At 45.0% G+C, this 68,512-nt stretch overlaps 8 protein-coding genes across 8 annotated transcripts in view; 7 read left to right on the top strand and 1 right to left on the bottom strand.

Moving 5' to 3' along the window:
* si:ch73-248e21.5 overlaps window positions 1–2,622 on the bottom strand; it is a 3,423-nt gene extending 801 nt beyond the window's left edge. Inside the window, exons 1-2 of the mRNA XM_035398175.1 lie at window positions 2,500–2,622; window positions 1–1,410 (exon numbers count right to left, since the gene is read on the bottom strand). The exon at window positions 1–1,410 is cut by the window's left edge and continues 801 nt beyond it. Of these exons, the coding sequence (XP_035254066.1) occupies window positions 1–1,410; window positions 2,500–2,586 (1,497 nt within the window). The 5' untranslated portion in view covers window positions 2,587–2,622. The remainder of the gene's footprint in view (window positions 1,411–2,499) is intronic.
* A 1,360-nt stretch (window positions 2,623–3,982) lies between these two features.
* unc119.2 (unc-119 lipid binding chaperone B homolog 2) lies at window positions 3,983–8,888 on the top strand. Its single transcript, XM_035398207.1, has 5 exons — window positions 3,983–4,357; window positions 5,120–5,233; window positions 6,840–6,930; window positions 7,244–7,416; window positions 8,182–8,888. The coding sequence occupies exons 1-5, from the start codon at window positions 4,120–4,122 to the stop codon at window positions 8,289–8,291; spliced, it is 726 nt and encodes a 241-aa protein (XP_035254098.1). The 5' UTR covers window positions 3,983–4,119; the 3' UTR covers window positions 8,292–8,888.
* Window positions 8,889–12,074: 3,186 nt separating this feature from the next.
* Window positions 12,075–19,395, top strand: mmp25a (matrix metallopeptidase 25a). The gene is made up of 10 exons (XM_035398179.1): window positions 12,075–12,546; window positions 14,175–14,307; window positions 14,777–14,915; window positions 15,290–15,612; window positions 16,254–16,433; window positions 16,518–16,614; window positions 17,150–17,232; window positions 17,435–17,587; window positions 17,889–18,173; window positions 18,850–19,395. Exons 1-10 carry the CDS (start codon window positions 12,451–12,453, stop codon window positions 19,110–19,112), a joined length of 1,752 nt encoding a protein of 583 aa, XP_035254070.1. The 5' UTR covers window positions 12,075–12,450; the 3' UTR covers window positions 19,113–19,395.
* Window positions 19,396–20,340: 945 nt separating this feature from the next.
* srrm2 (serine/arginine repetitive matrix 2) lies at window positions 20,341–32,314 on the top strand. The gene is made up of 13 exons (XM_035398169.1): window positions 20,341–20,508; window positions 21,797–22,050; window positions 22,665–22,760; window positions 23,331–23,522; window positions 24,085–24,174; window positions 24,300–24,365; window positions 24,814–24,927; window positions 25,437–25,575; window positions 26,027–28,563; window positions 28,702–29,472; window positions 29,633–29,710; window positions 29,804–29,914; window positions 31,604–32,314. The coding sequence occupies exons 2-13, from the start codon at window positions 21,803–21,805 to the stop codon at window positions 31,653–31,655; spliced, it is 4,494 nt and encodes a 1,497-aa protein (XP_035254060.1). The 5' UTR covers window positions 20,341–20,508; window positions 21,797–21,802; the 3' UTR covers window positions 31,656–32,314.
* A 768-nt stretch (window positions 32,315–33,082) lies between these two features.
* Window positions 33,083–38,276, top strand: thoc6 (THO complex 6). The gene is made up of 13 exons (XM_035398195.1): window positions 33,083–33,266; window positions 33,547–33,638; window positions 33,866–33,930; window positions 34,500–34,603; window positions 34,815–34,852; window positions 34,948–34,996; window positions 35,726–35,797; window positions 36,100–36,202; window positions 36,298–36,347; window positions 36,694–36,756; window positions 36,967–37,077; window positions 37,683–37,811; window positions 38,053–38,276. Exons 1-13 carry the CDS (start codon window positions 33,252–33,254, stop codon window positions 38,131–38,133), a joined length of 972 nt encoding a protein of 323 aa, XP_035254086.1. The 5' UTR covers window positions 33,083–33,251; the 3' UTR covers window positions 38,134–38,276.
* A 362-nt stretch (window positions 38,277–38,638) lies between these two features.
* si:dkey-16l2.16 (ras-related protein Rab-35) lies at window positions 38,639–46,538 on the top strand. The gene is made up of 7 exons (XM_035398208.1): window positions 38,639–39,219; window positions 40,343–41,316; window positions 41,606–41,656; window positions 42,157–42,280; window positions 44,207–44,331; window positions 44,490–44,614; window positions 45,981–46,538. Exons 2-7 carry the CDS (start codon window positions 41,262–41,264, stop codon window positions 46,128–46,130), a joined length of 630 nt encoding a protein of 209 aa, XP_035254099.1. The 5' UTR covers window positions 38,639–39,219; window positions 40,343–41,261; the 3' UTR covers window positions 46,131–46,538.
* Window positions 46,539–47,949: 1,411 nt separating this feature from the next.
* rnf25 (ring finger protein 25) lies at window positions 47,950–61,402 on the top strand. The gene is made up of 10 exons (XM_035398881.1): window positions 47,950–48,300; window positions 52,242–52,313; window positions 52,695–52,791; window positions 57,167–57,234; window positions 57,838–57,907; window positions 58,135–58,206; window positions 58,354–58,500; window positions 58,807–58,896; window positions 59,122–59,259; window positions 59,413–61,402. The coding sequence occupies exons 1-10, from the start codon at window positions 48,278–48,280 to the stop codon at window positions 60,538–60,540; spliced, it is 1,905 nt and encodes a 634-aa protein (XP_035254772.1). The 5' UTR covers window positions 47,950–48,277; the 3' UTR covers window positions 60,541–61,402.
* A 1,959-nt stretch (window positions 61,403–63,361) lies between these two features.
* Window positions 63,362–68,005, top strand: kat8 (K(lysine) acetyltransferase 8). The gene is given in 10 exon segments (XM_035398880.1): window positions 63,362–63,380; window positions 63,998–64,125; window positions 64,127–64,174; window positions 64,922–64,975; window positions 66,274–66,438; window positions 66,888–66,953; window positions 66,956–66,976; window positions 67,071–67,129; window positions 67,131–67,209; window positions 67,970–68,005. Coding segments are annotated over 10 exon segments (675 nt in total).
* Window positions 68,006–68,512: the final 507 nt, after the last annotated feature.

Raw genomic sequence — 68,512 nt, 5'->3', positions numbered from 1 at the left:
TGCTACATTCCCCTCCTGGACAGCTGGGTATGAGTCTGTTACATTCCCCTCCTGCACAGTTGGATATGAATCTGTTACATTCCCCTCCTGGACAGTTGGGTATGAGTCTGTTACATTCCCCTCCTGCACAGTTGGATATGAGTCTGTTACATTCTCCTCCTGCACAGCTGGGTATGAGTCTGTTACATTCCCCTCCTGCACAGCTGGATATGAGTCTGTTACATTCCCCTCCTGCACAGTTGGATGTGAGTCTGTTACATTCCCCTCCTGCACAGCTGGGTATGAGTCTGTTACATTCCCCTCCTGCACAGTTGGATATGAGTCTGTTACATTCTCCTTGTCCACAATTGGATATGAGTCTGTTACATTCTCTTCATGCACAGTTGGATATGAGTCTGTTACATTCTCTTCATGCACAGTTGGATATGAGTCTGTTACATTCTCTTCATGCACTGTTGCATATGAGTCTGTTGCATTCTCCTTGTCCACAGTTGGATATGCGTCTGTTACATTCTCTTCATGCACTGTTGGATATGAGTCTGTTACATTCTCCTTGTCCACAGTTGGATATGAGTCTGTTACATTCCCCTCCTGCACAGTTGCATATGAGTCTGTTACATTCTCCACATCCACAGTTGGATATGAGTCTGTTACATTCTCTTCATGCACTGTTGGATATGAGTCTGTTACATTCTCTTCATGCACTGTTGGATATGAGTCTGTTACATTCTCCTTGTCCACAGTTGGATATGAGTCTGTTACATGCTCCTCGTGCACAGCTGGGTATGAGTCTCTGTACGTGCGTGTAACGGTGCTGTTGAAATCTGTCTCAGTGTGCGGAGGCATCGTTGAGGTATTCGCACCATCGGCCCATATGGCTGTATTATTTAAATCACCGTCTCTGACAGCACTGTTGTTGTGTAACTCTGTGTTGCTGGGAAAAGGATCAGTGGTCGAGGTGCTTTTGGTTGGCCACTCCATTTTGTATGTGTTGTGTGATACAGTCTTCCCAGTCATATCGTTTTGTGATTCTTCAGTCCTGAGATTTGGTGGAGTTGTGTACCAGGCGCCGTCTTCCCGGGTTGCCTGCCCACTTATTACATTCGCCGTAATGTAAGAGTTTCCTGATGTTGTGTTATGGCTGTTGAAATCTCTTTCAAAACCTTCATCTCTGTGCTCTATTGCATTGGTCGTTTCCCTGTCCAGCAAGGCTAGTGCTTGTGCGGCTGAATAGTCCTCTGTTTCCGTGATCGGAGCATTCAGCTGGTCTGTCACCCCACCAGCTGTGACACCCTGCACAGTCACGGTTGCGCTCCCAATGTGGGGCTCTGCCGTTGCATTGTGGGAAGCAGAAACAGGAATGGCGAGGAGAAGAGGAAATGGCAGGAGCAGATACAGTGCCCTCATCATCTGTGAGCGACAGAAGAAGCAGCCATTACTAAAATGCATCTTATTCATTGACTGGTTGTAATACAGCACTGTGTAATGAATCCCAGACTGAGTCCTCACTGACTGATGTAATACAGCAGAGTTTAATGAATCCCAGACTGAGTCCTCACTGACTGGTGTAATACAGCAGAGTGTAATGAATCCCAGACTGAGTCCTCACTGACTGGTGTAATAGTGCGCTGTGTAATGAATCCCAGACTGAGTCCTTACTGACTGGTGTAATACATCACTGTGTAATGAATCCCAGACTGAGTCCTTACTGACTGGTGTAATACATCACTGTGTAATGAATCCCAGACTGAGTCCTTACTGACTGGTGTAATACATCACTGTGTAATGAATCCCAGACTGAGTCCTTACTGACTGGTGTAATACATCACTGTGTAATGAATCCTAGACTGAGCCTGACCCTCCATCCACCTGAGGTGCTTTAGCTCCACAGACAGCGACCATTTCACCTGGATGGCAGACCCACAGAAAACTTAAACCCCCACCCAGCAGGCAGCACACCTGTCACCTATGCACCTGCAAAGGCCACCTGCACATGGATGATCATTAGAGGGGCTCAATGGTATCTGTACCTGATGCCTCCAGAAGCTGAAGACCAAGTGAGACTTACCTCCAGTATTCTGGTCTTGAATGCAAAAAACTGAACTGAACTGCATTTGTAATGCTTACTATCCCCAGTAGCGCCATCTAGTGGTTCAGTGTTTTTGTTCGCATTGAAATAAAAAACGCACGGATTCTCTACTATGTCCCAGTTTCAGTTCTGCTTTTCCTTCGTTGTTCTGCTCAATACAGCTTCTGTCTGTAGTAATGTAATGCTATGTGCTTTAATTTTTTGAACATTTGGCAGCCAGTCTCTCTGTAGAAGCAACATGTTTAATTCCTTCCTGTCTGTTCTGATTAAGCAATGCGGTCTGGTACGTCATGAGTTTACAGTAAACTGGGATTTGATATGAGCCGCATAACTACCAACAGACCCGTCATCAACCACCTGTCCCCAACATCAGTTCAAACACTTCTGATAGCGAAAAGAACAGCACGTACCAGTTTATTGTGCCCTTTCATTTTGACGTGTCTTGTATGTATTGTCCATAATTTCTTCACTTGCTTCTTGAGACAAACTTGTTGCATTCTGGGAAATACCGCACCGCTATACGTCCAACCAGGCTGACGTCAGGAGAGGAACTGATTGATACCATGGCAACTAAGGGCCGTTCTTGCACATTGCAAAGCATGACAGGATGTGGTGTATCCAGTGCTCTCAGTGCTCTATGATGTGAGAAAGACACAAAGGAAACTTTGAGTTGACTCATCTTGTTTCTCAGTTTTTAAGTGACATTTACACTTACATACAGGCTACAGAGTATCCAGATTACACTCATATACACACTACAGAGTATGAGATTACACTCACATACAGGCTACAGAGTATGAGATTACACTCACATACAGGCTACATAGTATCCAGATTACACTCACAAGCTTCAGAGTATCCAGATTACACTCACAAACTACAGAGTATCAAGATTACAGTCACATACAGACTACAGAGTATCAGATTACACTCATACAGACTACAGAGTATCATATTACACTTGCACTCAGACTACAGAGTATCAGATTACACTCACATACAGACTACAGAGTATCATATTACACTCGCGCTCAGACTACAGAGTATCAAATTACACTCACATACAGGCTACAGAGTATCCAGATTACACTCACAAACTTCAGAGTATCCAGATTACACTCACAAACTACAGAAGAGTATCCAGATTACACTCGCATACAGACTACAGAGTATCTAGATTACACTCGCATACAGACTACAGAGTATCTAGATTACACTCGCATACAGACTACAGAGTATCTAGATTATCAGACAGGTACACAGCAGTGGGGCAGCAGTGTAGTATAATGGGTAAGGAACCTTAAGGTCACAGGTTCCATTCCCAGGTAGGACGCTGCCATTGTACCTGTGAGCAAGGTATTTAACCTGTGTTGCTTCAGTAAATATCCTACGGTATAAATGGATACAATGTAAATGCTTTGTAAAAAGTTGTGCAAATTGCTCTGGATAAGGGCATCTGCTAAATGCCTATAATATAGTGTAATGTAGGTACACTGCTCAAGAACCCCGTCTGAACTTAAGATAAGGTTTGTTTAATCTTGCTGTTGATAAAGATAAAACCACAGCATCCAAGCAGTAAATGTGCAAAAACACCAGACACTGGCTGTTGTAATAATCTGGCATCTGTTTATGGCTGTGTCCCGGCCTGGTGATTATGATAAGGGTAGTGACCGGTGCTCTGGTGAAATTTTGCCGTTTTTGGTTGTTTGTGTGAATTAGTTACCAGAGAGCACTCTAGGTATGATAAGCAAGGCTTCTATGTCTTTTGACCCTCATGTGCCACCGTAGTCTTTTGTCTCTGTGGTTAATTGGGGATTAACTCAGATTAACAGCATCAGATTAATTTAATCTGGATGAGTCGCAGAGGGACAGTGTGAAATAGTGAGTATATCTAGAATACAGCCTGCACACTCTGACTGCAATGAACCTTCCAGTCTATTAACACGGAGAGAGAGGGTGACTTGGTCCAGATTTCGGTGAGCTTTGTGTAAATGACCCACAGGCACAGATCGACTGCGAGAGAATGAGGAATGGAGAACATGGAAGGAACAGAGAGAGACAGCAAGGAAGAGGGAGAAGCCTCGACCGAAATAGATGAGGAACGAGGGATGGAAGGACAGGCAGGGAGAGGGGAGGAAGGAGAGCAGGACATGGAGGAATGGAACGGGCTGATCTCTGGAGAGGGAGCTGGGGAGGTGGCAGACATTTTGGACAGTGATGACTCCATCACCCCGAATCATGTCCTGAGACTGACTGCCTACACTTCCGGTGAGTTTACATCCCTCTTAATGATGCAAAAACAAGCACACACACTTTTAGCTCTGATTAATGAAACGCATTGTCATGCACTATGTTTGAAGTGTGGTTTTGAGAACCCTCTGTACATGCAGTTTTTGTTTCATTCCTGAATCATTATCATTAATAAAGTAATTTCTTTAAATTAATTAATATATTAGCTCATCTATTTGGAAATGCATAATTTTTAAGTTTAATATCACCAAATTTAGCCAGCCTCTGTATTTCAAGGGTCCTGTTTGACATGGCAAAGCAGCTAACCGCAGTTAGCCTGATTAGTTTGTTGAAGTTTTGGGACAAATTCAGGATTTCATGAAGCGAGTTCACTGCTTTAGCCAAAATAGTTATCGGGGCAGCAGTGTCGTAAGCCCAAATTCGCAAAAACTCAGGTTTCAAGTTAAGTTAGCTGGATAACATGAATATAGCCTATATACTGTAAGCCACTTGGTGAAATCACACACACACACACACCAACGGCAGTAATGGACGCACCGTTTATAACAGGTTCTTGTCAATGAAGGAGCCAACATTGTAAGCTGACACGTGTTTCCACTGAACTGTCATTGTTTCTCTCTCTACCCAAAATGTTCGATGCTTGTAGCCTCTGAGACGTTGGAATATCTTTAGCAACTTGGAACTTCTGAGTTTTTTTTTCTCTTTTGTTTTGTTTTCTAAAATGCAGAGATATGTTTCACCTCAAATTTTGCTTTAATTATGTGTGTGCTTGTGGAGCAGATTACCTGTGCTCTCCGGAGGACAACATCTACACCATCGCCTTCTCTCGCTTCAAAATCAGAGATTTGGGCTCCGGGGCCCTTATACTGGACCTCAAAAGGCACTGTCCGACAGGTGCGTGTGTCTCTGAATGCCTGTGTGTTTGTACCTGTGTGTGTGTGTGTGTGCGTGTGTGTGTGTCTGTCCCAATGAGAAAAATATCTATTTAAGCATATTTTTCCTACAGAATGTTATGTTAAACCTGTTTGCATGAAAGAGCAGTTTCAGGGCATAGAGCTTGCTTAGCATGTTAAGAGATTAAGTATACTTCACTGATTCCGTTCAACTTATATACAGATATTACAGTGGCTAGAAAAAATGCATGCTATAAACACCTTTGCACATAAGCAACATCTTACTCACAAATTTAAATTCCAGATACTTCATAACATAACTGGGCACTCAGGCTGATTTGAAGACTCAGCTTAACTCGGTTGTCAATTCAGATCTTTTTTTGAGGGAAAAGGAAAATTGGGTATGAGGAAGGTATGTCCAATAATATTATAAAGAAATGATCACATCCACAGAAATACATGTAATTTTTTAAACTGTCTGTCTGTCCAATTCAGGTCACAATTAGCCTTCGGTTCATCTGATTGGGCTGTCCCTGTGTCATGGTTCAGATGATTGGTCAGTTGGGCTACCTGCAGTCTCCCAGCTGCCAATGAAATGTCCCAACTCAGCACAATAACTGCACAGTTCCAGAGCTGGAATTTAAAAAGTGCCCCACATGCAGCACAGTCAAGCATTGAAAGTGACGGTCTTTGTAAAATACAGTGGTACATCACTGCCCTCTAGTTGTCATATAATATGACAGCATCAATTCTTGGCAGACTAAAGCATTTATACTTTCAAAGTCATGAAATATATCAGATATATTACATTGCATTATCCAACACTTTTAAAAGATTTTAGTGTGGAACGGCCAATCATCTGCAATCGCAGCTGCATCATAGCTTGACCCCCACTGCCGTTTCAGGAGAGTAAAGACATCCATGGTTCTCCTCAGAAGCATATGGTATCGCCAGCTACTTCTTTGCATACCACAGACAACAGATAAGCTCACATAGAGTGGAGTATGAGGAAGGCCATTCACTATCGTCTTTATAACCCTTCATAATCCGTTTTAGCCTGCAGTCCATTGGTGCACAATGAACCAGCAGGGGGTGCTAGAGAGCAATGAAATGTGGAACCCTAACTGACTGATCCCTCCCTTGGCTGACCCCTCCCGTACCAGTCAGCAATTGCACGTCGCCCTATAAAGCTACCTGTCATAGTCGGCACTGACACGCTCTGGATTCCATTCGAGTCCTTGAGGCTCATCCATGCACCAGAGCAGGGTGCTTTAACTGAGTGAGCCATCCAGCAGCCCCCTCATTTATCACTTACAATTTCACTCATTTTATTTGTACATTTCAAGTTGTTTTGTATTATATAATATTATAGTGCCCAGTCAGCCAGCTGCCTCCATTACTAAACATCTCTCTCTCTCTCTCTCTCACACACACACATGCGCCGACACACTCACACGTGCACACACAAACACACACACACAAACGCTCAACCCCACATACACACAAACACTCACACATACACACACACACACTCACAAATGCGCGCACACACACACCCACACACACACGTGCTCACACACACATGCACACACATATTTCTCTTGCAGAAATTAAAGATGTGATGGAACAGGATGTCGGAAGGTTCATTCAGTATCACTTCAGCCCTGCATTTCTCACACTGAGGGAGATCGGAGCCACGTAAGTCCCAGCATGCTCTGCATCTGTCTGAACCATGCTTTACAGGCTGTGATGTGTGTGTCTGTGTGCGTGCGCGAATGTGTGCATGTGCGTGTATATGTGTGAGTATGTGTATTTGTGAGGGTGTGTGTGTGTGTGTGTGTGTATGCGTGAGTACATGTGCTTGTGTGCATGTGCCTGTATATGTGTGAGTATGTGTGTGTGTGTGTGTGTGTGTGTGTGTGTGTGTGTGTGTGAGTATGGGTGTGTGTGTCCGTGTGTGTGTGTGTCTGTGTGTCTGTGTGTATTAAAGACTTATTCACTTCTCTCTCAGGCTGGAGTTCACTGTAGGGGGGAAGGCTGTGAACAGGTTCAGGCTGATAGAGAGGCATTACTTCAGAGATCAGCTCCTCAAGACCTTCGACTTTGAGATCGGCTTCTGTATCCCCTACAGCAGGAATACCTGCGAGCACATTTACACCCTACCTGAGCTGGACGCTCACACAGGTGTGTGTTTATCAGGTGTGTTAGGGGCGATATAGCTCAGGAGGTAAGACCGATTGTCTGGCAGTCGGAGGGTTGCCAGTTCAAACCCCGCCCTGGGCATGTCGAAGTGTCCTTGAGCAAGACACCTAATCCCTAACCTCTAACAGCTCTGGCGAATGAGAGGCATCAATTGTAAAGCGCTTTGGATAAAAGCGCTATATAAATGCAGTCCATTTACCATTTACCATCTCAGTATTTACACCCTACCTGAGCTGGACGCTCACACAGGTGTGTGTTTATCTCAGTATTTACACCCTACCTGAGCTGGACGCTCACACAGGTGTGTGTTTACCTCAGTATTTACACCCTACCTGAGCTGGACGCTCACACAGGTGTGTGTTTACCTCAGTCTTTACACCCTACCTGAGCTGGACGCTCACACAGGTGTGTGTTTACCTCAGTATTTACAACCTACCTGAGCTTCACTCGCACACAGGTGTGTGTTTACCTCAGTATTTACACCCTACCTGAGCTGGACGCTCACACAGGTGTGTGTTGATATGTCGGTGTATGCTCACACTCATTTGTCAGAAAGTAGTCTGCCATGTGCTACAAAATATGGTTACTGAAAATAGGTCTGAATGTGTCATTGCCAGTAAAAGCAGATTAAATCTCTTTTCTTTCTTCATCTTCCCACCCTTTCCCTCCTTCCCTCCCATGTTCATCCTGTTTCCCACAATGTCCTTTACCTCCGGACCCCCCCGCTTACCTCCGACCCCCCAACAGTGGAAGAGATGATCGCCAGTCCGTTTGAGACCAAGTCAGACAGCTTCTACTTTGCCAACAACAAGCTGATAATGCACCACAAGGCAGAGTATTCCTTCTGTGAGAGATAGGAGCAGCACTGACTGTGTGTGTCTGTACCCTGCACCACTGACAGAGCACCAGAACTGACTGTGTGTCTGTATCCCATACCACTGACAGAGCACCAGAACTGACTGTGTGTGTCTGTACCTCACAGCACTTACAGAGCACCAGAACTGACTGTGTATGTCTGTACCTCACACCAGTGACAGAGCACTAGAAATGACTGTGTGTCTGTACCCCACACCACTGACAGAGCACTAGAAATGACTGTGTGTCTGTACCCCACACCACTGACAAGCACTATAAATGACTGTGTGTCTGTACCCCACACCACTGACCACCAGGAGGCATCCATACAGACTGACCCCCAGCCATCTCCATACTTCAACACTAAGGCCACACAACAATGTTAAAACTCAGTGGGACAATATTTACTGCCGAAGAGATAGTCTATTTATGCGCTAACTGGTTGAAGGTACTTATTTTATTTGTCATGTGATGTACCACAGTCAAAAAAGAAGGTATCCAAATTTACATTTCAAAAAGTCTCACTTTAATAGAGTCTATTCAACTGATACACATTAAGTTATTTTAATAGACACGCTTCTGCAGTCACATTAATGGAGTCAAATCATGTATGACTAGGCATTTCAAAACCCATTTTTAAAAACTTGTAACTATTAAAAGGGTTTTGTATTCAATCTTTCTTGTCTTTGCTCTGTTTATTTTCCTTACATATACTTATAAACTGCTTTGAGCAGCTGGTAGGAAACGATCTCGCTCTACAAATGAAGTTAGCGTCCATTATTAGTTGTCGTACTCTGTTAGAGTGATTTCCTGCTGTTTCAGCTCCCAGTTCGCAGTGCCCACTCATATTCATCAGTGTCCATTTCCACCGCTTCCTGTATCGATCTGAGGGAGTGCACACGAGCCTGCGCTCTCTCGCGCGGCGCATTAGCGTAGCAGCTGCTTCTTATCACACCGCAGCTTTGGCTCGCGCGCGCTGGCCGGCCGCCAACGCCCGACCGACCGGCCGAGGCCGCTGGCGCACGACGACACGCTGTCGTCGTGACCGACCGAAGCCCTCCCGTATCCCGGGGCGACGCTAGAGCCAGTTGTGCCAGCCGTAGTTGGCACTGGCACGGGCACTGGCACTGAGCAGATTTGACACCACACTGTGGGGCCCATCCACGCACTAGAACAGTGCTTTAACAGATACCAGACTATAAGGCCCAAGTTTCCACCGGAGGTTATATTGGTGGGCCAGTAGGAGGCGATCTTCCCTCTGGTCAAATAAAAACCAATGCCCCAGTGCAGTGATGGGGACACTGTGCTGTTGGGATGAGACATTTGGCCGTATCTGCTAAGCAAATAGCCTGAGTAATGCAAAGTGAAGTAGACTGCAAAAACAACTGTTGGAAGGAGTGTTAACATGTTATTTCCAATTTGAGTCTCTGAAAGTCCACTTGTCCTTGTGTTCTTACACCTGGAACACACAGTACAGGTTTTTCAAACATTATTGGAAAGAGCCGGCCAGGATGTTGATAGAGAGGAATCAAAAAAAGTTGTTGATTTTAAAACAAATGAGGACAAAAACCAAACAGCTCTGTAATCAAATGTGCGCTCTCAGGAAAAAATGTACGAAACGTGCTTAAAAAGGTTGTCATTGGAGCACATTATATTGTACCCCAAGCCATTGGTTTCATAATAATTAATTTGTACATTTTCTTCTTGTAGAAGGTACCAATGAACTGTAATTTGGCGTATTTGTACCTTAAAGAATGAAAATGTACCTTCACTATACCATTATTTCTGAGAGTGTGTATAATCAGGGCTTAATCTGTGTAAGGAAATGAACAGCGGCTCCTAAATTTGTTTTCACACAAGTGTTCCATTTCTTCGTTCTCTCTATTACCCCCATAACATCACCGTAAACATCCTCTCGGTATTTTTATTCAGACAATGCTGCGCTTATTTTCATTCGCGGCGGGGGGTTTCCTGTGCGATTCATTATTCACGGAAAGCACGAAATGGCCTCCGTGAGCCCTGCCCCCTGCCCCCTGCCCCTCCGAAATTAGCACTCTATCTCACTCACTGGTGTGCTTCACATCTCCTCCGTCCTTTCATTCTTCAATCCACTCATTCATCCCTTATCTTTCGTCCGAAACCCGCACCCGTCTTTTTTTTTTTTTATTTCTGAATGAAGAATGGTGGGAAGGAGATTAAGGGCAGGTTGACTGTTGCATTTTGGGACTTTTTAAGATGTGAAGTTTTGTATTACATGTTTACAATATTGTGTACAGTGGCATCTTCCAATCAGTAACCCCCCCTTCCCGCCCCAAATGTGTGCTGGTTTTAAGTCTAACCATAATACCATAATTGAGATTATAATTATCTGGTAATTGTTCTTCATCAGCTGTCTATTGCTGGATGGTTCAAGGCCACATTGTGTCAGAAATAGCTGTGTGTCATGATGAATGAATTCCCCCCATATTTACGCACAGGACTTTTAATCAGTCAGATGAGTCTGTATGCTTTCATCGTCCTCATGCGTTTCCTCTTCTGTTGCTGTACGAACAATACTCTGTTTATGCCACAGTTTACATTTTACAGTTAACATTTTTTTGCTGAAAATAAATATATATATATATGAAATAACAGACTTTCAGGTTAAATTATTTGGTTTTAACGAATTGTGGATGAAACAGAGGGTTTGAATAGCTCTCCTTAGCAGGATTACAGGGCTCTTGTGAGCAGTGTGAAAAGTGTGCGGCATTGACTAAAGTTTGCTAGACATTTACATATAAAATATATATAAAATATATTATCAATGCAATATATAAAATTATATTATCAATGTATTGCAATGCTTCACAGAATTCAGCCAAATTACTCATTATTGGGACTTTCGGATATTGCAATATATTTAAAATATATATTAATATAAAATGTATTTATTATATTCTTAAAAAACACACACAAAAAAACATGCAGGTATATGCAATACATTGCAGTATATTCCATTCTGTAAGGGTATGTGATTGGTTCACAGCCCAGGATGGATTCAAGCCCATCCTCTGCCAGTTGGCACTCAGGAACAGGCCTACAGGTGGGTCTGGTGAATGAAATGATGAATGATGAAGTCCTGGAAGCATGCTTGTATGTCAAGCTACTTCATACCACAGAAGCTACGCTAACAGACTGCTCTAACATATTTAAACTAAGCTGTCTGTGGGCCAGTTTCCTCAAAACAAAAAACTTTAAACATTAAATATTGGGACCTGAAGGTCAAAATTCCACTGTTCATTGGGGAGAATAGTGCAAGTTGAACGCGTGCTGCTTGTCAATGCCCAAAGCACAGGCCCAGCACATCTGTGATTTATCTTAATTTTTTCCATTTATTTATTCTTCATTGTAATTTTGTCTCTTTTATCCCTCCGTAAATTTCGCTGTGAAATTTCACCTCATTTCCCCTCATTGTGACTTGGCTGGATCGAGGACGTGGCGCAGTGTGTTGGTGTATTGTGCACTGAATAGGTTTTAGCCCACAGACCAGGCATTTACTCCAAAGAAAATGGCCAGTTTTTTTTATTTTTTTTTATTTTTTTTACATAGTTTGTAGTTTAGTTTATACCGGAACAGGCCACACTGATCACCTAAACAAGCCTCGCTTTTTTACCAGGAATGACAGAATGTGAGCATGGGTATACAGTGTGAGTGACTGGTGTGTGTGTGTGTGTGTGTGTGTGTGTGAGAGAGAGAGAGAGAGAGAGAGAGAGAGAGAGAGAAAGAGAGAGAGAGAGAGAGCTTTCCACTAAGTGCTCTCCTCTTATATTGATCGGTTGGTTCTTGCCCTGCCTAGTCCTCAGGGAGAAGCAAGACAAAATAACAAGACGGCCCAGGGAAAACATAGCATAAATATATATAGTTTGTTGCCGATTAAATTTCCTTTGCAGGTAATGAGGCGATGGCACGTAAACTGGTGAATAGGATATCGGAAACGATTACTCGTTTTGTATGACACGCGGCTACAATACGCGCGGTGCCCACGGTGCAACCCAGTGAATGTATTAGTTAGGCGCGAGATCAATGGTTGTCTTTCAGTTTCACAGTTTCTCTGTGAGCGTTTGTCTAGGCTGGATTGCGTATGACTGCTATTGACAGTGCGTTTGTAGTTACCGATTTAGAATGATTTGCAAGGCGCTTTGTGTAACTGGTACCGTGCTTCTGTGCGTCTCCTTGGGACTCAGCGCGCCTATGGCAGACCAGTACTCCCGGAGTGTGGTGAGTGTATTTATCTGCCCTTACAGTACGGAGAAAACACGTATTCTGAAAGAGAATCTAACAGTTACTATCTGGAATCGTTTTTCAGCCCCAAAGCCATATAGTTCCAATTGTAGTCTATTTAAGTGGCATACGAAAAGCTGTTGTTTTACCATTAATAATTATGATGCGTAAATGCGAAAATGTAGGAAAGACATTGAAAAAACAAATTTGTTGGGGAAAATGAATGAGTTACGATGGCTGAGATTGTTCACGGAAATGGGGATGTAAATTAATCAAGTGAAAAATATGTTTTCTATAATGCACGACTTTATCTACTTAATATATCCCAATGAGCATTATGGAGCCCTGAACATACTCCGTTTCCCCCTCTGGATTATTTCCTAACAAAATCTGAATAACAACTCAGCCACATACCCCAAGAAAAGACCATATCATCTTCTTAAATTAACATTAAATACATTAAGATTGGATATTGAAAGTGTAAGGAGCGCCGTACGCTATACTCTCAGTTGGTCAATCATACTTTATAATAGCCCCTTTGTTTTGAATTACGTTACAAAGTGATGCGTAGCCTGTATGATGTGTTTACCACTCATGTATGGGAGCCGAGTCAAGTATGCAATGCACCGTAAACACAGTTATGTATACATTCTTGTCGGTAATTCCCTGCTGCTGGAGGAAGTGGAAGCGTGGTAGCTGTGCGTCTGTGCAATCCATCATGTGTTCTTGCAATGCCTATACTCGTCCAGTGTTAATGTATCATGGCTTTTTTCAACGAAAATGCACTTATCTCACCTATTAATATTTTATACCTCAGCCTGATATGTTCATTCTGTCCTGCCTGTTCACCGCGTAATATTTTCAAAACGGTGCGTGCAACTTTCAGGTTAAATATTTACGCATGTCAGACCGACATTTCTCTTTGAGAAATGGTCACTGCTAAAGTTTGAACCTGAGTGAGAATCTGCTTATGTTGAAGTGATCGAAGATTTAACCTTCCTGACCGCAGCATAACTGACGAATATACACAAAACAAAAATGGGAAACATTTTTTCCTTGTTGTATTTAGAGCCGTATCAATATTTAGTATATTGCCAGTCACCAGTTCTAAACAGAAAAGTCCCGCTAACTTCTATATGAATGAATGCACTAAATATCTCTATATTAATTATGAAGTTATAAAACGGTAGTGAAATTACTAAAGATGTTGTAAACAACTGGAGAATTGGAGAACCATAAACATGAGTTCCACTATGTATATATATAGGTGCAATATTACAGGATATCTGGATATTTCAATATAGACATTCCTCACTTGTGTCTTATGTGATATCATCCCAATTTCTTGTGTATAGCATTTGGAAGTCGCAGAAGTGAATGATGTCGGGAGTCACGAAGCACACTGTTTTCCAAGTGTTGTGAAGGCCGTCTGTGTGGCAGCACTGTGTTGTCGTGCCCTCAGTCAACCTCGATAGCCTGCATGCTAACGAGGACATTCAGTCCCAGTAGGGTGGCTCCAAACCAGTACAAATCCAAGACTGAACTCAAGCTGCTCTTGATCTGTATCGAAGGAGACTCTCTGTCTGACACAGCTGTGCTGCCCCTCTCTTCTGCGCTTTTCGCAGGACTGGCTGACGCGGTATGGGTACCTGTTACCGCCAGACCCACGAACGGGCCTGCTCCAGACCAAGGAGGGGATTCACCGGGCTCTTCGACAGATGCAGAGATTCGCTGGCCTGAATGAAACAGGGGAGCTGGGTAATTCGGCCACAAAGTCTTCATTACATCATCTGTCTGTCACAGTCACACCTTTACAGTCTCTATTACATCACCTGTCTCTCACAATCACGCCTGTAACAGCCTATATTACATCACCTGTCTCTCACAATCACACTTGTAACAGTCTCTATTGCGTTACCTGTCTGTCACAATCACACCTGTAACAGTCTCTATTCCATCGTCTGTCTGTCAGAATCACGCCTGTAACAGTCTCTATTACATCACATGTCTGTCACAGGCACACCTGTAACTGTCTCTATTACATCACCTGTCTGTCACAGTCACACCTGTAACAGTCTCTATTCCATCACCTGTCTGTTACAGTCAGTCATATATCAGTCTCTGTTACGTTACCTGCTTTACTGTGGGCAACTCTCACGTCCCACACTCCCCCTGTCGCACCACAGAATAAAACTGCCGCACCTCTGCCTGTCTGCTCCTCTTTCAGACGCCGCCACCGTTTTCCTCATGTCCACTCCGCGCTGTTCCCTCCCCGACATCGTGGGAACGGGGGACCTGCGCAGGCGGAGGAGGAAGCGATACGCCCTGTCGGGGCTGCAGTGGGACAAGGCGGACCTCACCTGGAGGTGCGTGCGACTGCGTTCCCGCTCTGTGCGGCTCGAACGCGCGGCCTGGCGCCGACGCGGGGGGGCCACTTCCGCCGCAGATCTCCGCAACTTTCACGAAACGGCTTTGATGAAAACATCACAGCGCCGGGCGCACAGAGCCTTCATTCATGGGGACAAAACTCAGTTCCCATTCACAGCAGATTCCTCTCACCCAGCAGAGCGGCGGGTTTGAGTCCAGGGAGTCTGAGCTTATTTAATGCGGTCATGCGTATGCATTTCACCCCCATTATTAATGTTCGGTATTTTTTATTTCATTTTTATTTGATTATTACTATTAGTATTATTATCATTGTTATTATTAATATGCTGTGTCATTTGCCCCACTCTTTCAGTGTCGAGAGCTATCCCTCTCCCTCCACCTCTCCGTCTCTCCGCCCCGAGTTAGTGGTGCTCATCCTGACCTACGCCCTCAAAACGTGGGGCGACGTTACCCCGCTGCGCTTTCACCCCCTCCCCCGTCGGGGGGGAGCGGGCGGAGGGAGGACGGAGGAAGGGGACATCAAGGTGTCCTTCGCGCGGTCCTTTCACAACGACGGGTACCCCTTCGACGGCAAGGGCGGCACGCTCGCCCACGCCTTCTTCCCGGGGCGGTCCGACCTCGCCGGGGACGTGCACTTCGACGACGAGGAGGCCTGGACTCACCCCGGCTCGCCGAGTGAGTGGGAGGCGTGCGCCGCCGGGGGGGGGGGGGGGTACGCATGACAACGAGCGCACCGTGACAACGCGCCTTTTGTTTAGCGAGAGAGAGCTGAGCCGTCACCCCGGCTCCCAGGACGCCGAACCCTGGCAGACGAATTGCATTACAATACATTTATTTGGCAGATGCTTTCATCCAAAGCGACGTACAGTAAGTGCATACCGAAGGTCATTGGAACAACTATAAAACACAGGTCAGATAAGGTATGATACTAATTATGTAACAGTTATTCATAGCTATGAACACATTAAGTACAGTTCACACAGGAAATATAGGCTAGGTCAGAGAGTTGTGTTAAGTCAAACTAGGAGCCACGACAATGTATCAAGATAATGATACAAGTGCAATATAAGTGCTGGATGGAGGTACATGTAATATGAAAGTGGTACAGGGGGAACATGTGTAACATGAAAGCAGTATGAGAACAAAGTGGAAGGATATGAGTGATGAGAGTGATCCTAGATTGGGAGTGCCCTGCAGAGTGGTGATAGTTAATCCAGGTATAGTCTGAAGAGATGCCTCTTCAGACTATAGTGGATATTTCTATCTGAATCTGGTTATAAAACCTGCCAATGACAGCTCCTCTTCCTGTCTCCCAGGATTCCGTGGCAGTACAGACCTCTTCACAGTGGCCGTCCATGAGTTCGGCCATGCCCTGGGCCTCTCCCATTCGTCCTCTGATGCGTCAATCATGAGGCCCTATTACCAGGGCCCTGTGGGGGATATCAGTAGCTTCAGACTTCCTGAGGATGACAGGCTAGGCATCCAGACACTCTATGGTGAGGGGCTGCATCATTGCTCATTTTTATCTATGGTTTTCCATCAATCTTGCTAATTGTCTGTAATTGTGTTCACCTTCTCAGGAAACAGAGGAGGATTGATGACTCCACCTCCAGATTCCCCTGCCACTCCCAGTTTGCCCCGCCCTCCAACTCCTCCATCTCCAAGACCAACAAAACAGTGAGCTTCTTATTATTATTACTATTATTTATGTCATTCTTGTCACACATGGTGATACAACACTGGTAAAATTATACGTTTATGTGGAAAAATAAAGAAATTTGAAAGCTTTAGTTTTCTAATTTGCAGATGGTATAGTTTATTGATATCAAGCTTTATCATTTTCAAGTCCCATATCACATTTTTGTTGGTTTAAGCATCCTAACCGCAGTCCTTTCCGCTAATCTGCCATTCAGCAAAGAGCCTTTCTGTGTTAATGACTATTTTTCATTTTGTAAAATGTCAGATGGAATCCTATCGTTCTAAGCTCTCAAAGTATTATTTTCCATCTCCATATCTTTGTTTTCTCTGAGTTGGGAATGCCCAGTCATGCTCACAGAACTGTCACTGTAATACATGTCCTCTTTGTGACAAACAATTTCCGTAATGGTGAATAGACAGTCGTGATATGCTCGATGACTGCTTCCTTCATCAGCGGTGTATTGACTCCTCCCTCTTTTAGTCTATCTCATGTGCATATTCCTTTCTCTCTTAGCCTAGATCCATCTCATCTGGATCGCTGTGAGGGAGGCTATGATGCTGTGGCCAATATCCGAGGAGAAGTGTTCTTCTTTAAGGGTGAGAGCTGCTGCCACCAAATCTGCAATAAAACCTAGATCCCTGCAATCTAGAACACAGCTGTCTTGGATCCAGAAGTTTTACTGTGGGCCCTGACCTTGAGGCAGTGTGATTCTTAACTAGAACCGTGCGCAGTTCCAGGTGATCTGTCCTTCGCCGTCCGTTTTTCAGGTGAAAGTTGTTCTGTTTGTGTGCGACTCAGGTCCGTATTTCTGGCGGGTCCAGCGGTCGGGGTCCCTGGTGTCGCTTTCCCCGGCTCTGATCTGCAACTTCTGGAAGGGGCTCCCCCGCGAAACCCGCCGAATCGACGCTGTCTACGAGAGGAAGGGCGACAGCCGCATAGTCTTCTTCATCGGTGAGAGGCTCGGCGTTACAATGCAACAGACCTGGGTCAAATACGCATTTGTTTTGGATTCAAATACTTTTCTGTGCCCTGTTGACCTTGCCGATAATGACCAGAAGGCAGGGTTTGTACTTTTTGAGAGTATTTCATTGGTTTCGACACACCAGACAAGATCAGTAAAGCGTAGAAAAGTATTTGAATCCAAAACAAATACGTATTTGACCCAGGTCTGCAATGCAGTGTGTGTTTTGTTTGGAGGAAGCCAGTTAAGAACATACTGCATGTAAACGTCTCCATCCCCCTGTTTGTACAGGTGACCAGTACTGGGTCTTCAAGGACACGTCCGCCCTCCATGGGTACCCCCGCCCCCTGTCAGACTGGGGGTTGCTCTCAGGCGACGGGAGGCCGTCTGAGAGGGTGGGGGCGGCGTTCGTGTGGGCACATAACGGAAAGACCTACCTGTTCAGCGGAGGGGAGTTCTGGAGGTTTGATGAAGGAGGGAGGGGGGCAAGGACTCTGAATACGGGCTACCCCAGACCTACCTCCCTCTGGGGCGGGGTTCCCACTGACCCCGATGACATCATGAGCTGGACTGATGGTGAGAATCTGAAAGACCTTAAGCTAAGGCTGTGTTCCAAACTGTGTAGCTGTGTTCTGTGTTCTCATGTTCCTGTAAGCACATGACTTCCGGTACACTTGCAAGAATACACTGATCGAGTGTAAGAACACTTAAACGTACTTGTACTTTGAAGTCACGAATACTGACCTCTAACCTTAGCAAGAAAAACACTGACACTACAAAAATCCCCAAATAAAATCTGCTTACCCTTGTATACATACATCATCCTGTCTTGTCATCCGTAAAAAAATTTAATACAGAGCAGAAAACTCACGCAATAATTACCGGGAAGGGTAGGCATGGAAAAGTCTGAATCGAAGCGATGGTTTGATTCATACTTTGTTTTTTAGTCCTTCCAAGAACATGAAGAGAATTTCCGGTGAATCTCACATTCTCGCCGTGTTGGAATGCACTTGATCACATGACCATTTTACTTCCACACCTGCTATATGCTCTAGATAGAACACAAGTATAGGGTTTGGAGCACAGCATAAGTCTCCATTCCCTCTCCACCCTCCTCTTTTACTCCATGTTTATGTTTCCATCCTTTCTCCATCACTATTTGTCACAGTTCTCTCTGCTCTTCAACACATTTTCTCTCACTTTTTTTCCCTTTGATTTTCATCACGTTTTTCACTCTTTATTTACCTCTTAGGGGACACTTACTTCTTCAAGAACAACTCCTATTGGGTGGTGAAGAGTGGAGGATTGGATCATGAAACTGTCACTCCTAAATCTATCGCAGTTGATTGGATGAGATGTCCGCCTCCTTCGACTCCTACCCAGTTATCAGGCAGCTGCAATGCTAGGGCCTGGAAGTGCAACTGTACCAGGAACAGAACTGTCCTAATTCAGGCCTCCCATTGGCTAATCTTATTTTCCCTCACTTTGATATTCTGGTCTCTTTTAACTCATTGACAAATGACTTTAGTTTGAGTTTTGAATGTACAAGGATGCATTTACTTGGATTATTTGAATAGCAGAAATCATTTTTAGTTGTAATGCAATATAAACTGGGTTGAATTCCAATTAATATGTTTTATATTACAATATTTGAAAGGGTTAACTTTGTATTAAATCATTTGAAGAGAACAAAAACTTCAATGGGATACCCTTCCTTTCCAATTAAAATGTGCAGAGATGTGAACAACAGATTCTCTGGAATAATATTTTAGAATAAATTATCAAATTTATAAATGAATTAATGTGCAGTTTGTGTTTTGTATCTATGTTTCTTTGGTCTTTGTTCTACAACACTAACATTACATTAACATTTTAGTAGTTCTTCCAGTAAGACTATTATAAATAAGCATATAGAATTTGCCACACACACACACACACACACACACACATATGTGTTTTGGTGGTGCTTGGAAAAGCACCACCAAATAGCCTCCACCTGGTTCAGAATGCAGCTGATTCTATTTTGCCTGGAGGCCTGAGCATATCACCCCAGTGTCTGCATCACTTCACTGGCTACTCCTTAAGCTTGGAGCTGATTTTAAGGTGGTGGTAGCGATGGTGGTGGTGGTTGTTGTTGTTGACGTTGATGTTGCTGTATTGTTGTTGTTGTTCTTCTTCTTTGCATTTAAGGACAGATTGTAACCAACATTTAAGGTGCATACTGCCGCCTACTGCACCAAAGTGTGTAGTTCACTTAAATACATATTTATTTCCTCTTAAATTTTAAATACTTAATGACAGATTGTAACCAACACTTAAGGTGCATACTGTCGCCTACTGCACCGGAGTGTGTAGTTCACTTAAATACATATTTATTTCCTCTTAAATTATAATTTTTCTAACCCTGTGTCTCCAAGAACACCCCCCTTCATCCCGAATATCCCACCAAAATCCCATCCTCGTCCAAACTCTCTCGCTCTATTGTCAACCTTTCCATTTTTACATTATTCTTAATGAAATTCATATATGTTCAACATTTTATTTTATATTACATTCCTGACATACACCAACATTTTGTTTACCCATTAAAAGTGATGTTGCGTTTACGTAAGTTTGATAAGGTCGAAGGCGAAGATCTAATGGACCTGCAATCTGCGCAGCCCTTTTTTAGGTTTGTGGGAAGTGTAGTTTATGGGACTCATTTCTACACCGCGTGCCGCCTTTCATGACGCAGGACGTCATGATGCAAAATTCGATATGCGCAGTAACTAGCGTTGCGTTCAGGTTCTGTGTGTAGTCAGTATTTATACCTGTTGTGGCCATTTTCTCTGTCTTATTGAAGCGTTTGATACAAGAAGATTTTGGATAGATTTTTCTTTTCGTCGTCTCTCTGTGTTTTCGGACAACAGAGGTACGTAAACGTGTTAAGTACCTAGTTGGTACGTACATGGAAATAATGTTAGCTAGCCATAGTAGCGAGCAAGTGTAGCCAGTAGTGAGAACATGGGACAAGGATAATTGTAGTAAGGAGACCAGGTTAGGCAGCATTGTTTTAGTAGCATTATTAACTACCCTTATGTTCGTACAACTGGTTACAATTTAAGAGCGTATTTCGGCTTATTCCAGTGTGTTTCTGTAAGTTATCTTTCTGGTGGCCTTGCTGTCTGCACAAGCCTCAACAGACCATTTATTGTGTAAGCTCCAAGAGCAGACAGTCCATACGACAGTTAGCTAGCTAACGTTGGTCGAATAAGGCCAGGGCCTGGTAGCAGTTTATTGCTAGCTCAGCGTCGGTACACGCACTTAGTCATTGGCTGGGTAGGTAGCTACTTAGTGCGCTAAGATGGTTATCTTTATGTGTAAGTTGGTCAGCCACAGTTACATTTGATGTCGCTAGTTTCTGCGCGTCAGTTTTTTGTCTCAAACTTGGCTAGGTGTTTAGGAGGCCTGCTTTATCGTTAGCTAGTATGCTTAGCTGGCTAAAGCTAACGTATGTTAGGCAGTTAATATCTGCAATTGAAGTTATTTTAAAGTTAGCGGCTGGGTAGCTCACTGTAGCAACGCTACAAAGTGATTATCATCTGAGTTAACTAATATAGTGGTCCCTGTACTTAGTTTCGTATGAAACTGAGAAATTTGTAGGCTGAAATGGCTAATAAAGTTAGTCTACATGCGCCTTAGCTGTTAGCTTACGTGCTGCCTTGCCAGCTACAGGCGGCCTGTGCGTACAGTAACACCTGGAAACGCGGACATTAATAAGGTTATAGTCTTAAATGTTTGATTCTGTTGCTCTGAAGGTATTACATCAAGTAGTTGCTAATTTAGTGATTCTTCTTGGTGCACAGGTTATGAATTTGTTTGTGTTGAGGTATTTGCTTGTCACGAGACGTGATAATTGTTTGTCAGATTTGTCCCGCGATGTGCGTATTGCAAAATGTCTGTATCTACGAGAATCCGTTTTGATGGAGGACGTTTTACTTACTCATATTAAATTCGTAACGAGTGACCAGTTGCTAATTAGGCCATGTTTTATACCTTAAGTGGTGCTTATTGTGTTACATCTACAAGGAAAACCATGCGGAAGAATTAACTATGTCGGATTGTTCACCACGCAAGCCAGCTGTGTCTATGGAGTTGGGCTGGAACGCCACTACCCGGCCGATTTTTCAGCGCAGTTGCGTATGCGCCCTTTCTTTCAGAGTGAAATGTACAACGGCATTGGACTGACCACCCCTAGGGGCAGCGGGACCAACGGCTATGTCCAGCGCAACCTCTCCAGCGTGCGCGCCAAGCGAACCAGAGATGAGAGGGGGGACGAGCGGGATGAGAAGGACCGGGAGAGGCTGGAGAACCAGCTGAACCGCCAGCCTAACGCTGGCATCCTGGAGCACCAGCGGAAGAGGCAGCTGGAGGTCAAGTGTGCTGAGCTGCAAGACATGATGGAGGAGCAAGGGTAAGGGTGGTGTCCAGAGGGGTCGGCCATCGGGGCGTGCAGAGGGGCCTGTCCCGGGGTGTGGTTGGGGTCCAGAGTGGTTTAGTGCCGACCTCGTCAAATGCGTATTTGTTTTCGATTCAAATATTTTCTAGGCTTTACTGATCTTGTCTGGTGTGTTGGAACCAATGAAATACTCTCAGAAAGTGCAAACCCTGCCTTCTGGTCATATTAGCTGGCTCAGTTACACCAGGCAAGATCAATAGAGCACAGAAAAGTATTTGAATCCAAAACAAATACGTATTTGACCCAGGTCTGGTTTAAAGTGAGAACTGGAGGGTACATAAGGAATTCGAAAGGGGGATTAGAAATGGAGCACTTGAATTTGAACTTTACCAGGAGGGCTCATGCAGAGTTAGACATGTACAGTGCAGTCTTTTTAAATCTGTTCATACTGCAGTCTATTTAATGAGGCTGTTAAGGTGACGTAGCTTTGGTTCAGGGCAGTGCCCCCACCTGTAAATCGGTAGTGCTGCTTCAAGCTTACAAGCCCAGATTCCTACCCATTACGCTGCACTGCCACCTGGAAAAATGCATTTGGAAATGGAATAAGATTTATGTTTTATAACAACCAGGTACTCTGCGGAGGAAATTGCAGAGAAGGTGAACAGCTTCCGGCTCATGCTACAGGAGAAACAGGAACCCCCGGCCCCCATCTCTGACAGACCTACGTGAGTACCTCAGAACCACCCCCATACACGGCCCAAGGGCTCCGGTCCGAACCGCAATACTCCCCCACAGAGGGCCTAAAGGCTCCGGTCCGGACCATGAACCTCCCCCACAGAGGGCCTAAAGGCTCCGGTCCAGACTGCAATACTCCCCCACAGAGGGCCTAAAGGCTCCGGTCCGGACTGCAATACTCCCCCACAGAGGGCCTAAAGGCTCCGGTCCGAACCATGAACCTCCCCCACAGAGGGCCTAAAGGCTCCGGTCCGGACTGCAATACTCCCCCACAGAGGGCCTAAAGGCTCCGGTCCGAACCATGAACCTCCCCCACAGAGGGCCTAAAGGCTCCGGTCCGGACTGCAATACTCCCCCACAGAGGGCCTAAAGGCTCCGGTCCGAACCATGAACCTCCCCCACAGAGGGCCTAAAGGCTCCGGTCCGGACTGCAATACTCCCCCACAGAGGGCCCAAAGGCTCCGGTCCGGACTGCAATACTCCCCCACAGAGGGCCTAAAGGCTCCGGTCCGGACTGTGTGGTGACCATGAACGGTCTGTAACCTGTGAACCTTGCGCAGGGTGACAGAGACTCACGCCCTGGCGGCGGCCAACCAGCAGAAGAACGACCGCCTGAGGGAGGCATTCGGCATCGCCACGGACTATGTGGACGGCTCGTCCTTCCACCCCGAGCGCAAGGAGAGGGAGAAGGAGAAGAGGGAGCAGGAGAGGCTGGAGAGGGAGCGACAGCAGCAGGAGCAGCAGAAATACGTGTGAGTACAGGAGCAGAGAGAGGGCCAGCCGCTCTATCAGTGACTTTGTGCTCTACCATAGAGCGTCCAGTCAGTCCGCTCTATCAGTGACTGTGATCTCCCGTAGAGCGTCCAGTCAGTCCGCTCTATCAGTGACTGTGATCTCATGCTGAGAGTCCAGGCAGTCCGCTCTGTCAGTGACTGTGTGATCTACAATAGAGCGCCCAGCCAGTCCGCTTTACCAGAGACTGTGTGATCTCCCATAGAGCGTCTAGTCAGGCTGCTCTATCAGTGACTGTGTGATGTCATGTAGAGCGCCCAGTCAGTCCACTGTATCAGTGACTGTGATCTCGCATAGAGTGTCCAGTCAGGCTGCTCTATCAGTGACTGTGTGATCTCATGTAGAGCGTCCAGTCAGTCCGCTGTATCAGTGACTGTGATCTTGCATTGGGCATCCAGTCAGTCTGCTGTATCACCGTGTGGGAACTGCATGATCTCGCATGGATTGATATTTATTCAGTGACTGTAGACATGATTCTGGGGCTGAAAGCCAAACGTTTTTCTCCTTTCTCTTCCTTTACAGGCTAGTGGAGGATTCTGAGGACTCCACCTCCCCCTCTCCTCGCAAGCAGAGTCGGAAGAAAAAGAGGAAGAAAAACAAGAAGAGGGAAAGGTGAGTAGCAGAGGAGGGAGGGAAGAACTGAGTAAAGGAGGCAGTAGGATGGGCGGGTATAGAGGGATGGGCTGTTGGTGTTGGCCCATAGTGGAGTGGTCATTTTTTGCTTGTTTCCATCTTAGTTCCGAGAGCCCCTCCCCTTCCCCTCCACGGGAAAAGAAGAAATCTGGAAAGAAGAAGAAAAAAAGGTGAGTGCATGGTACAGGTGGTGTTTGTCTTGCACACACTGAACACAGAAGCTTATCCTACTGTGAACCTTTTACTTAATAAATTTTGTTTATAATCTGGAGCTTTTGATTAAGATTGAAATTGAGTCTCTGGTATTTAATAAATTTGACTTTTTTTTTCCCTGTGCTGTCCCCCTGTCTGAATAAAGCAAAAAAAACAGGGTGTTTTTTTTTTTTGCATTAGCATCTGGGTTTGCGTTAGCCGCTGGGTTTGTGTTAGCCGCTGGGTTTGCGTTAGCCGCTGGGTTTGCGTTAGCCGCTGGGTTTGCGTTAGCCGCTGGGTTTGCGTTAGCCGCTGGGTTTGCTTTAGCCCGTGGGTTTGCGTTAGCATCTGGGTTTGCGTTAGCATCTGCAGTAGCTCAGGGTCAGTCGACATGTACTCACCCCAGAGCCTCTCAATCTCCCCCAGCTCATCGGAGGATAGACCGAAGGAGAAAGGGAAGAGGAAGAGGAGTGAAAACGAGTCCCCCACCCCGCGCAAACAGCAGCGCCGCCGCAGTGTGTCCTCCGGCTCGGGGCAAAGGTGCGTGGAGTGTTTAGGCCCGTGTGTGTGTTCCTGTGCGTTTCTGTGTGTGAAAGTGGGACTTTTTAGGCCAGTTCAGTGTGGAACTGCGTAGCTACAGTTGAGGCCAAAAGTTTACATGCACCTTGGCTAAAGACATTCAAACTCAGTCTCTCACAACTCCACATATTAAATGTTACCATACATTTCCTGTTAATTAGGATATATACTTTACTTCCATAAGAGGTCAGTTCTAAATAATAGCTAAGAGACAGATTTATTTCAGCTTTTATGTACTATATCAGATTTTCAGTGGGTCAGAAGTTTACATACACTTTGTTAGTATTTGGTGGCATTGCCTTTATTTGCTATGCTCAAATGTGCAGTAATGGATTGAGGTTATAAGTAACTTTGGTTGGAAAGTTTTGAAATGTTTTATTCAGCACTTTGATCACTGCCGTCGTTTAACTTAAACACAACTTCCTATGCGGGATCTCCCATCTTACGTTGTCCACCCTCTATGTTTTCAGCCAATCGCCCGCCCCGCTGAGAGAGATGCGGCAGAACCAGCCAGTCAGGAGGGTGGATGAGGGGCGGAGGGGGCGGTCCCCTGCCAGGAGGGGGCGGGACAGTGAGGGGAAAAGCCCTGGGCGGTCGGGCGTTCGAGAGGTGAGGCTCTCTTCCTGTTTCGCGTTTGTGGCAGTCCCCCGGCACTTCTGTTAACGGCCAGACCGTGCGACTGAGTTTGCTTTGCATGTGAAACGAAAGCCTGTGGGAAAGGGGGCCTTGCAATAGTAGGGCCTCATAAAACCTGTTCATTTTTCCAAATTCCCTTTTATTTTTTCCCTTTTTTATCTGGATTCATTGTACAGATATGTTTTTTTTAATTTTTTTTATTTTTTATTTTTTTACTGATTTTACCTATTTTTTGCCATCAGTAAGTGTGTGTCTGATATGGGAACGTGACAAGAGTAAGAAAAAAAACCACGTAAACACTATCTTCCATAACAATGATTCACATTGTAGAAATTTTTGCAGGACCTGATACATTCATTTCTTATAAATAACGAACTGTTTGTGCTCATAGCCTGTGTATCTGTTTCTGTATCTGTTCCCTCAGAGGTCTCCCAGACAGGTCAGCAGTCCCGAACGAGGGAGAAGAGTAGAGAAGGAACGAGAGAAAGAGAGGGAGGAGAAGCAGCAGCGGAGGAGGCATGACTCCTCAAGCTCCTCTTCCTCCTCCTCCCCCAAGAGGGAGAAAGCCAGACGTCCGAGGAGCCGGGAGCAGGAACGGGAGAGGGAGCCGCCTCGGGAAAGAGACCAACAGAGGAGGAGAGAGAGGGAGGAGTCCCCCAGACAGAGCGACAGAGGGAGAGAGAGGGAGGACTCCCCCAGACAGAGCGACAGAGGGAGAGAGAGGGAGGACTCCCCCAGACAGAGCGACAGGGGGAGAGAGAGGGAGGAGTCCCCCAGACTGAGCAACAGAGGGAGAGAGAGGGAGGAGTCCCCCAAACTGAGCAACAGAGGGAGAGAGAGGGAGCGAGAGCGAGCGAAAAGGCAGCAGAGGCGATCTTCTGGTTCGTCGTCTTCCGCTTCTCCCTCCCCCATCGCCAATGGCCGAGAAAGAGAGCGGGAGCGCGAGAGGGAACTGGAGAGAGACAGGGTGAAGGAGAAAGAGAGGGAGAGAGAGAAAGCCAGGGAAAGGGACAGAGAGAGGGAGAGGGAGAAAGAGAAGGAACGGGACAGAGAAAGAGAGATGGAGATGGAGAAAGAGAGGGAACGGGAGAGGGAGAAAGAGAGAGAACGGGAGAGGGAGAAAGAGAAGGAACGGGAGAGGGAGAAAGAGCGGCAACGGGAGAGGGAGAAAGAGAGGGAACGGGAGAAGGAGAGGGAAAGTGCCCGGGAGAGAGAGACGGAGAGGGAGAAACGGGAAAAGGAGAGGAACAAAGAGCGGGAGAGGGAGCAGGCGAAGGACGGCGCCGACGAGAGGAGAGAGCGGGAGCCCGACAGGCCGACGCGCAGGGACGCCGCGAAGGAGAGGAAAGAGGGGGAGGTGAGAACGGAGAGGGAGGAGAAGGAGCAGGGGAGGAGCAAGAAGGAGAAGAAACGGAGCGCTAAGTCCAGCAGCAGCAGCAGCAGCAGCAGCAGCAGCAGCGCCAGCAGCAGTGACAGCGACAGCTCCTCCTCTTCTTCCTCTTCGGATTCGTCCACCTCCTCTTCCTCCTCCTCCTCTTCGTCTTCCTCGTCCGACGGAGGAGGGAAGGAACAGAGGAAGAAAAAGGCCGGCGCGGAGAACCAGAACGCTGAAAAAATGGGCGGGTCCCCGCCCCGGTCCCGCCCTCGAGCTTCGCCCCCGAGGAACGGCGGGAGGGAGCGGGAGGAAGGGAGGGAGAGCAGGAATGGCTCGGACGGGCGCGGCGAGGAGAGGGGAGCGTCCAGGGGACCGCAGAGGCAGTCGCCCGCGGGCCCGGCCCTGGCGGCCCCGCCCGGAGCCGGAGAGGGGGACCGCGGGAGAGGGGGGCGGAGCCGCGGCGCCGAGAGATACTCCCCCACTCAGGAGGAGAGCTCCTCCCCCTCCCCTGCGAGGGAAAGGGAGGCGGGAAGACCGGGCGACCTCGCCCAAAACCCGCCGGCGGACGAGGGGAGGGGCCGGAGGGAGAGGGAGCGGCGCTCCCTGACGGAGCGGCAGCGGGACTCCTCCTCCCCTCCTCGGGGCAGCGAGGGGCCGAGCCGCGAGCCCAGAGCTCACGGGAGAGGCAGGCAGAGCGGCCAGCCGCCGGAGAGCCGCCCCGAGAAGCAGCCGGCCAGAGACGGCGGGGGGGCGGAGCGGTACTCGCCCACGGAGAGAGAGAGCGCCAGCCCGGCCGGTTCACCCGGGCCGGGGGGCACGGAGCGGTACTCTCCCACCGAGGCCGAGAGGGATGGGGAGCAGGAGGAGGAGAAGAGGAAGGCTGTGTCACCCCCCGCCCTTCAGGAAAGGGCCGGAAGCACCAGGACCTCTTCCCAAAACAGCACTAAGCGAGGGAGGGGGTCCGAGGCGGACGCTTCCCCTGAAAAAGAGAGGGAGACCTCACCCCCGCCTTCGAGGGAGAGGGCGCGCTCGTCCCCTTCCCCCAGGACGGGGGAGAGGGGGCGGGACCGCAGCCCCCCTCGCCCGGCACAGAGAGACAAGGAGGCCCCGGCCCGCCGCGGCTCGTCCTCTCCCTCCTCCTCCCCCCCCCCTCGCCGCACCCCGCCCCTTCAGTACCAGGACCCGCCCCGCCCCCGCCGCCGCTCGCCCCTCTCCCCCAGCCCCAGGCAGCCTGGCCGAAGGCCTGGCCACGCCCGCTCTCCGGCCCGACACCCCTTGCGCGCCGACAGGGACAGGGACCGCGACCTCGGCCGAGATAGGAGGTACTCTCCGGTGTCCCGGAGGAATAGGGACCGGTCCAGGGATCGGGAGAGGGACCGGTCCAGGGATCGGGAGGGGGACCGGTCCAGGGACCGGAGGGCTAGGTCCAGGGATCGTCAGAGGGACCGGTCCAGGGATCGAGAGAGGGACCGGACCAGGGATCGAGAAGGGGCCCGGTCGAGAGACTGGGAGAGGGACCGGTCCAGAGAGAGGAGACCAAGGAGAAGTCGGTCAAGGAGTCCAAGGAGGCGGAGCCCCATTTATAGGTAACGTTCAAGTTGATTTTGTTTTTGAGCTCCTGGGGAAAATTATAGTGTCTGAAAACCTTTTTGTGAGATATGATGTATAGTTGTCCAGCTCATAGGGTCTCCATTAACAGCCTTTTCTGTGTCTCTGTTGCTCAGGCCACGACGTTCTCCCTCTCCCATCAGGAGGAGGAGAAGCAGCCGCTCCTTGTCCAGGGAACGCGAGCGGGAACGCGAGCGGGAACGAGAGAGGAACAGAGAGCGAGAGCGAGAGAAGGAGAGAGAGAGGGAAAGGGAGAAGGAAAGAGAGGAGAGAAGAGTTAAGACTCCGCCCAAAGATGCCCCTGCTCGCTCTCCCTCTTCCTCCTCCTCCAGCTCCTCTTCTAGTTCATCGTCCTCTTCGTCTTCTGACTCCGGCGAGGAAGGGGCGGAGGAGCCCAGGAAGGATGTGACTGACAGAGGGACGGAGGCGGAGGCTGAGAAGGGGAGCAGGCCGGAAAGGGAAGACGGGCCGCGAGGAGACGACGGAGAAATGGCGAAAAGGGGATCCCTTTCGCCCGCTTCTTCACCCGGGCTGAGAGTTCCCCAGGAACAATCCGGCCAATCAGAACCCAGGTCTCAGGCCAAGGAACCGAGCGTCGACCGATCGGCGGGCTCCAGATCCCCTGCTGTGAGGGAAGCGGAGCCCGGGGAGTCGCCGAGAGCGAAGCCGACCGGCCCGCCGGTGTCCAGCGCCTCCGAGCGCAGCCCCGGCCAGCAGAGTCCGCCCGAGAAGCCGCAGAACGGGCGCCCGGACGGGGAGGAGCCGGCGAAGCCCGATCGGAAGAAGAGCAGCAGCAGCTCCGGCTCTTCGTCGTCGTCCTCTTCCTCGTCGTCCTCGTCATCTTCTTCCTCTGATAGTTCTGGTTCTGATTCGGAGGAGGAGAAAGAGTGAGTTTCCTCACAAGGACCTTTGACCTCATACGCTGCATACGTTTGTTTTTGTTGGTTGCATCTTTTTTGCCAGCTCATAAATTCTCAGTTTCTGTATGTTTGCTTGTGCAGTGGGGTGTTGTTGAGCTCTTCTGTTTCCCTGTGGTGTCTCCCTCAGGAAGAAGGCTGCAGCCGCGGGGCAGTCCTCTTCGTCCTCATCCTCCAGTGAAAGTGAAAAGGACGATGGGAAGAAAAGGTAAAATCGACGGGCTTTATCGTGTGTTTTGGGTCGAAAGCAGACCACTTGGCTCCCATAGAAATTTAAGGCTGCACTTTTTCTTACTCGCAGCCCACCCCGCCGTCCAAGGGTACCGGCAGATTCGCTGAGAGACTCCCGTTCCCTCAGCTACTCTCCTCCTCTGAGGCGAAGGCGACCGGCACCGTCCCCACCTGCGCACAGGTGAGTGGCAAAATGGCGGGAAAATGCAACCGAGTTGCTCTGGGTCAGACCTGTGCACCACTTACTGCGTAACCTGCAGGTGTTTCTTACCCTCTGAGGTGTTTGGGACGGTGACCACGGGCTCTGAACACACTAGCCTGTCTTGTTTTCCTGTTAAGTATATTTTGCTTGCACTTAATATTTCATAAATGACATGCTTTAGGCTTTCTGATAACATAATCTTGCCTGGTTTGCAAATCCTTTGTCATGTTGTAATCATGAGTTCCAAAACAGTGAAGTTGCTAGAACCATTTTTTTACTTACTTTTTTGTTATGCGGCGCAGTAGCCTACTTTCTGTTATAGCCTGCCAACGTCTACAGATGAGAAATTAAGATTGAGGATTATTTTGTGTGCTCTTCTGTTCTTTTCTTGCTTTAGCATTAAGTCTGTTTTATAAAATATTAAGCATTCGTGCTGGGACAGCATATTACGTACCGGAACATTCAAACGATTTAATTCGGTTGCTGAATATTTTCATCCGGATTTTCTTTGTTAGCCCGTTATAATTGACTCAAAACACTTGACACATTTATGTGAGGTATGCGGTAGTTCTGCGTAATTTACGTTGGGGATACAGTAAAAGCAAACTGGAAAAAAACACCTTCCGCACTTTTTGTCAGGGTAAAATAACAGGTTAATTCTAGTAATCGTCCCTTTAGCTTTTTCAGACTGCCACAATTTTACTCTGTGATTCTGCAATTCCACAAAAAGACCAGGAAGACTAGACATATGGACTCTAATTTATGGTGCATGGTTCGCATCTGCAGGGCACGCTTCAAGTATTTAGCTGCTCCGCTAACAGTAACTTTAAAAGATGAAAGCAAACGGTGGCTGTACCGCTGCAATATTAATTTAAATTTTCACGCAAGTCCGAGTTTTCATTCTATTTATTCTTGTCATTTTGCGATTGTGTGGAAATGACGATGAGAGTCAAATGAATCAATTCAACAGCCGAAAATGTTTACGACGTGCGCATGTTTTCTGCTATAAATGTTACCAGTAATTTGTGGAATGTGAATGCATTCTGTCGCCTCGGATGTCAAAACATGAAAGTGAATGTTCACATAAAAACATAATGAATGTGTTTGAGAGGATTATAAAAGTTACAGTCTGTATATTGGTCTGTTATATCCTGCTTGTTGCATAACAACGGTCCAAGTCGAACCACCAACGAGAGTTTAGCTTGACAACGGTAAAATAATACGTCCAAACGGCCGCGGAAAAATATTTCAATTTCAGGTGATTAAGTCGATAAAAATCAATAAATACTAAAGTAACCATATATATAGTCATTATTGGTCACCAGTTGTATAAGTGGAATAAACCCTTCGGGCTGTCCTGTTATTGGAAAATAACGTACTTCGGTGGCAGTATGGAGTTACAGAAGAAATCATAGGACAGATGGACCGACGATGACGTCCCTTTTATCACACGTCAGCAGACTAATTTGCCTAATCTTCGCGGGACTTTAGACCGCGGTGGAAACGCAGACAACAGTGGGCTGAAGGAACCTTTCAGTTCCTTGAAAAGTAGTTCCTGGGTACTTTGGGGGGGGGGACACGCGGCTGAAGTGTGCTTCAGAAGCCTTCCTGCTGTGGCTCTTTCCAGCAGACGCTGTGAGCTGATCCCGGCTTTTCTCCCCTCTTTAGGAGCAGCAGGAAGTCACAGAGCCGATCTCCTACCCGAAAACGAAGGAAATGATCTTGTTGGGGCCTCCCCGGGAGAGTCTCCTCGACGCTTCGGCTTGGTCACTCCGTGCTGAACGGGGGCCCAGCTTGGACGGAAACATCTGGAACTCAGGAGGAGATCGGTGGCAGCAGCAGCAGCGCATTAAATGAAGGACACTGATTTATGCGAGGGGGGAGCATGATGAATCGCCTGATTTTTGTTGAACAAGTAAAGAGGATCTTGTACAAAAGGAACAATAGACCCAAAAACCCTGTTTGTAATTCAAGTTTTTTTTAAGGGGTAGATCAATTTTATTTTAATTGTGGTAAGAAAAATGCTAAATAAAAATGGAACACGGAGAGGAAGGGAGCCATGAATATACGAGACCTGTTGCAGTGTCACTGTACCTACCAGTGAATTCATATACAACTGTACAAACCATACAAGTAAAAAAGTGAAATACGTGGACGTACTACACTGAAGAAAATTCACACTGTACCTTCGCTCTTTTTACCTCCAGCTCTGTTTAAAAAAAAAAAAATTAAAAAAAAAGGCTTCTGTACTTTGTGTATCACTGTAATGAGGGGGTGCAGTTGCAGGTGTCTGTGAGTGGAAGTTTTGAGTCCTGTTTTTTTTCCCCGCTTTGAGAAAAGATTAAATAAAAAAAATGCAATAGTTGCTTTCTCCCTCTTTGTACGTGCCTAAGGAATGTATATTGCAAAGTTCATAGTTTCTATACCATCATCTTCAATGTTCTTTTGGTCCTGTTTGCAAGTGAGTACAGAACAGTGTGTTGGTAAACTTTGAAAAGTATCTTGTTCTGGATTAATTTTCCAGCACAGCAATGTGGCCATCTATTTATTCTGTCATGTTCTTTTTTTTCAGTCTGAAGTAAAGGTCTGACTAATTGTATTTTGGGGTTTTCACATTGCAGTTTTAAGTGGTCAAGTCAGTGGCTGATGTGCCATTTCAGTTGTTCAGCAGTTAATCCAGATCACAGATCTGTCACTTAGATCTATTTTTACCCTGCCTAGTCAATTCATTGCTTCACTTAAATGTGTATTGATATGCGGATATCGGTCTATTGTGAAAAATTTGTCTTCATTTAAAAAAAAAAAAAAAAAAATTTGTGGAAATAAAGGATTCATAAATATAAAACCAACCCTAGGGGTATCAGGATTGATTAACAATTAGCGATCGTAATTTGAGGTTGCTTTTTACAAAATGGTGTTGAACTGGTGGTCATTAGCAAAAACAGGCATACAAGGAGGGTCTTTAAACCACGTAGGTGTATATTCCCAGGTAAATGTGTCTCTAGTCGTTTGATATACATTCTTAGAAACATCAGTGAACGTTTGTAAATGCAAGACATGCATCCCATTTGCTCCTAGTGCTCTAAGCCTCTCCGAGTTGTTGGAGCAGTTGGATATCCCCTTGCCCCTCCTCCTCAAGTTTGAAGGGGACGATATTCTGACGTCATATTCAGGCGTCCTTGTTTGAATCGGGTAGTGCTCTCAAAGCCGTCTGGAAAAGCGGAATTTAATGCACAATTGGTTATCTATAAACAACCAAGCACATTGAATAAAATAACATCGGAAGAATTATTATTCCGTGGAGAGAGAAGGAAATATGGGTCCAGTTGAAGTAAGCTTGATTGTCAATGGGAGCGTTTGAATTGGAATGGTGTAGTAGCTGGATGTTCTTATTCCGATCGACTTACAGCATGAGGTTGTGTGTGTAAATAGTACGCTAGGAAAGTATTTAAGACCAGTTTATATTTCAATATAACGTTATGTATACGTTGCTTAAAATTCTGGTTCGCCAGTGGTATATATCCCGTCTATGTGGTTGCTGTTTCATCGTGTATGTGCCTCTTTTTGCTTGCAGGAATCAATCAGTAATCTTTTCCCTGTGTGTATTCTAGCTTCTTCACATGTCCGTATTCTCCCAGAGCTTCTCTCACTGCGGCCGTTTCTTAGCTGCAGGGAACAATTATGGGGAGATCGCTGTGTTCAGGTGAGCTTGGTGCGGTAAGCAAACGGCACTGCCACACCATCACCAAAACGGGTGTTATTTTATTTCTGGTTTCAAAATCCTGAAGTGGTCGCATTCTATAACTAGAGGATCCGTTTCTTTAAAAAAAAAAAAAAAAAAGCAACTTTAGCATATGGAGCGCGTGTGTATGGGTGTTGGGAAATATGTTTTCATTGACGCTTTTTCTGATCATTTGTTTTCTCCGGCAGTCTGTCCTCCGCTCTCAGTCCAGAGGCCACCAAAATCAGTCAGAAACCCATCTTAACCTTCACTGGTCAGTCTCAACCTCACACATACATTTGTATGATGAATACGGTACATACAACTGTTAACTGAAATTTCTGATTGCATATTTTTTCCTGCTGTGACAACTTTTATGTCTATATGGTACACATACTGTATGTTGAAAAGCACCATTTTACTGATTTGTGTGAATATAATTCAATAATTCAGCAGCTTGTATGTCAGCCTGTAGCCGATACTGAGCTTAGATAAGTACCTAATCAGTTTTGTTTTGTAAAAACACAGTCATTAATTGATCTATTGAAAACCCTTGAAAATTTTGAATGTACCTACGGTTGATATTTTATGTATAGCCGGTCCTATGATAAACACATGTGGCTAAACTGAAATTAGGGTGGGGGGTCCGGAGGGGTCAGACTGTGATCATGGGAAACCTGTAGGTCAGAGTGGCGTGCCCGTGTGAGCGCAAACGCAGAGTTAGGTGGGAGTAGCGTAGTGACGTGGCCCTAGGGCTGCCTAATCGCTCACAGAGAACCTCATCTTCAGCACAGCGGTCAACCCGGCCACCCCTCACCCCTCAAAACTTTGTTTTTCTCTCAGCGCATGAAGCTCCTGTGTTCTCCCTCCTTTCCACTGACACCCACCTCCTGAGCGCGGGGAACGGAGAGATCAGCGCCTGGAGCTGGGCGGAACTGACCAAGAGGGTAAGAGAACGGGGCGGAGCTTGTCCTGCATTTGCTTTACTTCCTGGATGATGTCATTCATGCAGTCACTGGCCTCATGGATGTTTCATTCACAATAAAGACAGCACTAGTTGGGTCCAAGATATGTGCAGCTCAGACATTTTTCATTTTTTGAAAACCGCAGTGTTTAACAGCAGTTATTCTGTGTGTGTTTGTGCCTCTTTCCTACTAGAACACTAAATCTATTTGGACAAGGAGACCACAGTACAAGTGAGTCAGTTAACTCATTTTAAATGGAGTATCCTGTAAAACCCAGGTTCTGTGTGTGTGTGTGTTTTTAAACTTACTTTTGCTTCCTCTTTCAGATCGAGTCTAGAGATTCCGGAGATAAATGCTATGATCATTAATCCAAGAGTAAGTGAAACCGGCTCGTGTCAAAAAACACTTGGAACCTTAAGAATCTTAAGTGGTAAGATTCTTCAGGGCGATTCTTTGGGGGGGATGTTCCCTGGGTTGTCTGACCGTACAGAGTTCGTAACTGCTCCATAATGTGAATAACAGCATTTCACAGCCTCGGGTTAGCCTGTTACCGTGGGAGAAACCGGTCGTCTCACCCTAAAGGAGAAAGCGCAATCCAGGGCCGTAGATTACCTTCTCAACTACCGCGGCCCCACAGATCCAACCCAGACTGCACCCTTGCGTGCGACTCTTTCATCCGATGTCTCTGAGAGGCACAGTCGGATCATTTTTGCTTGTGTAGGCATAATGCTTATAACCAGCTGCCCGTGAGAGGAAGACGTATGTGGATCAGGTTATAAGTATCAGGGCAGCGGTTTGTCAGCAGGGTTGTTCCATTTGTAGACTTTCTGTTCGGTTTCTTTCAGTTACTTTCAGTTTCGGCGAGGTTACCTCGCAGAACAAAATGGAAACAAAGTGCACTGAAGGGAAATTTTGTAGTGAAGAAAGTACAGTTGGCATTGCTGTAAGAATTCAAAAAGAAAACATGAATAATTTAATTTGCACACACACTATGTAGCGCAGCTCCTGTAAGTAATAGTGACACAGACAGTGTCCTTCACAATGACGGGATCTGCTGCTGTTCTGTGACCATGTCAGAAATGCTGGCTATGCGCTGTCTTTCAGGACAACAGTCTGGTCGTAGGCGGGGGAGACAACAACGTCCACATCATGGACCTGGAGAGCGGAGTCTTCAAGGTGGATAACGATTCAGTGCTTTTATGAGTGGTGCCATGAGCTTTTCCTGACTTCTTAACCTGTAGTTCCATCTTCAGCTGGATCTTTGATTGTATAATTGGCCATGGTTGTTGACTGTTTACCACTGATTACTACAATTAGTGCTCACAGTGACCCCTTGAGGGTAAGGACTGAAGTGCAGGTTAAATGTTTCTCAGGCCACATGTTCAGGAAGAAATCATGGCTCTGTGGTATTTCACAACTGCATCTGCACTTGGAATCTTTCCTTGCACCCCCCCCCCCCCCCTTTTTGGTTTCGGTAGTCGGTGTTACAGGGCCATAGTGACTACATCCACTGCCTGAGCATCAGGGAGAGAGAGGGAGAGATCCTGTCTGGAGGAGAGGACGGAGCCGTCAGGATATGGGGTGAGAGGCATTTGCGTCATTCTTTACTTGTTTTTTTTAATGTGGGATACTTTATCATTTAATCAGGGTAAATCTGTCCATTCGTTTACCTCCAGACTCCAGGACCGGACAAACTGTGCACTGTATAGAGGTCTACAAGTACGAGGTAAGGGAGAAGGAGAGTGGCTATGTTTCTCTTGCCCTTTCAGGTGTGAGGTCACAGATGTGTCATTAGAATGTTGTTAACTGAACATTCTAATGCTGATGTAACAATCACTACTGGTAACTGAAAGCGATAAGAGTTCTAGAACACTGACTGAGAATTTTAAGGAAACATTCCAAATTCCAACATTCCAGTTCAAAGGGTTTAAGGGGTGCAATGATCCCATTTGTGAGCAGAAGGCTGCATGTTTCTCCATGTAGGATAAAGCTGATGTTGATGACAAGTAGAGCGATGACATTAATGAACTGCAGTGGCATTTCTTTTCCTCCTGTCCCCTGTGATGATGCAGGATTGTGCACGGCCCCAGTATGGAAAGTGGATCAGCTGTCTCGCTACTGATTCCGAGTGGATGGTAAGTGGCGGCGGAGTTTAGGTTTATCACGCAGCAATGAGAGCCGTTTGTTTTTCGGAAACAGGGAGCGGAATAGCAATGTGAAACAGAAGTGAAAGGCGACGGTGGTTTGTGGGAGAGGTGGAATTGCGCTCATGGTTTTGAGTGCAGTGGCAGTGTTTTCTATGCTATGCTGTCAGTGACTGATGCTCTCTTCCTGCTATTTTGCAGCTCTGCGGAGGCGGGCCGGCCCTGTCGCTATGGCACCTGCGCACCCTCTCGCCCACTTCCGTTTTCCCGCTTTCTGGCTGTCAGCGACAAGCAGCTTTCTACCAGGACCTGGTGAGCCCAGCACGTTCCTGTACTTCTTGTAGTTATTGGCAGTTCCTGCAGTTGCCGATAGTTTTTGTAGTATCTGTAGTTCCAGCAGTTATCTATTGGTGTTTTTTCTAGTTACCTGCAGTTCCTGTAGTTACTGGTTGTTTCTGTAGTTGGCCCTTCATTCATCCATATTCACAACAACCATAACAGAGTACTAGAGCACACTTTTTATTACCATCCTATCTGTATTTGTGAATAAACCTTTTGTCTATGGCTGGTTCAGATCAAAAAGTCATCGGCCCACAAGATGGTCTTGGAAAGTTTTCAGAATATTTTTTCAGTGTGAAGTACTGAATTTTAAACCATTTTCTGGAAGCTGAAGTTGTCTCCACGCTGCAGTGTATTAGATCTTGAGTCCAGAATCAAAAACAAAATGGGTCCATTTAACCAACTCAAAACTCAGTTATGGAAAGGTTGTTGATTTGATCAACCTTCATTTTGATGTAGACTGTTTATACTTAGCAACATATGTTTTTTTAAATACTTGTCCTCAACTTGTCTGCTTTTGCAGCTTTGCATTGTACTCTGTTTTGGGCTGTAATGGGTACTGTTCTGGTTCTCTGTAGATCTTGTCTGTTGGAGAGGGGAAAGTTGTGTCCCACTGTCTCATGGGTGGGGAGGTAAAGTCGCTAATTCCGTGCACACCGCCATCGCTCAACACGCTGGCTATCAACACCAACAGCACTGAGCACAGGGTGAGTTGCGCTGATCGCCGTCATAACTCCTATGTTAACGCAAAAAGCCAGCTATGATCTTTGCAAATGCTCGTGGCTGTTGACATGTGGTTATGAGCCTAAGCATATCACGGGTAATTCAAGTCAGCGTGACGACGGTTATGTCATCTGTATGCGATGAAATAAAATGGGAATATGCAGTAATGAAGTTGTGGGGAGTTGTGGATAGACTGTAATAGCTTCTCTAAAATTGTTGTTCCAGGTGCTGACAGCAGGGGGCAGCAGTGACCAGATAGACGTTTTCACAAACTTGTCTTACAGAGCATTTTCCCTTTCTTTCTGAAGGGCTACAACACAATCTCAACACACACACCCCTTCCTGACACTGTAGACAAATTCTCCCAGACGCTGTGGTAATTTATCATTTGAAAATAATCCAGGAACATATTTTTTATAATAAAGTACTTTTTCCCTCTTTTCTATGCATTCGTTCTTTTTGACTCCTGTGTTTAAAATCATATTTGCATATTACTGGATGAACTGAATTGCCACTAGAAAATGCCGCACTATGCCGTTTCGAAAACGCATAAATGCATAATGATTTCCCCATTGTTCATCGGGAGGGATTATGTTAAATTCTAAACATAATTCAAAGCATAATCTGAATCTGAAAAGCAATTATTTGTGTTCAGATGTTTTGGTCATGTATTAAAGACCGCATCGCTATAATCTTTAAAGTCTTGATCAGTAAATCAGACCACATTTGGAGCGGTCATCTAGAGTAGAAAAAACGAGTTACTAACTTGGATTAAGTGGATTTACTGAGGGCTTTCAGATGACAATACGCTGCTAGCAAGCACAAGTACCGTTCTTGTTTTTCTACGGAAAAGACTCGATACCAGCTGTAATAGGGAAAGAGGAACAGGGAGTGAAAGGCGAATGGAGGGAGGGATCAGAAGAGAGAGAGACACATGATTATCCAAAGCAAGTGACTCGATTTTCAGGTGTGGCCTAAGGCGGCGGTCCCGCACCCTCCGGCAGCCCAAAGACCACGAACTTTCCTGATCAACTTCCCCGGGAGCCGTCTGGACCGGTCAAGCGATGCTAATGTGAGACAGACTGTCGAAGTAGTTTTCCATTTAGACGACCGTTTTATTGAGCGCCTCACAGCAGGGCGTTTAAAAATTACTGTTTCTCCAACGTGGAAAGTACACGGAATGGATAAAGAAAACTATTGTTAGCTAGTTGGCTAACGTTAGATTGCTAAATATGAACTATCCTTAGCCGAGGCTAGCCAATTTGGCTATCCTTGCTTTGTAAGCTATTGAAAACAGACAGACGGATTGCTCGTAGTTGTTAAACTATCCTAGCTATCGAAGTTAACTAAACTGTCAGAACCTCGCCAAACCGAAGTGAATCTTACTTTATGGTAAGTTATTAGTTATTTACTATCATTTTGCTATTTGTATGATTTGGAGTATATCATTCCATGCTAAATTTACAGATGACAACTATAACCAGGTTGGGCTAGAATAAAAGCGCAAAGACATTTTTACAGAACCAGTAAAACAGTATTAAAGTAACTAGGGAATATAAGTATAATTCGCTTACTTGACCACGGAGCTGCCGTGACTCATCTGCCTTGCTAATTGTGCAAGCCAGTTTGTAACGTTCGCTCCGCTACGCAAGCTTGACAGTTAGCCTTGGCTAACTGTTCTGTTAATGAGTTCTTTCCAGCTCATTAATAATATCATTAGCCGTTTCTGATTACTGTTGCTAAACGTCGCTGTTTAGCGCCAGTACTGGTTACCTACTTGTAGCATGTTTCACATGCGGATGGGCAACCTAGCTACGTCACTGTCAGTTTACAGCATAGGTTAGTAACTAGTAGCTAATATAATAGCTACATAAATATATTTTCGAATTTCCTCGTACACCTCGCAGTGTTAGCTGTGTGTTGTGTGTAAATATACCAATTGTAACAGTTGCTTGTTTCTTCAACAGCGTAAATTACATTGGCTAGTCGATGTTCAGGAACTAGCAAAGTCGGGATCCTTTCCTGTTTTTGTGGAAACTCCTGGTACAATTCGCTCTATGGTCTGTAGTTGCAGTGCCTCTGGATTAGACAAGGTCCAGTCAGGCGTGTATTTGCTTGTATCGTCTGCCTAATTTACACAACAGTAAATGCTGTACTAAATCACGGCAGCGCTTCCACAGAACGGTCAGCATTTGTAACCTTTCCCCCTTTTACATTCTATATTATCAGTCTTCAGGTGTGGTTTATATGTCATCGTTAAAAAGGGAAGCAAATGAAGAACCTGTTTGATGCGTAGTCAAATTTAGTGGCACAACTTTTGTGGAGAGACCGTGAGAAAGAGAGGTATAAGCAGAAGTCTTGCTTACAAGTGGTAAATACTATATACAGAAGTATCTTACTGACCAGTCATAAAGCAACTTTGAAGGAGAGTTATTAATAAGGAACTGTTTGGTTAAACGGTGCCTCTTTCCTGTCATACTTTGTGAGCTGTAACCATGTTGTTTTCTTATTTCAGGTTCAGGCTGAGATGAGGGAACCACCTGGACAGAGGTGTGGACGACCAAAGTAAGGGACAAATAAACTAAGAAAGAGAGAGTGAGCAAAACCAGTCAATGCCAAGGACGTACACAGAGAAGACAACATCAGATTGAGAGGTTTCTCAAATTAAAGAAAAAAAACATCTGAATTTTGGACAACAGATTGACAGACATCTGTTCAGTTCAGGGGAAAATCAGAAAATATTATTTCACCATTATTCTGTGTTTATGTTTAAGATTACGGTGTACAGTTGGGCGAGAGCAATCGAAACACCTGTTGTTGATGGGATTCACCTCCTACAGGTATCATAAGATATTCAAGCGCATATATTTCCCACACTTAAATACACTTAAATATTCCGAATTGTTTTCTCAAGTGTCCTGCAAGTTAATAACAGCACTAAATTGCCCTTGGCAATTCAGTCGCAGTAAACAGACACTGAGTAGACTGGTTGGAAACTCATTTTGGGAAAATGATACTAACGCTAAATAAACTGGTGGACGTGCAACTGGAATAAAGGTGAGTTGTGTGAAAAGCACCTTCCTGGGATTTCTGCACTGGAGCAGGTGGGGCTGGCCTACACTCCACATACTGTTGAACAGAAAGTGAAATTTAATGACAAGGATACGCTTAATCAGCAACTGAAACCGCACGTCAAGATAAACAGGCAACGGGAGGTTAAACATGAAGCAGGTGCCGTGAGGAAAACGGAATATTGGGAGAACGCTGGACGTGCCGCTATTTACTGGACTGCGGGGGCAATGAAATATCCCGTTGCTCTGAACTGGAAATTAAACCTTCTAAACTGGAAATAAAGGACCACAACAACCTGGGAGAGCCAAGCCCTGGAATTGCCTGCTACCATTAAACAGGTTTTGACTGGAATACATAAGGAAATGGCGGGAAAAGACTACAACCATCTCTTCAAACTGCTCATCATTGGAGACTCAAGTCAGTGAAATTTTAAAACCTCTTCATATAACTTTTGTCAGCTTCCGTGAACCGAAAAGATTAAAACCGTAGTTACTGTCGGTTCCTTTGCATGTCTGATTTATTTATTAATTTGAGTGATGCAATTTCAGCAGAGTTTTGGGTCATCATTGGTAACTGAACTGAGCACACCAGTAAATTGTTTAGCTAATAGGCTTCAGCTGCTGAATTGGTAGCGCAAGGCCTGGCAGTAACCTCAGGACCTGCAGTGTTTGATAGCTGGCTGACGTCAGCTGTTCATTTTTCACAGATGTGGGGAAAAGCAGTCTGCTGCTTCGATTCGCTGACAATTCTTTTTCAGGTGAGTTTTGCCTGTACTGTACCCTTCTACATCTTGCAGGCAATCATATGGCGGTGGTTATAATGATAATTCATCGTTTCTGTCGTGTAGTGAAATGTCTTGATTTGATACACGTTCTTTATCTGGAGTCACTCAAAGCATCCAGTGATGCATGTGCAGAGTACGTGTGGTCCTGAGTGTGTGTGGAGGTTCTCTATTGGGAATGATGCTATACTTCTGTGGCCTTTTTCACTTAAAATGCTGTTGGGGGAAGAAGGAGGAGGTGCAGAAGTGTGTGCGGGGGAGGGGGAGTTACAGAATCTGTCAATACGTCAGGCTGCATTGCATTCACTTAGCAAACATTCTTATCCAAAGCTGATTGTGGGCAAAAGTGGAGAATGTCAGTATTAAACTAAGCGACACAAAAGTGTGATATCATTCAACTGTAAAGTCAGTCAAAATATCGCTATACTGTGCGTGGTTTGGTTTACGTTTTTTCGTGCCCATGATGTTTTCAACAGGCAGCTACATCACGACGATCGGAGTGGACTTTAAGATTCGCACGGTGGACATCGAGGGGGAGAGGGTCAAGCTGCAGATCTGGGACACCGCGGGGCAGGAGAGATTCAGAACCATCACCTCCACGTAATTTTTTGTGCAAATAAAACACCACACAATTGCCACTGACAACAGAGGACATGCTCAGGAGTGTCTGTGTTGGTTACTTTTGCTTTAGCACTGGAGAGAGGGTAGGAACTGTGACCATATGTTTACCAAAATGGGTGTGAGAAGTTGGCTGCATCCTGGTAGGAAGTATAATAGGGAGGGTTTCTGTGTCTCTCATATTATCCCATAAGGTACAGACAGAGAACATGTACAGTGCCCTGAAAAGTATTTGCTCCAATCCTGATTTCCTCTGTTATTGCATATTTGTAACACTGAATGGTTTCAGATCTTTAGACAAAATGTAATATTAGACAAAGGGAACCTGAGTAAGCACAAAACATCTTTTTAAATTATTATTTTATTTATTTAATGAAAAAAGTTATCAAACACCCATATCAAAGTAATTTCCCCCTTACACCTAATAACCTTGTCTTTCACATTGCTGTGGAGGAATTTTAGCCCACTCTTCTTTGCAGAACTGCTTTAGTTCAGAGAAATTGGTAGGCTTTTGAGCATGAACTGCTAATTTCTGGTCCTGCAAAAGCATTCCTATTGGGTTACGATTTTGATTAGGCTATTCCAAAACTTTAGTTTTGTTTCTTTTCAGCCATTCAGGTGGACTTGCTTTTGTGTTTTGGATCATTGTCTTGCTGCTTAACCCCATTACGCTTCAGCTTCGGTTCATGGACAATTTTTCTGGTACAGAGCAGAATTAATGGTTCCTTCAATAATGGCAAGTCTTCCAGGTCCTGAGGCAGCAGAGCGTCTCCACACCTTCACACTACCACCCCCATATTTGACTGTTGGCATGGTGTCCTTGCAATGAAATGCTGCATTTTCTTTACGCCTGATATAATGGACCTGTGCTGTCCAAATAATTCCACTTTTGACTAATCTGCCCATAGAACATCCCAAAAGGCACGGGGATCATCCAGGTGCTTTTTTGCAAATGTGAGACAAGCATTGATGTCTCTCTTGATTAGCAGTGGTTTTCACCTGGCTAATCTCCCATGAATTATATTTTTGTCTAGGCTCTTTTTTATTGTGGAGTCATGACCACTGGATATAGCTGAGGCTAGAGAGACCTGCAGTTCTTTAGATGTTCTTATGGGATCTTTAGGGACATTTTGCTGGGTGAGTTGTCACAGTGTACTTGGAGAAATTTTGGCAGGCTGGCCTTTCCTGGGAAGATTCACCACTGTTCCAAGTGTTTTCCATTTGGAGATAAGGCTCTCATATTAGTTTTTTGAGAAATTGCCTTGTAACCCTTCTCATATATTTCAAAAACATTTTTCTCATCCCTTTTGAAATTTCCTTTGGTCGTGGCATAGTGTGCTTGTAGAAACTAGGCGATCACTACTTCACTGTGATGGCAAGGTTTAGATTCAACAGCGCTGGCTGCAATCAAACCTGGCTGAGTCCAGTCAGCTAAACCTAATTATCAATTAAATTTGGGAAATTGTTTATTGTGTTTTGTGTTTACTCAGGTTCCATTTGTCTAACATGACATTTTTTCTAAAGATCTGAAACCATTCAGTGTGACAAATATACAATAGATGAGATCAGGAAGGGAGAAAATACTTTTTCATGGCACTGTAATAACAGTCTGGATTTAAGAAAACTGGCAATAGAGAAAAACATGACACCAGTGTGGAAATGAAAATTGTGTGGTACCGTTGGTTATCCAGTTCACCTAAATTCTAACAAGCACCATTAGGTAGAGTTTATGTGATTGTTAATCATTCATTTTTCTGAGCTGTGTACAAACTGGCATACACTCTGGTTAAAGAGTAACCCATAACCAGACTAATCACCATTAATCTATATGACTTGTGTTAATACACATAACCAATGTTTGATCTCTCTCTCTCTCTCTCTCTCTCTCTCTCTCCCTCTCTCCCTCAGGTATTACAGGAACACCCACGGTGTAATTATTGTATATGACGTCACAAATCAAGAATCATTCATAAATGTCAAGAGATGGCTGAATGAAATTTCCCAGAACTGTGACAACGTGTGTAAGATTCTAGGTGCGTATTCTCTTCCAGGCCTGTATACATGACCACATCCACAGATGGTGAACGGTCTGAGTTTAGCGATGTTTGAGTTTCTCTCTCAAATGGCTGAAAATACTGAAATAATGAGCAAGGGTCACTGAACCTTTCTTCGCTACCATGTTTTTTTGAAGTTGGCAACAAGAACGACGACCCCTCTAAAAAGCAGGTGGACACCCAGGATGCTCAGCGTTTTGGGGAATCAGTGGGCGTTAGAGTCTTTGAAACAAGTGCCAAGGAAAACATCAATGTGGAAGAGGTGAGTCAGACAGCATTCATATGTGTCACGTTCATATTGTGTTCACACCAGGCAGGAGAAGAAGGTGAAAGAATTAGATCCTGTTAAAAGGGGATTGTAAGTGTATGATGTAATTACTGTCTGACCCAGGCTGACAAGGAGTGAGTGTATCAATGCAGAGCTGAGAGAACATGCTTTTCTGAAGACATTTTATTGTGTACACGTGGAACCACATCACAGCCTGCACTGCTGAATATTAATTAACTCAGTAGAACCATAGAGGTATAAACCCTTTAGGAATAGGGATTGTTCGGGACTCTGAAATGCGGTAACTTTGAAGGTGAATTCAAAACACACCAGATTTAATTTGAATAATTTATCGGAATGGTTCCTTGTATTTAGCCTTTTTTTTTTAATGGGCTCTGTTTTCGTAGCTATAAATCATTTCACATTTCATTGTCAATGACCAATGATCAAAAAAGCCATAAGTGGCCATAATAACTCTTCCTCTTTGTCAGCTTTCTGAAACATGCAGCATATTAAGACAGCCCAATACAGTAGTAGCCTGTCTATAGTTGAGATCTATTAGCAAACAAATGCTACCTGTCTTGAATTCTCAAAAGTGAAGATATAAAAAAAAACTTTAGATACGTCATGAAGAATGTTTGTTTGAGACGCTGAAATCTACTGACCAAGTGAAGACGAGAGCGAGGCAGAAGGATGCATGTACTGGACCGTGATTTTAAAGCAAAATGAGAATGATTCCAGCTTCATTATAAAATAGACCGCTTCAGTGCGGGAACACTGAAAGGGCAGCTGCGGTCCCCTGATGAGCAGACGGGTTCTGGCCAGTAGCGAGTACCCAGCTCAGCCTAAACTGCTTCTGAATGCAGTCTTCATGAGTAAAAGCATCCCGTCGCTGTGTCAAGCAACGTTTTAAAAGGCGTTTCATTGTAAACAAGGTGTCATTCTTTTAGTTTCATTGTCTCACTCCCTCAAGAACTTGCTTTCCGACTCGCAAGTTTTAGATAAGTCCGACCTGCAGTCATCGAGAGAGTTGTTTAAAAAAAAAAATTGTATTCTAGAAAGTGTATTCTAGTTTAATGCAAATTTAGTTTGGGATGGGTGTTAATAACAAAGAGACTATATTGTGTAATTAGGAGCTGGAATATGGAATAATTGGTTAAGCCACTCCTAGGTTCACACCCTGTTCCATCGACCTGTAAGGTTCTTCTGCATACATTAATGTTATGATTTAAATGTGCGTTATTTTTGCAACACTTCCAGCACACACGCACGCACTCACCTACACGCCAGGTGTTCTTCATGTTGTGTCTGCGGTTCACATTCTCCTGGTCCTCCTCCTCCTCCTCCTCCTCCTCCTCAGATGTTCATGTCCTTCACCCATATGGTCCTGCGGGCGAAGAAGGTGAGCCAGAGCCGCGCCGAGCGGGAGCGGGAGCGGGAGAAGGACACCGTGCACATCAACTCGCACCGCGACCGCGAGCGGAGGAAGAGGGGGAAGAAGTGCTGCTGAAGGAGGCCGCCAGTGTCCCATTCACACTGACTCCATTCAGTCCCACATTAACCCTAACATTGCACTGAGACGGTGAAGGAGGGGAGGAGAGGGGAGGGGAGGGGGGCAGAACCACTGTTATGTGCCGAATTTATTTTTTATTTTTATCCTTGTTGTTGTTGTGGTTGTTTTAAGAAATTTCATTCCTTTTACTGTTGAAAGGGAAAGGATGGGGATGGGCAGCGTGTTCTCATCCTTACGCTTGTGTGCGCTGAGAGCTTTATCGATTAAAAACATGAACTAGGAAGGACTAACGCGTTTGAATGGTTTAACCATGACATTTCACCAGTGTGTGAAATGTTTATTTTATGTTAATAAAGAAAATGCAATAGCAGAAACAAATAAAAATAAACAATAACGGCAATAAAACTGGAAGCGTGGGTTTTCCTTATTTTTCATCTGGAGTCTTGTATTGCATTATTATTTCTGCTGTTAAGAAGGGTTCCATGTGATGTCCTTACAAGCTGCATGCATACATGGATACTTCGATCTGGCCCTCGAGCAAATCCGGCCCTGGTTTTCATTTCTCCCAGGCAATTAACTGAACAATTAGTGCTACTGATTGATCAGACTCTTCACACCACACACAGAACACTAGAGGATATATTTTTCCAAACCACTGAAGAAAAAAAAAAGTTTCTGCGCATGTTGAGATCACTTTCACGTGAAGTTGGACCCCCCTTTGCTGCTGTAACAGCCTCCACTCTTCTGGGAAGGCTTTCCAGTAGATTTTTGAACATGGCTGTGGGGATTCGCTTCCATTCAGCTACAAGAGCGTCAGTGAGGTTGGAAACTGATGTTGGGCATAAGGCCTGGCTCACAGTCGGCATTCCAAATCATCCCAAAGGTGTTTGATGGGGGACAAGGCAGAGCCAGTCAAGTTCTTCCCCACCAAACTGCAAACCGTTTCTGTGCAAACCTTGCTATGCGCATGGTGGCATTGTCAGACTGAAACAGGAAAGGGTTTACCCCAAACTGTAGCCACAAAGCTAGAGGCGCACAACGTCATTGTATGCTGTAGCACTGAGATTTTCCGTCAATGGAACTGAGGTGCCTAGCCCAAACCGCAAAAAACACCCCCAGACCATTACTCCTCCTCCACTAAAGATTACAGTTGGTGCTATTTGGGTCAGTACTACACATTCCACCAAAACAAAATTCATCCGTTAGACTGCCAAATAGTGAAGTGGTTCATCACTCCAGAGAACACGTTTCCACTGCTCTTAAGTCCAATGGCGGCGTGCTTTATACCACTCCAGCCGACACTTGGCATTGCACATGGTGATCTTGGGTTTGTGAACTGCTGTTCGACCGTGGAGACCTGTTTCATGAAGCTCTTTTGACGAACACTCATTGTGCTGATGTTGTTTCCAGAGGTAGTTTGGAACTCTGTAGTGAGTGTTGCAAACGAGGGCAGATGATTTTTATGTGCTACATGCTTCAGCACTTGGCGGTCCCGCTCTGTGAGCTTGTGTGGCCTACCATTTTGCAGCTGAGCTGTTGTTGCTCCTATACATTTCCACTTCACAATAACAGCACTTACAGTTGACTGGGGCAGCTCTAGCAGGGCAAAAATTTTACAAACTGACTTATTGAAAAGGTGGCATCCTATGGCAGTACCACGTTGAAAGTCACTAAGCTCTTCAAGTACAGTCTATTCTACTGCCAGTGTTTGTCAATGGAAATTGCATGGCTGTATGCTTGATTTTATGCACCTGTTAGCAATGGGTGTGGCTGAAATAGCCGAAACCACAAATTAAAAGGGGTGTCCACATACTTTTGGAAATGCAGTGTATATATTTGGTAGAATGTGCACCATCATCGCCGTCATAGTCCTAGTTTGCTGGGACAGAGTTCGTGATTATTTTGCATAGAGTTCTGGCAGGTCTGCTTATTGCTTCCGTACAATTCTGTCAAGAGTGGAGGAAAAATAAGACGAACTCAGTTCATGAGATCGAGACGAAGTACGATGATTATCGGTTCTTGGCGTGTATTCGCAAGACAAATGATTCACCAGTGATGCATCTTGCTCGACCGACCATCTTTCATGACTGTGTTGATTTTGGAAGTGCTGACAGCCTGACCGCCTGGTCCCCGGCGAAGGTAGAATGAAGATGGCTGCGGAAAGCGAGTGAGTTTGCCTGATGGAAATTTACGAGTTCACGTTAGTTTAGAACTGGAAGCAGAATGTTGAGCGTGATGGTTTACATTTTTCACAGTTTACAGATTATATCTGTACTGGAGTGTATACCACTGGTTTAGTAGCCTGCTTTGTATCCGTTTATTGGATGTAAATTTATTAGCTGGCGAGTTGGGTGGATAGCTAGTATGTCACGATTCCAGTGAAAAAATTTAAATGAGTAGCGAGTTAGTAGATTCCATAGCTTTATAAGAAAAAAACTTGACACCATGCACCCGTTTAGCTAGCGTGCTACATTACATACGTAGAAATGAAAGCCGTCGTATGATTTCAGATAAGCAAGCTATAGCTAGCTAGCTAGCTAGCTACTGCATGTTTTGTTGAAGCCTTGGAATATGACTAGTGCTATCTGACCAAGATAAAATAGCTGTGTGAGGTTTGTAGTTGTAGCTGAGTTTGTGCGACGTATTCGTATTATTTTAGCTCTTTGTCCTAGATCAATGCTAAGGCAGATATTTTTCTATTACGTAACCATTTTACGGGTATGGTAACTTGCTAGCTATTGATTGCAAGCAGCACTTTTTTATGTCTGAGTAGCTATCTTGGTAGTTTGCTAACATTACTTAGTCATACGTGGACGCGACAGTAGTGTTGTGAACGTCGTCCCCTGACCTGGGGTTCCGAGGCCGGGAGACTGGCTTCGCTATTATCACACATCTAGCCGTCCTGGAAGCGTCAATTGTTTAACTAAGTCATGCTTAGATTTTATTACGTTCAAGTTAAATCGAACATGTGCAACTGTTATTTGAAAGAATATCACAATCTGGGAAATGCTAAATTCCTATTGTCCGTGAAAACTAAAGTCAGATTGGCCCAGATTCCAACGTAGGTTTTCAACCAACAGTTCTGTGGTTGGACCTCTGGTATTCATAGTTTTCAGTTACTTGACTGCTACGAAGGGGTGGTGGGCAAAACATGGACGGCAACACTGGAAACTAATGAGGTACACCACAGACCTGTACATTTTCGTATTTTACAGCAAACGAGCATTTTGATCACCCCTCAAAAGATGTGAAACAAAGATATGTTGCACGTCTTGGGCACGTAGCATACAGCACCAGCACCAGAGTTATTCACATCCTTAACAGCAGCAAAGTCCTTGACGTATTGTTTCTTTAGACACTTTCATAGTGTTTGAAATGGCGTTATTTTTGCAAAACAAGAGGTGACATCATCGTTTCCCCCCAAACCCAAACACGGGCATATCCATTATCACAGTGAAATAAAATACAAAACTAACACTACCGCTCTTGACATCTTTGCTGCAGTGTCAGCTGCCTTAAATTTACTGGCTATGTGACTATTCCTGGGCCCTATATCACAAAAGTAGCACAATTCGGTTAAGGCAAGTCCAAGTGAACCGAGTTAACCGATCTAACCATTGCAATCACGGATAACGGGTATCACTACAGTGTTTATAAATCCGCCCTGTCTACCCAGGATTTCCCACTCGAGCTGTCTGTGCGTTGAGTTCACATAAAAGGGCCAGTGTTTGAAACAACTGGCCAATCGCACAGAATCACAGAGAAAAGAGTGACGTATTGCTTTACGCAATAAATCTTTTTTTTGCAGAATAAGTTCGGTATGTTCGTGAATAATTCATCAGCGCATATTGAGGAATGGGATGTGAGGGGGACTAATTGAAATTCGTCGGAGCCTTCACGTTTTCTTTAAAAAAAAAAAAAAATAATAATAATAATTATTATTATTGTCAGTCAAGATACGCTTAGGTAAAGTTTCTATGAATTATTCATGAACCTTCCAAACTCATGTTTAAAAAAATAAAAACTCGCTGCCCGTAAAACCAATTTTATAATCTGTGCACCGACATGAATGGATATGGAAGAATAATCCGGTCGTATTTCAAATTAAACTGCCCCAGGTTTTCAAACACCGCCACATCACGGAGACACTATGTTCAGGGGAGGCGACAGAGCATGAAATATGTTATGCTTTCACAAAGCAATTGGGATTTCATTGAATTAAATTCGACTAGGTACTGCATGGTTAAACCCCAGCAACATTTTTTATGATGCCTATTTGATAGAACTGGCACCATATTTGAAGAGTGGAGGGTCCCAGGTTTTCAAAACACCCCCTAATCACCAAGACTCTGTGTCCAGGGGAAGGAGCAGAGCATGATGTACTGTGTAATGTGATGTTTTCACCTATACAAACATTATGTGCAAATATACTCTAATTCTCCTTGCCAAAACACAGTAATACCCAGCCACTTTTTCATGACAAGTTGCATAGTTGATGTTACAAGAATGTAAAATATTAAAATAAAATATCTAATTTTTATTTATTTTTTTGTTAATAACACTGTTTACAACAGTGTCCCTCAGGTAGAGATGGTGGTGGAGTTCATGCCGTTCATATGGTTCATACTCTGCATAACTATATTTTGATTTATAAAAACATTTGCCTATGCTTGAAACTTGATTTGACTGTTTGTTTAGCTTACCTCAGTGTTATAAAAGCCTGTTGTGGCTATATAACATAGTTCAATGTTTGTTAAACACAGCTTTAAAATTGTAGTTAAACTGCATTATTATTTATGTAATTGTAAAACCATGACTTTAATGCTTTAATATCTGAACAATAGCAGTGCCAGTGATTATAATGGTAAAATATTTATATAATGGCATTTTATACAGCTTTGGGTTAAACTCCACATACTTCTGGTTATAGCCACACCCACTTCCGGTTTATCCAAACCCAAATACAAATAATTTTTTGGTTGAACATTTACAGATACAAACAGTGACACCTCCCTCCACCCCTAGTGTGCAGAAGCTGGTCCTGAAAATCTACACAAAAAACATGTCTGCTCATTTCAGTCCAACAGCTGACTAATGCCTTGGCACAATCTCTGTTCAGCAGAATAGTGCACATTTCCTTCCCCTTCATTAGCTATTCAGTGTCCAGGCTGATGCAACCCTAATGTAAGAATACTGACACTAGTGCTGTTCCCTTCCGCTGTGAGGTTATGACATTTCACCATGAATGTCCGGAGGACCTCCTCTGCATGGTCATTGTTCACAAGTTTGATCCCAATATGCACTGCTAAAGCAACAACAGTGTTTTTCAAAGCCTAAAACTGGAAAAGTTTTGACTGGCCAAGTCATTCACCCAATATGAATCAAACTGAACATGTGTTTTACATGCTGAAGAGAACTTAAGGCAACTAGCCCCAACAGAAGCAAGAGCTGAAGATGGCCGCAGTACAGGCCTGGCAGAGCATCACCAGAGAAAACACTCAGCACCTGGTGATGGCTGTGGGTCGCAGACTTCAAGCAGTCATTGCATTCAAAGGATATGTGACAAATTACTAAGCATGACCACTATCATTTGCATAACATTAATATGTCCCAAACAGTATGGTGCCCTGAAATGGGGGGGGGGGGGGGGGGGGGGGGGGGGTGAGGTGAGTATATATAAAAAGTGTTGTAATTTCCACATGGTGAAACCAAAGTGTATAAAACACCCTTAAATAAAAGCTGAGAATGTGTACTTGAACCACATGTAAATTGTAGTTCAAGTGCACATGATTACAAATCAACAATTATGGCATACAGGGCCAAATCAAGAAAGACAATATTTAGTTATTTATCAGTATCTCTCATTTCTGTAGAGTTCCTGTTCACTGAATACAGCCCTGGGGTCTGAGCCCTTTGACACAGTGCTGCTCCCTTATGCCCTGTTGTTGGGGCGGGCATAACCAGTTACACCTTTGTCAGTAACCATAAAATTCATATCCGTCACCCTGAACCGCCTTTTTTATTTTTAACTGTGTTCAGTAGCTGGACAATATTTTTCATGTTTGGTCAGGGTGTTGGCTGTTAATTTGGCTGTGGCTCTCATTTCAGTGTGCTGTCTGAGATTGAAGTCCTCCAGTCCATCTATCTTGAAGAACTGAGGGTCTGTCGTAAAAGCGACAGGTAAGATGCGTGCAAAGAACATTCCAGAACGTGACAGAGTATCTTGTGCTCAAACACATTCTTCCCTTTAATTTGATGTGACTTGTGAACACCTCAGTGCAGCCATTTTTAATTTCTGCGATAAGTTCTCGTAACCTTTACACCAAGCTTTTAACAAGTTTACCGTGTTAAATTATGCAGAATGTCTGTAAGATAAGAAAAGTTGATAGTTTTATGGCACTGAAATTCACAGGTTTAAAGGTCTACAGCAGGTTGTAAGATGGTGACCGAGGGAGTAGAGGCAGGAAAGGGATTGTGGGAGCTGAAGGAATTGAATGAGAGAAAATGGCCGCTTGTGCCGCAGTTTACTGAACCCTTGTGTTGCTGCCGTTTTCCGTGCAGGGACTGGGACGTTAGCGTGGATCTGTACCCCTCCACGGCCGAGGACTCCCTCTCCCAGTTTGTTCGGCTCACGCTCACCCTAACCCTCGACTCGCAGGTATGACCGACCTCTCCGTCCCCTCCTTCGTTAGGACCCGTCCTCCTGTGGTTTGGCTTTTTAGGCGATTGGCAGTTTTTTTTTTTTTGTCGCTGTTGATTCTGTCTGAAATGGCCGCACGTGTCACAGCAGGGAACTAAAGGTGTGAAAGGATGTGTGTGATTGTGTCTCGCTGGTCTTTGCAGCCACCAGCAGCAGGAGAGGCAGGCATTTGGACTGATCGCAGGTTAGCCTTTCTCCGTAGCTGTTCTCAAGCAACGCACATGCAGCCCAGCCACTGTTTTACGTCACGTAAATCTGGGAAGCGTTCTTGTAAACATCTGCTGTGGTTTGATTTATCAAACCAAGCAATTTTTACATTATTATTATTATTATTATTATAGCAATTATCGGCTAGAAATAGCTGTACAAAATAGGTATTGTATCTTATTGAACCTGTGTTTTGTAGTTGTCCATGACCATGAAATGCACTTTTTGTATGTCGCTTTGGATAAAATGTAATTACAGGGGGTGTCATTGAGGAAGTAACTTAGCGTCAGCTATGGGCCGATCCAAGGAGCAGAGAGCCCGCTGGGCATCATTAGCATTTTAGTGTGATTCAGGAAGGCCATAATAGCCCCCGAGGGTACTCCCACTGGATCCGCGTGACAAGAATTTGTGGTGTTGTTTGTGTTCAGATAACTACTTGAGAGACGGACGTGGCATGAGCTGAAGCTAGCCTTTGCATTAGTATCCCTGTTTGCCTTGCATATTATAAGAACTAGCATTACACGCTGAGATTGAGACAAAAAAGGTTTTTTAGTGTTCAGAGGTGACTGACTGGCTGCCTGATGAACCCTAGAGTCTGGATCCTGACTGTGCCCGTGCTGATTGGCTGGGGGCCCCACAGGGTGATGCGTACTTGGCCACAGCATTAGCCAATAAGGGCCGAGTTCAGTGAGCATGGTGTACCTCACCTGCTCACTGTGATCGGGGTACTGCAGTCTGGCTGTAAAGCTCCTGTACAGCGACTGCTCAGATGAGCAGGCAGAGTGCGAGTTGGCGCCCCCTGGCTGCTCGCTTTGGCAGGTGCGCGCACGCGAGGGAGCATCAGCTCAAGCTGACGGAGGACCTTGAGCTGAGGTGTGAGAATGGTCTGTGCTGTAAGGAGTCTTTAAGAGTCGCATCTACAGAATAATAACTGAGAGGACGTTTCCTCATGGGGCCACATTTATCAGACCAAGTGCAACTTAATCGTAGTCCTAGTCGGGCGGGCCACAGGGTCCGCTGGTTTTTATCGTTGCTCAACGCTATTAAAGCATTCCATTACACAGTCGAAGGGGAATTTCACCGCGAGACAACATCTGGCTCATTTAACAGATCACGGCGTAACTGACAAATTCCCTTTGTGTGGCTGGGCCAAGAAATCGATGTACTGAGATACCGGCAGACTTTTGGTATGAGGGAAATTTAGTTCTAGAAAAGGACAGCGAGGTTCCATTTGTGCATTACCACCATTAGGATTTGTTGTGATGGCTGCTCAATCATCAGATCCATGTGTTTCAAAAATAACAGAGACTTGACAAGCTGATTACCGAAAACATTAAAGACCATGCTTGCGGTAGGATGACTGTCAATTGACGTAATTGACCCTAACCTTGTAGGTGGTGTAACTACATGCGAAGTGACTAAAAACCCTGCAATTAAAACATTTCGTTTTTAACTGTTAGTAGAACTAGTGACACTGCTAATTTATTTGTCAGACCCACATGTGCAACTTTTGTATTTATTCCACTAAAATGACGAGTCAAGCAGGTAGTTGCGCCGCTGATGTGTCGTTTGAGAAGTGACAGATCTGTCAGCCTAAATTTATTGAAATGGGTATATGTGAAGAATATCAGCTCTCGTATGAGGGAATGGCAACCACACATTTCTCATTCGTCTCCTCTCCCCCATTCTCTCCCCTCACTGGTATTCCATAGAAATGTCTGTTCTTGCCAGATTTATTTTGGCAACCAAATATTGAACAAGTCGTGACCGTTTCTGAAATAGCTTGCTTCGAGTCGACTGCATAAATCAATATTCAAATAGTTATTTAAATCTTTGTTACATTAAACACATGCAATTTGCCCCTCTGAAGCACCATTTTCTTTTTAGTAGAACTTAAGCAGTAAACTGAACTGAACACAAAGCTAGATTTTCTCTCTTCAGTGGCTAGATTGCTAGCGAGAAACGTTACCCTCTCTCCAGCCAAGTAGTAATGCCCAGCCCCACTGTTTGTATTCCGTAGGAGTGGCAACCTGTGACTGGCCTTGTCTGATGCAAGGCCATGGACTGTAAGTGCCTGTAGTCTTTTGTAAAGCTGGTACCTGGAGCATGCACAGTAAATTGGGTTTGTATCTTTGCAGTTACTATAGGTTGAGCTAATTTTAATCAGGAGGACAGCTACTCTTCTACAAGTAAAAGTTCATTCTATGGTGAAATTCCCCTTTAACTCACCTCACCTGGTTTCTTGGGTCCGAGTTGGTTGCTGATATTAAGGTGAAAACAAAAACCAGCAGACCCTGTGGCTCTCCAGGACCTGGAATGAAGATCACTGATATAAAGAAAGGCATATTAGAAAAGTGCATAGAACAAGTAAGATATCAGTCTCTTTTAGCTGGAGAAAACATTTGAAAAAGGTGAATTAAATTTTTGTAATCCTAAATGTGATGACATTCGTACACTTAATTGTATGGGTGGTGGGGTTGTTTGGTTATTAGCTGATACCTTGACATGTCAACTAATTGTTTCTAATGTGAGGGTTTGATGTAGGTTTTCAAAAATCATTAACACTGCAGAATAAACGGCTGGTTATGCCATTAGAGGCCCAATTTTTTCTTTCCTTTTTGTGTTCCTGCTCTTGTGTTCATGTTCCTACGCTCTTCTACGTTCACGCTGTTTTAATGTTCATTGTCTTTTACGCGTATGTTGTTTTATCTTCATGTTCTGTGCTGATGGGTTGCCATGGTTGCATGGTGATTTTTCATTCACCTGGTGAATTAAACGTGCCATTAGTATATTTTTATATTTGCAGGCATCTCGGTACTCTGTTGCCTTATCTGTTTTGGATGCTGTTGCAGTTTGGTGAAAGGGGGGGATGGTTTCCAAAAAAGAAGCAACATTTTTAAACGGGAGCACTTTCTCTCCTCAAAATGGCCCAATGTGGTGTAGAGAGAGTCTTCATTGCTTGTAAGAGCAAAGCAACACCATTGCATTGCGAATTAAGTTTTGTCATCAACACTGCATATTTAAAGAGCATTTTACGAGTTGCGTGTTTAGACAAACTGGTTATGCGGAGAAAAATTCTCCCAGGCCACATTACCTTTCCATGTATCAATGTGAGATTGCATCTTAAGCTTTTACCATATCCCTGGAGCCCTGTCAGTATTGTATTTGCATATGTTCTGTATCGGATCGTTTTTTCTTCACCATGGACTGACGCTCTCCGGCCTGTCGTTTTAAAGGCTGCTTCATACTTTCCGCGTCCGGCGTGTCCGCGAGGGTCCGCTTTGGTCCTCGTGGCGTAAATGTCGTCATCCGCCCGGAGGGTCCTGTTTTGTGAAAAATTTGTGACCGCGCAGACTGTACGCATAGCAAGCGCACCGACTGCGTATGCGCCAGATAAGAAAATTTAGTGGATGCTTGTTTTGAAGAGAGTTGTGCGACGAGATCTGCCGTTAGACAGTATAAATGTGGGTATCTGGGCATTCATAAAAATATTCTTTCACCGCTCAAAAATCCTATTCCGTCAGAGCAACAAGATAAACCCGACAATAGCCCTAAGATATGCCTATACAGCAGTGAAAACGCTGCTGACTGAATAACAAAATAAACGAGACAAAGTTTTAAAAAATGATACCATACGATGATGTCATTCTACAGTCAATATCTGGGACTAAATATTGAATAAATATACAACCTTCCCATTGGTTTTACGCGTAGAGAGAGTCCCCTTTGAGACTGAGTGGTCATACATTGTCTTGGACAATCCGTTTGTGAAATACACGCGCATTTGTGATGCCTGGGTACCTTCCAAAATAGCTGTGCGTAATACCACACCTGTTGTTTATGGAGTTGTCGCCCTTTTTAGTAGCCTACAGTTTGGCTTGATTGACAATTCATGTATTCAGTAGGTGAGAGTATAAGCTTTCTAACAATGCATAGCACGTCTAATTTTTCTAATTTTGCTTTTGGAATAGCGTTTTATAGGTCAGCGTAACTGAATTTTCTTATTGTCAGATTCACTCCGTGGTAATGGGACTGTAATGGAGTGTAGATTGAAAAATGCGCATGTGTGGAAAACCGGCCCGAGCACTAATCTCTACTCCCCCCCGCCCCCCCTTCTGTCTTTCAGTACCCTTCATCTCCTCCCACCATCTCTATTCACAATCCCCGCGGCCTCTCCGATGACAAGCTGCTCAGGTAACTGATAAATCGCATTTTTCACTCCTTCATGTTATAACATGTTTCCCCATTGGTAGCGTCCAGCGATACCACACAGGAATCCAAGACTACTCAACACCGGAAGTGCACAAGACTTTCGTAACATCAAACTTTAATATGGTGGAACTTTTCCGACTGGAATTGATGATCTCTTGGTCTAATTTAACTTGGTTTGTTCTGGTAAATGTCTTTATACTCTTTATTGAATATATGATCAAACCTGACACAGTGCAGATGTGCTGAACTTTACCAAAGTCTTGCCTACCCTTAAGCACGTAGCATGTACTGAGATCATTACAAGCTTCTTTGAACTTTTTTGAAAACATAATGGCAAATATATTTTACAACAGTGTAATATATTGGAATATCTGAAACAATAATGAATATATTCACCATAAATGGGGAAGTGTTGTAATATGTGGTTGATATTTTTGGTATGTTACCCTGATGTAAGGGGTGGTTTAACACTCTCACACTGAATAACACCCACCCCTCCTCCCTCCCATGCCTCCCTCCTCCCCTCCTCTCTCCCTCTCTTCGCCTTCTCTCTCCACCCTCTCCCCTCCTCTCTCACCCTCACAGTGTCCAGCGCTGTCTGGAGGCTGAAGCTCAGGCCTGGCTGGGGACCCCTGTTCTGTACCAGCTCATCCAGGTCATTACTGCTGTCTCTCCAGCATCGCTCACTCATCACAGAGTGTAGCTATTGCTAGCATTAGCGGTGCGGGTGTGTGGGTGTGAGTGTGAGTGTGTTTAGTTTATGTAGCCGTTTGTGTGTTCATTTTTGGTATTGAGGAACAGGACTTGAAACTGGAAAATGACTATTCAGCATCCCTCCGTCTTTTCCCACCTCTCTCTTTCTCTCTCTCTCTCTCTCAACAGAAAGCCAAAGAAATCCTGACGGAGAGCAATATTCCTCACGGGAACTGCGTCATTTGCCTGTACGGCTTCAAGGTAGGTGCTGATTGGCTGAACCAGAGCAGAAAAGCATGTTGCACACTTCAGCTCCGCCCAGTGTCTAGTCGTTGCTTTGATGAGTGGGCTCCCGCCCGGCTCGTCCCTTACCGACTCTGCCCCCCCCCCCCCCCCCCACCCCCACAGGAAGGAGAGGTGTTCACCAAAACCAGCTGCTATCACTACTTCCACTCACACTGCCTGGGCCGGTACGCCTCCCACTCACAGCACGACCTGAGAGAGAGGGAGAGAGAGCGGGAAGAGGACAAGACCCGGGGCAAAATGGAGGGACAGGTGGGGGCGCTATGGCAACAAGATTCCACGCCTGCAATTCCTACACACACCAGATACAGTTCTCCAGATACCGAAACACAGGAAGTGCCGTTTTACTGTGGAAGAATTGAGCCAATTGGGCCACAGCAGTTTGTGTGTTGATTGACACGTTATTAGACACTCTAAGTCCTTATTTGGAAATGTGTACCTGGATTCATATGTCTAAGTTTTACTTGACAGAAAGCATTTGTTATCTTTGTTTTACGACAAAGAAATAATCCGCCTTCCCCCCCCCCCCCCCCCCCCCCCCCCCCCCCCTTCTGATAGGAACTGTCAGTGGTGTGTCCAGTTTGTCGAGAGCCACTGACCTATGACCTGGAAGTTCTTCTAAACTCTCCCGCGCCTCACTTTCCCAAGGTCAGAGTTTCAATGTGTCTGAGCTTAAAAATACAGTCTGTGTTGAGCAGTAAAATCTAAAATGCTCTTTTCATTCTTGAATGTTGTTAATTGAGTGTCACTTGTGTATTCATCTGCAAGTAATGAAGCTTGTGAATAATTGTCCTGTTGTGCTGTTAAATGTGGAGCTGTTATTTCACCACATGACCAGTTCATTGTTGTTTTGTCATTTCCTGTGTACCACAGACGGAGGGAACAGTCCTAGGGGCGGAGTTTCAGAGGAAGTGGGCCGAACTTCAAAGTATTCTGGAGCGGCAAAGGGAAAAGGGCGGGATTATAGACCCCGAGGCGGAGTCTAACCGTTTCCTCATACATATTAATCAGGTGAGGGAGTGATTCAGCATCATCTGACAACTGCATGTCCACTAACATTCCAGTCCTATATTTTACACGTTTAAGTGCTCTGAGAGTGTTTCTCTAAATGACATTACCCTGCATGCTGTTACCGATTTGTTCTCTTTTTCTCTCTTAACACAGGCACCTACTGAAGCCAGCAGCATTGGTCCTGACCCAGATTCTCCTCTTAGCCTATCGCTTCCCTCCACTGTCCCTCCCTCCACCAATCAGGTCACAGCTTCTCAGGGTCCACAGCTGTCTGGCCAATCAGAGTGCAGGACTGGATCTGGCAGCAGGAGACGAGGCCAATTGAAGTGGAGCAGGAGGCGCGAGACCCCGCAGGAGCGCAGGGGGAGTCCCAGCAGCCTTGGCGAAAAGAACATGGCTAAACTCTCCCTCTCTTCAGGGCGTGGGACTGAGCTCCGGGGGGGCGGGACCGAGCTCCAGGGGGGCGGGCCTGAGCTCCAGGGTGGGGGGCCTGAGCTCCAGGTGGGTGGGCCTGAGCTCCAGGGGGGCGGGTCTGAGCTCCAGGGGGGCGGGTCTGAGCTCAAGGGTGGGGGGCCTGAGCTCCAGGTGGGTGGGCCTGAGCTCCAGGTGGGTGGGCCTGAGCTCCAGGGGGGCGGGTCTGAGCTCCAGGGGGGCGGGCCTGAGCTCCAGGGGGGCGGGCCTGAGCTCCAGGGGAGCGGGCCTGAGCTCCAGGGGAGCGGGACTGAGCTCCAGGGGGGTGGGTCTGAGCTCCAGGGGGGCGGGTCTGAACTCAAGGGGGGTGCGGCGGTCGATGATGACGGCATACTTGACGTTGGCGTGAACCACACTCGGCGAGACCTCGTCATGCAGTCAAGCTGGTCGGAGAAAACCGAGAGGGAGGAGCACGTGAGAATCAGCCAACCGGAAGCTGTAGCTCGTGACGGACAGGAGCAGACTATAAACCAGTCGTGCCCGGACATTTTAAAATCCAGCAACCAGTCTGACTCTGCTGGACCTGGGAGAGGGCGGGGCCAGAGGTACGGCCAATGGGGGAGAGGCAGGAGGAGGAGCTCAGGTCAACAGCCTAGACATTTTGAGGAGAGGAACATCCACGGGGTGGACCGCTCGGACACTCCGAGGGACAGCGCACATCACAGAGGAGGCCGAGGGTTCGGCTACTGGGGAAGGAGAGGAGGCGATCACAATGCTCACTTTAGAGGAGGCGGGGCTTACAGGAAGACTGGGAGGGGCTTCACCCGGCGAGAGGCAGAGAAGGAAGTAGCCAGAGACGGAGGGCCTTGAAGTGTCATTACAGGAAATGAATGCTGTGCCTCCGTTAAAATCCACCGAAATAAACCTCTACACTCACTCTGAATCTCACTGTCGGCCTTATTTTGCACGTGTTCATTTGTCACTAACCGGATGCCCAAGAAAACTGTATATAAAGTCCGAATTCATATTTATATATTTATATACTGTGTTTCAGTGGAGTAGTTATGTTCACTGGCGCAGTGACCACATACTTTAACTTCTTGGTGAAACCTAGCTGCTCTATTAAAAATGATACTGCAGTTGCATTACACAACCCAGTCTTAGATGGATCGTCTAGAGACGATTGTCTTGTCGATAGAAAGCTCCATGGGTAATCTCCTTCCTTTTGGTCCTTTTTTTAAGGTTGGGAAGTTATATTTTTTTTCCCCCACATTGGCTCAAGTGTGGGTCTTTTCTGGTTTGTTTATTCCCTTGTGGAAAATGTCTATTGAGAAATTCTTGTGTGACAACCAGTTTGTTAACAGCGCTGTACAAAATAAAGCACTGTGATTAATAACGCTGGAAACAATCTGGATAAAACAACACCAGCCCGCAAAACTTTGTGAAGATTATATTGGAACTCCTATATATGTTCATTTCCCATTTTATCAAGACAATAAGGAGTACCCTCGGCCAATGTAAGTGAAACGACAGTAAGCATTGGTACCTTTATTTTGAACAATGCTATTGTAAAAATACCTAGAATATATGTGGAGGGTTGTCCGCATTTTTTAAATTATTTAACTTGAATATGCTGTTGCTATGTGCTTCTGGAGTGGCACATCCACAGTAATCATGCTAGTGAAGCACGTAACCAAAACAAATAATGCAAATAAACCTGACTGCTGAAAAATGGCCGTTTTGTGACGATCTTTTCTAATTTTACAGACATGACCTTGTACACAATTACCAAGCATCTGTTTGTCACCTGTGGCTCAGTTAAGTATAACGAACAAAAATGTTAATGAATGCCACCCATGAATGTCCGCATTCAGAAAAAGGTATATTTAATCAATGGAATGCGAGATACGTGAAACGCCGTGAGTGCGGTTTATCACTCCTTTTAAAATTAAATCTGGAAAAAAAAAGGCTGTGAATTGGCAACTTGACTCAGACTCGAAATGGAACATGATTATGACTCGGTGGAATCCACTCTTTTCTTCATTTAGCCTCCAGACGAATTTATAGTCATTCCTCCCGCCCCTGTTAAGCCGTCTCTCCCTCCTCGTGCTTTACGTGTTCCTGTGCTTGTCACTTCCTCTCCGAAACTGTCCTCCGGTAGCCCCAGGTTACGGCAGGAAAAACGGCAGGATTCTCCTTACCAGCGCGTAGGGCCCGAGCGGACACTGGTGCGGTAAGTTCAATTTGTGACCAGAAGGGGGCGTTACACATCACTGATGAAGGTGAGCAAGCAGCAGCGTCACATGAGCAGTTTAGTCATAGGCATTGTATTTCCTCTAACACTTGAGAAAGAATGGTTTGCTACCTAGTGGATGGAATGAAACAAAACAAATGAGAAATGGCAAAAAAAAAGAGAGAAATGCCATGTATGTATCTGTAAAAGGAGAAAATAAGGATCGGATTCAAAAGTGCAGAATATGGATTTTGCTTTTTCTAAATTTGCATGCTTGTTGAAGTCAATTTGCATAGAACTGGTTATTTTAATTAAATAAAATAGGTAACTTGTCCCACTAATGTAATGTAGAGTCAAAGCAACCTTGTGGTCATGAGAGAATACTGAGAGTTGCTTAGTGATTGTGTTTCCAGGCATCTAGATGAGGAGGTAACTTAATGACATCCATTGTCTCTGGATTTCCTGTTGGCATAATGTTTTAGGTGTGGCTGTGTAAAGGTTATATGTTGAGTGGTACACTATTTGACCAAAAGTATCCATACTCCCCTTGGGCTGGGGCTGTTTTTCATGGTTTGGGCTAGCCCCCCTTAGTTCCAGTGAAGGGAAATCTTAATGCTATTGCATAGAATGACATTCTAGACGATTCTGTGCTTCCTAAACATTTTGGGGAAGGCCGTTTCCTGTTTCAGCATGACGATGCCCCTGGGCACACAGTGAGGTCCACATAGAAATGGTTTTGTCGAGAATGGTGTGCAAAAGCTTTAGTGGCCTGCACAGAGCCCTGACCTCAACCCCATCCAACACCTTGATGATAAATTGGAAAGCCAACTGTGAGCCAGGCCTAATCACCCAATCAGAGTCCGACCTCACTAATGCTCTTCTGGCTGAATGGAAGCGAATCCCTGCAGCAATGCTCCAACACCTACTATAAAGCCTTCCCAGTAGAGTGGAGGTTGTTCTAGCAGCAAAGGGTGGACCAAATTCATATTAATGCCCATAATTTTGGAGACGAGATGTTGGATGTCAGGTGTCCATATACCTTTGGCCATGTACTGTACTTTTGTTACAATACAAGTGGTTGTTTTAGGTTGACTTTACAAGCGTTCGCTTAAGTGAGTGTAATGTAGTGTAATGTTGTGCCTGGGCAGAAGTTGATTAAAGTGTGTTTCGAAGACAAGCGAGGTAAAAGTTTGACTTCATAACGACCGCAGCAGACCGGTTTGACAGTGAGATGGGGTTTTCTCCGGCACAGCCAGACAGGAGAGCGTTAGTTTCGTATAACACGTCAGAGCTTTACAGATTTCCACATTGCTGCTACCTTGTGGACAAATGCTGTACTGTAATTTAGGCCTAGCAAGCAAGTGATGTTTAAAAAAAAAAACAATCCTTTTATTGTGTTGTGATCGTACGGCAGTAGAGTTATCAGCGCGACCGTGCACATTTTAAAAGACAGCGAAAATGTCGAACGGACAATCCGGTGACATCTGAGCTGCGTTCAGTGAGAGACACTTTGTACAGTCACTGTGGTCCAGACTGCCCTGTGGACAACCGAAGAAGGGTCGGGACACTCCGCACCTCCGATACCTCCAGTTAGAAACGCAGTCGACTCAATCCGTTTTTTGGTCAATATTACTACGCGGAGAGAGAGAGCAGAATAAATATGGTCAGTGTTTATTCCCTTATTATCAATGTGAATTTAGCATTGGCTCTGTTCAGTGAAGTGCCACGCATTTGCAAATTTCAGGGCCATTTTCAGTGATGCACCTACTTATTAATATCTATTTTGTATTCGAATATTAAATATTTTTTCAGGATTTATAATAACAACTATTACAAATTCTACACTTTTGTCTTATAATATAAAACATAATGCCCTCTGGCCGATCGTAGCATTTAGAGCTACTTTGCACCTTGATGAATAACTTTGTTCCTCTCAAAAATGAGCGAAAACAAACCATCTGAAGCGCTGGGCTCCAGATCTGACGTTGTTAGAATGGTGGTGTTGACGTCACGGTGTGGTTGTACTCTGGCTGTACTGCACCCTGGCCTTGACCTCTCAGCCCTGCTGTTCTTCCCCTGTAACCCTGGTTACAGTCAACTGTCGGCTGGACGAGTGGGTGGGGAAAGAGCGCTGGCTGTAACCCAGACGGTGAAGGGATGCGGTGAGACGGCGTGTGGAGAGAGGGATGGGAGAGCTGTTGGAACACTGCGAGCGGAAGATCAACCGAAAACCAGAAGCGTAAACACGACGATATCAACCACATCCAGAAGGTAAGTTCCTCTCCCTCTGCCCCACCTCTACCAAACAGGCCGTCTACCCCCCCCCCCCCCCGCCCCCCAACTCTGCCCCGCTCGTTGTAGCGTGTCAATACAGCACCTTGTTAGCAACTTACTTTATTAAAGCACGTAACAGCTTAAAAATTTATAGCTGAGCTATTAACGGGTGCAATTGATGTAATGGAACAAAACACCCATTAATATATCAACCATAAATCAATGTGTGCTTTAATAAAATAAGTTTAATTTTCAGTGCATTGAGCGCCACAAAAATATGGGTCAATAGAGGTCCGTTGTATCAAGAAGAACGGCATCGAGAACTTGTCTAATCTCAGCGAAACTATCTGGGTGCATAGATGGTACTCTTGATAGGTGGAAACATAGTTTCATTTCATTTTTGGGTGAACTGCCCCTTTAAACTCTGTGGACCTGGCAGCACCAGTAGGGAGCAGTTAGAGAGTGTTGCAACCTCATGAATCCCAACCAGTCAGAACCAGCTTCATGAAGCTTTACTCAGACACTTTAGCTTTTTTCATATATTCATGTGCACCCTTTCTTCCTTCACATTTATTTAAAATGGAAGTTAGCAATATGAGCATATGGCATAAAAAAGTAAGCTCCAGAGAGCAGTACGAAAGGGCATTGTAGTGTGAGCAGTTCTGCTTTCGTTGGTTGATGACGGATGTTGTACATAACCGTGCTGACTATAACATGTGCTGCTGTTTTTTTTTTTTTTTTCAGACATATGCGGAAATGGACCCAACTACAGCAGGCATTGAGAAGGAGCATGAAGCTGTAATTTTTGTGGGATGAGAGGTGGTCTGTTCCTGCTGACCTTTGCCCTCCTGCTTTTAATTCAGATTAGCTTTACTGGCATGACGGACGTACATATACGCAAGCATATATATTTCCAAAGCATGAAAAAATACAACAAACATAGAATAAATATATAAACAGAATACAGGCCTCTGTCCAAGCATACATTCTGGTCCTAAAATCCATCACTGTCGATTTACTATTTGTCAAGCACTGTGGTTCCATTACATCACAGGCATTTAGCAGGCACTCTTATCCAGAGCGACTACACAACTTTAGCATGTCTACATAGTACCCAGCTGGATATTTAGTGAAGCAATCCAGTACAACAGCAGTGTCTTACCTGGGAGTCAAACCTGCAACCTTTAGGACATAGAAAAGATAACCCAGGCTGTGTTTTGGCCAAACTCACCATACTATACTTTTTTAAAAACCACAGTCCCAGTCAAATCAAAAGAACACCAGATTTATTTGCTCTGCTTAAAATGTCTTTTTCATTGCTTGCTCCTAATGACAGCAAGTAACAGGGCCTTTGTTAAAGTGCATTAGCTGGAAACTGCATTCTTCCCTTTTTATGTAATGCTTACACACTGTTCTGAGTACTGGTAATTCAGATTTAATTGTCGGTATTGGAAAGGGCAGTGAGGGAGAATTGCTATTTTACTCCGATTAATCATTTCCTTTTCCCAAGGCCTTCCAGTCCAGTGTGTACCCAGGCCGACAGACTCTGTTTGCTTGCGTATGCTTTAATGAGAAGGTCTGAACAAGGAAGTGCGCTTATTTGTCTCAATAGCTCACAATCTCTATCCCCCTCCCTCCCTCCCCCGTCCTCTCTCTCTCTCTCTCTCTCTCTCTCTCTCCCTCTCTCTCATCTCTCCCATCTCTCCCTCTCCCTCTCTCAATTCAATTCAAATGTGCTTTATTTGCATGAAAAGTAAACTTGTTTTGCAAAACCAATGGGATATACAAAATAACAAACAGACCCCTACAACCCGAAGAGGGGGGGGGGGGGGAAAGTAATAACCCCCTCCCATACATATATGCAAATATAGATACACACAAACACACAAACACACACACACGCACACACATGCACACACACCCAGGTTAAAACACATTTAGTTCGTAATATAACAATTTATGAACCTGTCAGTATTAATAATAAACACAGATGATATTGTGTATACCACCACTCTCTCACTTTCTTTCTCTCTCTCTCTCTCACTCACACACACACACACACACACACACACTCTCTCTCACAATCTCTCTCTCAGATCACTAAAGTAAAGTATGTAGATGAGATCCCGATTGGACATTTTGAGATCAATGCCTGGTACTTCTCGCCCTTCCCAGAAGACTATGGGAAGCAGCCCAAGCTGGGGATCTGTGAATACTGCCTCAAGTACATGAGATTCGAGAAGGCCTCCAGATACCACCTGGTCAGCTCACGCCTCCAGCCCCTGAAAGCAGCTTCGGTTTCTATTACATTTCGGCATTTAGCAGATGCTTGTATCCTGAGCAACTTACACAAGCACATACAGCACATACATACAGGTTTATCCAGCAAGCACAGCTGGTGCCAGGTCAGTTACAGTGAACAAAGTGAACTCTGTTGTTAGCAACAAGCTTATTCTTTAAGGTGGCTTTATATCAGAGCTGGGTGGCATGGATGGGCCTGGTATCTGTTAAGGCACTGATCCAGTGTGTGGATGGACCCCACGGTCTGGTATCTGTTAAGGCACTGTGCCTTAACTGTGGCCTGCAGCCCCACAGGGCTTTGCATAAGGAGCACTGATAAATACAATTGGGCCGTACAATTTTGAGAGAAAGGCATCAAAACCTATTCAGTTTTAATTGTTTGATTGGCCCTTCCTCTTCCTCTCTTTAGTCTCAGTGTCAGTGCAGACAGCCTCCAGGGAAAGAGAGCTACAGGAGAAGCATCTCAGTGTACGAGCTATTGCTGGCCGAGATCACAAAGTAAAAGATCGTCCAGAGAGAAGTCGTTTGCCCTCTCTTTATTTACGGTATATAAAATAGCATTCTTACGTGTTCTCTCCCCTCTCCTCCGTAGATTTACAGGCAGAACATTTGCCTGCTAGCAAAACTCTTCCTCGATCACAAGACCCTGTACTGACATGGAGCCATTTGTCTTCGACATCCAAACGGAAGTAGACAAGCTGGGGGCCCACATTGTGGCATGTTTCTCCAAAGTAACTCTTTCTTCAAAGTAACGTCTCTCAGCTTGACTCTTTCTCTAAAGTAACATCTCAGTTGTACTACAGCACGTATTGTGGGGGTATCACGTTTTTGATGTTTGGATTGCAGTTTTTCTCTTCTTGCTCTGATTGGTTTGTTGTAGTTGCCAAAGGGAAATGAGGACATCACACAAAGTTCTGCTCAGTGAAAATGATCGTTTCCTGGACCATATTCATAACTGCTAGATCTGTTGCAGTTATATTCGGGGCACTTTTGCAGTTATTTGTTTGCTAATGGTGTGAAAGTGTAAATCTGGCTTCATAGCTGCAGTATAGAAATCTCCCCTATCAGGTTCTAACAGTAATGATAAGTATGAGTAATGATCCTCGGGGGGTGTCATTTTAAGATGACCCGACTGGCTGAATAGTTGTAGTTTCTTTATTTTGAGAATAATGTGTATTTTGATTGGCCGAATGGTTGTGGTTTCTGCATTTTGAGAATAATATGCATTTTGATTGGCTGAATGGTTGTGGTTTATGCATTTTGAGAATAATATGCATTTTGATTGGCTGAATGGTTGTGGTTTCTGCATTTTGAGAATAATGTGTATTTTGATTGGCTGAATGGTTGTGGTTTCTGCATTTTGAGAATAATACGCATTTTGATTGGCTGAATGGTTGTGGTTTCTGCATTTTGAGAATAATATGCATTTTGATTGGCTGAATGGTTGTGGTTTCTGCATTTTGAGAATAATGTGTATTTTGCCATGATCAGGAGAAGGAGTCCCCGGATGGGAACAAAGCAGCCTGAATTCTCAGAATGTTTCTTTACTCTCAACGAGGTGAAAACTACAGCCATGTAAATCTGTGTTATTCGATCAAGCGGCCGTAACCTGTAACTGACTGGAGGAGAAACCAAACAGCTTTGTTTTTGCTAGAGGAGTTTCATGCTTATCATAGAAACATAGAAGCTTTTCATTATGTTTACAATCAAAAGTAAATTCAGCAGGCATGACAAAAGCTTTCTGACGTAGTCACTTTTTCAAAAACAAAAACAAAAAAACGTCGCTATTATATCCATGACTGGCGTCTTTGTTTTCGTTCAGAAAGAGAACAGCGTCCACATTCTTCGGTTTCAGACGATACCTGAAATTGTTTTCAACTGTCCCGCCTTACTGGACACCCTTTCGGAAGGGACAGATATGCTTCTTGACATATCTGTGTCCCTGCATTCGTGGTGTTTGTTTTAGAACCGCTTTCAGGAAGTGTTTGGTTATGTGATCAGCATGCGGAACATTTATTTACACATTTTAAAAAA

This window comes from Anguilla anguilla, chromosome 17, assembly GCF_013347855.1.
Source record: "Anguilla anguilla isolate fAngAng1 chromosome 17, fAngAng1.pri, whole genome shotgun sequence".
Classification (NCBI taxonomy): Eukaryota; Metazoa; Chordata; class Actinopteri; order Anguilliformes; family Anguillidae; genus Anguilla; species Anguilla anguilla.
The sequence above is the reverse complement of the archived record's forward strand: the minus strand, read 5'-3'. Positions and strand labels throughout refer to the sequence as shown.

Bases quoted from the DNA above. Each gene is read 5' to 3' on its own strand.
- srrm2 (XM_035398169.1), top strand. From the start codon at position 21,803: ATGTACAACGGCATTGGACTGACCACCCCTAGGGGCAGCGGGACCAAC. The intron at 24,366-24,813 runs GTGAGTGCATGG...AATCTCCCCCAG, and splicing joins GGAAAGAAGAAGAAAAAAAG to CTCATCGGAGGATAGACCGA. The intron at 25,576-26,026 runs GTGAGGCTCTCT...CTGTTCCCTCAG, and splicing joins GGCGGTCGGGCGTTCGAGAG to AGGTCTCCCAGACAGGTCAG.
- si:dkey-16l2.16 (XM_035398208.1), top strand. From the start codon at position 41,262: ATGGCGGGAAAAGACTACAACCATCTCTTCAAACTGCTCATCATTGGA. The intron at 41,317-41,605 runs GTCAGTGAAATT...CATTTTTCACAG, and splicing joins GCTCATCATTGGAGACTCAA to ATGTGGGGAAAAGCAGTCTG. The intron at 42,281-44,206 runs GTAATTTTTTGT...TCTCTCCCTCAG, and splicing joins TTCAGAACCATCACCTCCAC to GTATTACAGGAACACCCACG.
- unc119.2 (XM_035398207.1), top strand. From the start codon at position 4,120: ATGGAGAACATGGAAGGAACAGAGAGAGACAGCAAGGAAGAGGGAGAA. The intron at 4,358-5,119 runs GTGAGTTTACAT...CTTGTGGAGCAG, and splicing joins ACTGACTGCCTACACTTCCG to ATTACCTGTGCTCTCCGGAG. The intron at 7,417-8,181 runs GTGTGTGTTTAT...ACCCCCCAACAG, and splicing joins TGAGCTGGACGCTCACACAG to TGGAAGAGATGATCGCCAGT.
- rnf25 (XM_035398881.1), top strand. From the start codon at position 48,278: ATGAAGATGGCTGCGGAAAGCGA. The intron at 52,314-52,694 runs GTAAGATGCGTG...TTTTCCGTGCAG, and splicing joins GTCTGTCGTAAAAGCGACAG to GGACTGGGACGTTAGCGTGG. The intron at 57,235-57,837 runs GTAACTGATAAA...TCACCCTCACAG, and splicing joins TCCGATGACAAGCTGCTCAG to TGTCCAGCGCTGTCTGGAGG.
- mmp25a (XM_035398179.1), top strand. From the start codon at position 12,451: ATGATTTGCAAGGCGCTTTGTGTAACTGGTACCGTGCTTCTGTGCGTC. The intron at 16,434-16,517 runs GTGAGGGGCTGC...TCACCTTCTCAG, and splicing joins AGGCATCCAGACACTCTATG to GAAACAGAGGAGGATTGATG. The intron at 17,233-17,434 runs GTGAGAGCTGCT...TGTGCGACTCAG, and splicing joins AGAAGTGTTCTTCTTTAAGG to GTCCGTATTTCTGGCGGGTC.
- thoc6 (XM_035398195.1), top strand. The intron at 33,931-34,499 runs GTCAGTCTCAAC...TTTTTCTCTCAG, and splicing joins ACCCATCTTAACCTTCACTG to CGCATGAAGCTCCTGTGTTC. The intron at 37,812-38,052 runs GTGAGTTGCGCT...TTGTTGTTCCAG, and splicing joins CCAACAGCACTGAGCACAGG to GTGCTGACAGCAGGGGGCAG.